The sequence below is a fragment of the Benincasa hispida genome, chromosome 9 (assembly GCF_027475165.1).
Source record: "Benincasa hispida cultivar pf3 chromosome 9, pf3_genome.v1.1, whole genome shotgun sequence".
NCBI lineage: Eukaryota > Viridiplantae > Streptophyta > Magnoliopsida > Cucurbitales > Cucurbitaceae > Benincasa > Benincasa hispida.
In genome coordinates this window covers 82,743,799-82,815,887 of record NC_143486.1, presented here as the reverse complement: position 1 = coordinate 82,815,887, position 72,089 = coordinate 82,743,799, and the positions used below count along the sequence as shown (strand labels likewise).

The 72,089-nt window shown below is 37.2% G+C and overlaps 4 protein-coding genes across 9 annotated transcripts in view; 2 read left to right on the top strand and 2 right to left on the bottom strand.

The window, feature by feature from the left end:
* The window catches only part of LOC120086818 (uncharacterized), a 4,350-nt gene extending 2,828 nt beyond the window's left edge, over positions 1-1,522 (top strand). For 3 of the 5 annotated variants that reach the window (XM_090317469.1, XM_090317468.1, XM_039043609.2), the window contains one exon: positions 969-1,522. In XM_090317469.1, coding sequence (XP_090173595.1) covers positions 969-1,325 — 357 coding nt within the window. In that variant the 3' untranslated portion in view covers positions 1,326-1,522. Of the gene's footprint in view, positions 1-729 lie in introns of all 5 variants that reach the window. The other 2 variants (XM_090317471.1, XM_090317470.1) reach the window with 1 other exon arrangement.
* Positions 1,523-1,644: 122 nt separating this feature from the next.
* Positions 1,645-3,754, bottom strand: LOC120086671 (uncharacterized). Its single transcript, XM_039043420.2, has 6 exons — positions 3,609-3,754; positions 3,253-3,540; positions 2,816-2,968; positions 2,602-2,657; positions 2,341-2,428; positions 1,645-2,056 (listed from the first exon to the last, which is right to left on the bottom strand). The coding sequence occupies exons 2-6, from the start codon at positions 3,383-3,385 to the stop codon at positions 1,926-1,928; spliced, it is 561 nt and encodes a 186-aa protein (XP_038899348.1). The 5' UTR covers positions 3,386-3,540; positions 3,609-3,754; the 3' UTR covers positions 1,645-1,925.
* Positions 3,755-31,818: 28,064 nt separating this feature from the next.
* LOC120086538 (Calcium-binding EF hand family protein) lies at positions 31,819-50,951 on the top strand. 2 transcript variants are annotated; one of them, XM_039043238.2, is made up of 13 exons: positions 31,819-32,426; positions 33,141-34,224; positions 35,929-36,147; positions 36,246-36,472; positions 36,892-36,966; positions 46,550-46,621; positions 46,698-46,796; positions 47,746-47,817; positions 47,907-48,021; positions 48,298-48,366; positions 48,520-48,823; positions 48,925-49,006; positions 50,137-50,951. In XM_039043238.2, exons 1-13 carry the CDS (start codon positions 32,307-32,309, stop codon positions 50,719-50,721), a joined length of 3,123 nt encoding a protein of 1,040 aa, XP_038899166.1. In that variant the 5' UTR covers positions 31,819-32,306; the 3' UTR covers positions 50,722-50,951. The 2 variants fall into 2 exon arrangements, with proteins under 2 accessions (XP_038899166.1, XP_038899165.1); XM_039043237.2 differs by having other exon boundaries at positions 48,922-49,006.
* Positions 50,952-51,139: 188 nt separating this feature from the next.
* Positions 51,140-53,441, bottom strand: LOC120086539 (uncharacterized). Its single transcript, XM_039043240.2, has 6 exons — positions 53,036-53,441; positions 52,544-52,661; positions 52,107-52,259; positions 51,893-51,948; positions 51,632-51,719; positions 51,140-51,499 (listed from the first exon to the last, which is right to left on the bottom strand). The coding sequence occupies exons 1-6, from the start codon at positions 53,222-53,224 to the stop codon at positions 51,366-51,368; spliced, it is 738 nt and encodes a 245-aa protein (XP_038899168.1). The 5' UTR covers positions 53,225-53,441; the 3' UTR covers positions 51,140-51,365.
* Between the last annotated feature and the right edge of the window lie 18,648 nt (positions 53,442-72,089).

Here is a 72,089-nt window from a genome sequence, read left to right as displayed (position 1 = left end):
ATGTTCCCATCTGTTCTTTGGGAATTTGCATGCATGCCCCTTATATTTCATTTTGGTAATATCAATGATGTGGCACATGGTATGACTCAGAAGTAGTTCATTTTATTTTAAGAAGTAAATTGTGGCAATCTTTTCATTTTAAGAAGTAAATTGTGGTAGGGATATATGCCCATGGGCCTGCCCCTTCCAAAATCAGGATGCTGAGGGCACCGAGCTATAGCCCTGTTAGACTTGTTATTAGGATCCGTTCTGCATCCTGACCCCTGGGTGGTAATTTCTGAGATGATGGAATCTTAGAATAGACAGCCATCCGAAAAATTTTGTTGCCGAAGAATTTTAGATGTTAATCCAGGTGGATGAACTTTCCATCAATAGTTTGCTTGGTTAGACAGTCATTGAGAAATCAAAGGAAACAATTTTCGAAGTGTTCTTTGTACTTTCCTCCAACTTGTCATGAAGGGATTTACCGGTTTTACTTTCAGAAATTTACAATGGGAAACGTACTGATCTAGATTTCATGGAGAAGAGTCATTATGCGAATGCTTTTTAAACTGCCGAGTTTCTGGGTTGATAATTCTACACGAAATTGTGTGATTGCTGAATTTGAAATCATAGTTGCCCGTGAATCATGATGCTCTCTCCAATTCTATTGTCAAGTTGATTGCGTACAGGATTTCATCCATGCCTTAAACACTTATTTCTTTCTTTTTATTTGATTGAATCACATAGGAGCCAAACTCTGAAAAGCACAGAGATTTCTTAGGTGCCAGTGATTTTGATACTAGCTCCGTCAAAACAGGGTCAAAATAGGATCTTCTGATAGCTTCTTTCAGAGAAAAAGCCCATTTTTTGAGGATTCTGTCCCTCCCACTCCCCTCTCTAGATTCGGAAACTCTTCCCCTCGCTATAGCGATGTGGGAGAACACTTCTTTGACAATTCCTCCAGGTTTGATTCTTTCAGCATGCAGGATGGCAGTTTTTCACCACAACGTGAGAAGTTCTCTATGTTCGATTCAATAAGCAGCTCACGTGATTTTGGCCATAATCAAGAAAAGTTCTCTAGGTTCGCTTCAATAAGCAGTTCTCAGGATTTTGGCCGTAATCAAGAAAAGTTTTCAAGATTTGATTCTATTAGTAGCAGCATGGACTTCGGCCTCAGAGGCATGTCAGGTTTGACTCCATTGGCAGCTCCAAAGATTTCGGCCACGGCGCCTTCTCTTTTGACGATGCAGATCCATTTTGTACCTCTGGCCCATTTAAAGTCTCATCAGAGAGCTAGAGTCCGAAGAAAAGTTCCGACAGTTGGAGAGCTTTCTAACCATTAGGTTCTGTTCGAGTTTATACTTGTATCAATTCTCTTGTTTTCCCCCATCTCGTCTTGTTCATTATGATCAGCCGGAAGAACATGAGCTGGATGGTCATATTTTTGTATGTTATGGTGGTGCTTTATGTATTGATTTCATGAAGTTGTTTATGATGACATGTTTTGAAAAAGAAAACACACTTCTCTTGGTTCTCCTTTTGTGGGCGAGTTAGATGCAATATCGCACATATGTTGTCAGAGATGGATACTTAATATAGACAGGTTGATGACTTGTTCAAGTGGTTTGTTAATAGGGCGAAATTGGCAGAATATTGCTTGCATTTTTATGAAGAATACATGCATCCGATTATAAAATAATATCACATATAATTAAAGACGTAACAAGTAACTCAAAAATTCAGTCGATCCATTTCTGCTGTAACTTTGAAGAATAAGAATACAATGTTTATATGTTATGCGCTGCGCACTTCTGAGGGAGATTGCCCATAAAAAATCGAACAAATCCATTAATTTGAACTATGGACATCACATTCCACCAGCTGTCATACTGAACTTTGAGGAAATTAGAAAAAAAATTTACCCGGAGGGAAACAAGTTATTGTCATGCTTTGGTATCTTTTAGTTCTTCCTTGGCTTGCTTGAAGGAAGATGTCTCTTCCAATCCTATCTTGACTTGATCAGAGGATAGCATTGCGGTGCGCTTGTTTGCAATTCTCATTATAATTTCAAGTGCTGCAGAAAATAAAAAATATAGCATTTTATAATGGAAATAAGGTGTGTATACCTTTTTAAATTCATAACTATTTAATAAAAAAGACTGTTGATTAGATCACCCTAGGAGGTGATCCAGCCACACCTTCCAATACGACTCAGAATACCATTTTTTAGTTTAGCTTCTAGAATTGTGTGTATATCATTATCATTTACTTGAACCATGTAGACTCTTTTTGAATATAAAACTAGACACACACACCCCTGTCCCATTTAATGAGGAATGTAGATATTGAGCAATTCACCATTTTCAAATGAAAGTTGAGCTGATCGGAGCTTGGGGGAAACTAGAGTTCCAAACGTTGAAAGTGTTCGTGACTGTTCCTTTCGTACCTACAATAGCGTGATGAACATAGTATGATCCATTGTCCACGTCTTTATCATTCAAGTACCACAGAGCAAATTTCCAATTTGAAAAATGTGAACCGTGAAAAAGGAAGAAGGAGAAGCCACAAGTGATATATAAACGTATAAGGCCAATGATAGGAACTGTAGTGAACACTTGCCTGATCATCAATGATGAGAGCATCTTCTTTCTTTAAAGAACTCTTCTTCAGATTATCTTCAAATGAATACATGAAGAAACGTTACATACACTCCAGTGAATAGAAACCAAACATACCCAAAAAAAAAAAAAGAAGAAAGAATCATGCAGAAACAGTATTTACAGATGATCTTATTACTTATCTACTTGTACCAATAATAGAAGGTATCAACTACCAGAAAGCTCAGAAATGTTCCTTTGCCGTAGCTGCGGACTATTAGATTCCCTTTGCAATTTGTCATTGCATTTTTCTTCCCCTAAACAGTCTCCACCTTCAGAGGATGTCCATTTCCGCAAGTTAATGAATGGTAGCGTTCCTATAGAGCTGGCTGTGGGCGGACATATCAGTAACAAGTATGACTGTGTCAACATAGCATGTTTAACCAATATTCAATCACTATAAGGAACAGTTAACCAGATCAAATAGCCACATGATAATCATACTCTCTTTAGTTTAGGCTTAAATCTTCTATTTGTCAGGGAACTTAATGGTTTAACAGTAGCCGGAAGATGGTGTGGCAATTTAAAATTGTGAGTTGGAATGTTTACAGAATTTCCTAACTGGTTCAAACTTCAATAATGATATCCGGGAAGGAGAGATGATTAAGATTACCATCGCGTTCGTCCACCCGCAGTGATGTAGCAGCAGAATGGATTTTCAAGTCCAGTAATGCAGTGCTTATTCGAGAGGTACCCATAGAATGTCTGGCGCTATATTTCCAATATGCTATTTGGCTATTGAACATTTCAATAATAGTTTTCTGGATAGATGGATTAAGATAATGAACAATTACTCCAGCGAGGAAATCAGATTATTAGCCATCGGTTGTTGGGCCATCTGGTCTGATTGTAACGCCATATTCCATGGAGCCAAAGCTACCGATGCAAATACCAGAGCATGCTGGATCCAAAACGACATCTTTGAATATTCGAAAAGTATGGAGAAGAAGAGATGTAATATGACTTTACCTAGGATCCTTCCGTCTTTGAAAATTTTGTCATGGACAACTCCTCCCTTGGATCTGATCCATATGAATAATGGTGATGGTCGGTTCGATTTTGTCGGTTTTGAGGTCAACCAAGAATCAAAACAAACCAGTAGTTTTACAAATAAGAGATCCAATGTCTAACCATTAGATTTGTTTTATTTGGATCAATTTATTATTGGTTTGGTTATCAGTTTTTGCATTTTCCTTTTTTTTTTTTAAATTATTATTACCACTTTGTTTTGACTTGGTTCTTTTTGCTAATTTAAATTAAAATTGGGTCTATTTATTTTTTCATAAATTGAAATTTAACATTCTTTTTACACTTTTTTATGGAAAAGGTTCAAGAATATTGCCTTTTCAAACTAATGACAAAAATGGGGTAGATGGGAAATAATTTTTAAAAATAGGTGGGACTGGAAAGTATTAACAAAAATATGGTACTTTTTGGGAAAGGGAAATCGTGTACCCCATACACGATTGGGTTTTAATCAAGTTAGCACCAAGTCAACACAGTCGGTGGTGGTTAAAGACGTACTCGTGGACTGGGTTCACGATTTATTTTTTCTTTTTTTTAATCGATTTTAATGTTTTTAAAATTTTTAACTAATAAAATTATTCATTACTAAACTTAATTATATATTTAATCTACAATGAAAACTTAATTATTCTGCCCCCATACTAAAAGTAAAATTTTGACTTGACTAAGTAGTACATCTCTCTACAAATAATTTTTTTTTTTAAAAAAATCTTATGATACTAAAGAAAGTTTACAATTAATTCTTTAATTTCAAAATAGAAGTTTACATGAAATTTAAAGATGACCCTTCTGGCGCTTACCCTACAGGGGTTGTCTTCGTGTGTCTCTAAATTAGGTTCGTCCTATTACCGTTGTCGTCTACGACGAATACGTCTTCGATCAATGTCAACAACATTGAGTCATCTTGTTTGTTGAATAATACATTATACGTTAATCAATGTTTGGTCACACATTGGACCCAACTCTGGTAAATTGTGTTGTACTTAATATTGTTATACATTTTCGATAAAATTATTCTATACAATAAAAAAATTAATATTAAATGATATTCATATCATGTATTTGGGAAATGTCTGATTATAAATCTCTTATCATGCAGTAATAGTAAGCGTCGCTAGATGTGATAAATCGCCTCGTGATTAAATCGTACCAGGAAAAGAAGTCTTCTCCCTGTGTACAACGATCATGACGTGCATGCCAATAGGATATATATTCCGCATGAATTCGACGCCAGTCTTGGTCGTGCTTCTCAAATCAATCTGGTGTAGTGTCGGGAGTGTATATCACAACAAAGGTATCGTTTGTCGCAGACCGAACTGCCTCAATACACAATCTAGATAATGCCACTCTATTATATGGAAGCATATAAGAGGGCTAACGATCAACCAGATATCTTGGTTGCTTTCTTCTGAATTCCATGAGTGCTCTTTTGTTCATAGCAAAAGAAACTTCAATTCAGTTGCACATGAAGCTGCAACAAGAGCCAGGAGGTTAACCGATTTTTTGTACGGATGGCCTAATTTGGGAAGCCCAAATGAAAAATGACCTCATATAGAGAAAGTAATGGAAAGTGGCCTTCTGTTTACGTCATAAGCATGTGATTTTACTGATTTTCCCCTGAGATGCACCCTTCACGCATGCCAATACGAATTTACTTGATCCTTGATGGCTCGTCACACATTCCTTGATGCATGGTCACTCGATACCCAACTTCGTGGTCAATCTATACGACTGCAATCGACATGTGTATACTCGACCATATCAACGTCATACTCGATGCTCGATTATTTTGAATTCAATAACATTGATTATATAGATGGTTGATTTACATGTACTATATACTCGGTGTAATGTGGAGACGTTCTAATAAATACTCGATACACAGTCACTCGATACTTGATACCCGTTAAGATATACTCGTTACATGATACTGGACAATACTTGATAAACATTGACTATACAGATGGTTGATTACTATACACTCGGTGCATGTTACATGATACTCGACAATACTAAAAAAATTGGTGACTACATAGATGATATAGATTTACAAATAGTGTCAAAATTCACATGGAAAGCCTTAATAAAAATAATGTTAAATTTACAAATAATATCAAAATTCACATAAATAATGTCAAAATAATGTGAAAATTTACATAGAAAAATTGATCTGCCCATAACTTGATACCATACTGCAACCTGAAATCATGCATCTTATCTTGTCGTAATTTCTCCATACTCAACCCGATCACTAAGTACTCAAAGTACTTGAGATTGAATATCCCACAGTCCAGTGTATTCTCCTGTAGGGCGTCTGTATTGATATGGCTCAGCTTCCAAGGACTGGGTGCAAGGTCGGGCTCTGCATCATATAGGCCGCAAAATTGTGCCAATGAAGGGAGAGTAAAGCATAGAGGTGCGAGGAATTTTAGCAGATCTTTGGCTGTGATGTACTTAGGCAGAGAGTTATACAAAAGGATGTGTCCGATATTCATGTCCACGACCAACAAAAATCAATGCTGCCTGTAGTTGACTGGGCTATAGATGTAATCGACATCTGCTCATAAAGCATAGAGGTGCAAGGAATTTTAGCAGATCTTTGGCTGTGATGTACTTAGGCAGAGAGTTATACAAAAGGATGCGTCCGATATTCATGTCCACGACCAACAAAAATCAATGCTGCCTATAGTTGACTGGGCTATAGATGTAATCGACATCTACCCATCTGGGCTGATGTTCAGGTACCAATTCGAGCATGTAATCGACGAACATGTGCTCTTTCTTCCATACTTTAGCAGCTTCTTCCATGGTTTTCCCACGTATGGCCTCAAACAAGCTACCTGGACCTTGGAGGTTCAAGTGGCTCTGCAAAATAGATAACAATAAGTTCAAGTGTATATTAATAATGCAAAACTATACATTAAAATTTAAATCCTCTATAATACATACCAATATGCCATGTGGCAATGTCGTGAACTGATGAGCACATATCTCCGACGGACTAATAAACTTATGTCGGAGAAACATGAATAAAGAATCGAGAACCTATAGTTTGCAAGTTAAGTCAAAGAATGAGAATAGTAATTATCAAGCATATAAATGTAATAAGGGATGGTAACTTACATCGTTCTCAACCCAATTACTATCACGTGTCAGCTCCTGAAACAACTTCTTCATTGTGCAATTCATCTTGAATAGGACTTCATTCCCCAGCCAGTGAGGACCCATGTTCATGCTGTTCAACCAGACCACAAACTTATTCATTAAGTCCTTTAGAATAGCGTGTGTTGGGTCATAGGGGATGATGTCAATCGGACGTTCACCGAGCTGAATATATTTCTACTTTTTTCTAGTCGCCCTTACCCTATCAACTAGAGGGGTGTACGATTGTGTTGGCTTCCTCTTCCTATTTGCCTGTCTCTATTCCCCTTCACAATTCACAGGCTCCATTGAAGGTGGAGGAATGGGGTTCTAGATCTCGGTGGCTGATGGAGGAATGAGGTCACATGACTTACATGACTCAGGCTCCATTGTGTTGATCTCGGTGGTGGGTGGAGGTATGGGGTCCTGGAACTCTGGGTCACGGGACTTAGTGGCTGCTGGAGGGGTTGGATCATGGATCTTGGTGGAATGTGGAGGAATAGGGTCAATAGTCTTGGTGGACTCCACGCGTAAACCCTATATAATTTATGAAGTATGTTAGGTCAAACACAACATGATGTATATTTATATTATAATAATTTTAAGATGATATTACGTACCTGACACAATGACTGCAGTAGGCTGGTGATTGTTTGTACTTCGGCTTGAAGGACACTCAAGTTAGACTTTACATCTTTCAAGTCTAACTGTACATCGTCCAATTTACGCTCCATCGTAGCTACTCTCTGATATATGTCACAGAGCGATGTGCGAATGCCCATACCACTCATGGGCTCAGAATGCGTTGTATTCAACCGAGGCGACCCTTGCTCCTCAGTTGGAGGCACATGCTCGTCAGTAGGGAGCTCGTGAGACTCATTTTGAAGAGGGTGAATCTCATGCTCATCGGTAGGGAGCTCGTGAGACTGATGCTCATTGAGTTATGGCTCATGGGTGTGATACCTGTGAAGGAAATCAAACACGAGGATTTCCATGAGTAGCGGAAGGATCGTTCCAAATTCCATTCGAATTGAACACGATCAATTACAATCTAAGAACGAAAACTAACAATACGAAATTACAGCATGCTAAGATGATACAAAGGATAGAGGATGCATACCTTTGAAGAAACAATCTTCACGAATCCTTCGATCAATCCAATGCATCCAAGAATAGAAATTCTTGAACACAATGACCAAACTGCTACCAACAGCACGAACATAACCTCTACGAAACCAATCGATCCACAAACTGAGTGAGGACACCACCACAATGGTTACCTTGGTATTCTCTTGTGTGAGAATCTAGGAGTTGTAGGCTCTGTATGATCTTGGCTTGAGGAAGAGACTAGAAGAATACGATCGTGTAGACGATCGAGCAAGCGGAAGATAGGAAGCTGTCTATCGTATAAACGATGTGCTTGATCGTTTAGTAAATGACAGCCTATCGTATAGACTTAGCCACTTGATTGTTTAGCTACGACCAACTGATGAACTATCGTATAGTCAAAGCTCCACGATCGTTTAGTCTCTGTCAGCTATCGCTTAGTGAAACTCTTTCACTTGATAACTTATCTATGAGTTCTTTCCAAATGAGGCAACTCTCTAAATTTAGGAAAACAATTTTCCTTTTATCTCACGATTACTATGAAACCACCAATAACCTCCCACTCAATTGGTTATTAGAGAAAAAGAAATTAATTATCAAATAATTAATATATTATAAATAAATATGATAACCAACTTACTATATTATATTTATAACCTATAGTTTTAATATTTCATCTCATGAAACATACAAACCATAGTTCTTTTTCTATTTTATGGTACTTAATGTAAATCATATTTACATTAGTTCCTCCACTTGATGTATCTCATACATCACACCAATTATATCATATATAAATGAATTTCCTCTTATTAATTTAAACACTTCAAATCAACCCCAAGAACTGATTCTCAACTTGAATCCATTGAGGTACCAAGGGGACCTTATGGACCTGTAGCTTGAAGCTCCAATGGTACATGAATAGCTGATTAAACTCTTTAGTCACGAGATCCATCATCTGATAACTGCCGGGCATTCCACTAAAGACCGACAGCTGTACTCTTCTCACTACAAATATATTTCTGTGTCCATATCAACCAATCAATAGTGCGATAACCCTTCACAGATCGCTTGTAAGTGCAACTGGGTCAATTTATCGTTTAACTCCTTAGTACCACTAATTTCTCTAATGAACAATATGTCATAGTCCTACTATGCTGAGTCCTCTATTTCAAAGAAAGGATGTGGCGCCACTATGAGACCCAGAATCAGCTCTTAAGGGAGCAATCTATATACTTACCTTTGCTTCGGGGAAGGAGTGAATTTCGTCTTGTGTAACTGAGTTCCCAGCGCCCCAATCAGAAAAATCCCCAAAAAGGTAGGTTTGTTAAGTTGGCAATATGCCATTCTCACCCATATTAATCAAAGGACCGCCCTCATAGATAGGAGTTCCCAAAACACTCAGGATTAAGGTCATATCACCTATGGTCGTTTTAGTGAGATGTAAGTCTCAATTATCAACGACGTTATATAAAAAGACGAATCATCTCGTGGTCTGGTCTTATACAAACTCTTTGTTGGGGTTTGTGCCCTAAAGTCTCGTGTCCAGTAGTTGTAAACAACTTCATACGAACACTTGTGATTTATAATATAAATGATATTTACTTCACTACTTGATTTTGCACATATAGATTTTACCAAAAACCAATAAACATAAAATCCTTGGTTATCTGTATGTGACTCAAGCATGTATGTGGTGACATACAAGTAGATCACGTATTGAGTGATAACCAAAATGGTCTGTAGTATATGGATATAAGAGGGAAACCTTATCCTGGTAACGCTACGGATGCGGCCCGCTTTGTGGAATGGTCACAAGTACTGTGACTTGTCACAGATGATCTGATCCTGATCATTCGTGTAGGGGACATGTGAGTGGGAGCGTCCTATACAAAGAGTTTGTATAAGACCTGACCACGAAGTGTTAACGTCTCGTTATATAACACCGTTCATAACTGAGACTTCACTTCACTAGGATGACCATAGGTAACATGACCTCAATCCTGAGTGAGTTGGGAACTTCTGCCATTGAGGGTGGTCCTTTGATTTGCATGGGTGCGAGTGGCCAGAACGTTGACTCAAACCTACCATTTTGGGGATTCGTCTGATTTGGGAGCTGGGAACTCAACTAAACAAGATGGAATTCACTCCTTCCCCGAGGCAGGGGTAAGTAGATAGATAGCTCCCTTAAGGGCTGATTCTAGGGCTTGAACGATGTGGCGCCACGCACCTTCTCATGGCCTAAGAGGTGTTCACATATAGTAGTACTATGTTGTATTGTTCATTAGAAGGATCAGTGGTACTTAAGGAGAAAGATGTAATTACAGGGGCAAAAACGGTAAATTGGCCTGCTGTAATTACGAGCATCTGTGAAGGGTCATCGTACTGATGATTGGTTATATCTAATAGACATAGAAATATATCTATGGCAAGAAGAGTTCAATTGTCGGTCTTTAGTGGAATATCTGGCAGTTAATGGATAATGGATATCGTGACTAAAGAGTTTAGTCAGCTATTCATGTACCGTTGGAGTTTCGAGCCATAGGTTCATAAGGTCCCTTTAGTAGCTTGGATATAAGTTAAGAGTCAGTTTTTGGTTCAATTTGAAATGTTCAAATTGACAAGAGGGAGTTCAATTATATATGATATAATTGAACGAGTTAATTAAATATGATATAATTAACTTTAATATGATTTGTATCTAGTAGAGGAAAAACATATTATAATTAATATTTGATATTAATTTATAAGTTATGAATGTGATAAGATCACATTAATTGGACGGTTATAAAGGAAATGGGAAGGCGCCTATTCGTTTAAAATAACGGATGAGTGTATTATAAATAGCAAACGGTATGTTGATCTCAGTGTGTGCAGGTATTGTGATAAAGATAGTGTCATCGTTTAGAAAATCGGTGCCTATACGATAGGACTGCATGTTCGCTTACATATACGAAGCGATCGCATACCAATTACACTGTCGCGCGCTATTATTTAAACGACCGTTTACTTTTTTTTTACTAAGCGATCGTTTAGCTCCCGGTATTTACTAAACGATCGTATAGACGATCACTTAGTTTTTCCTACACGATTATTTTAGACGATCGCTCACCTTTTTCGTACACGATCGTATAGACGATCGTTTACCTTTTCCTACACGATCATTTAGACGATCGCTTACTTTTACTATACGATCGTACACTTTACCTAAACGATCAAGCATATTGTCTATGTGATAGACGACTGCATCTCCCACTTGCTTGATCATTGTGTACGGTCTCTTTTCCTCCTTCCCTCTACCAAATCCGAACATAGCCCACACTTTGGATTCCCACTCCAAGAATACTGAAGGCTCTAAGTGGTTTTGTCTTCTCCGATTCCTTCTGTCCAAATGGTTACTGTTTGAGGTAGACGGTTGGGCTTCAGACTCGCTGTGAAGAAGAAATCTTTATCTGGTATGATTTCTTGATCCCTTTTGCATCATGAAAGTATGTTTGAATGTATATGCAGTAATTCTGTCACAATGAATTGGAAAGATCCGCTTCCTCTCGTAGGTACTCTTGAATAAGAGTTCCTTCAGGCAATATGGTCATTCTCACCCATACTAATCAAATGACCGCCCTCATAGGCAGAAGTTCCCAAAACACTCAGGATTAAGGTCGTGTCACCTATAGTCGTTTTAGTGAGATGTAAGTCTCAATTATCAACAACGTTATATAAAGAGACGAATCATCTCGTGGTCCGGTCTTATACAAACTCTTTTTATAGAACACCCTCGCTCGCATTTCTCCACATGAATGGCCAGGATCAGACCATCTATAGTAGTTTACAACACTTACAAACCTCTAGAAAGCGGGTCGTATCCGTAGTGTCACCAGGATAAGGCATCCCTCCTTTATCCTTATACTACGGACCTTTTAGGTTATTTATTAAGGCATGATCCACTTGTATATCTCATATACATGCTTAGGTTTGCATACAATAACCACGAATCTTTGTTTATTGGATATGAGTAAATACAAATAAAATAACTCTTATTTTATTAATAACAATGTGTATAAAGTTTACAGACTACGAGACTCCGGGAGAATTAGGACATCAATCCCAACAACTTGTGACTCTCGTAGTCATTGGAGTGACTACAAGCATCCTCATCATGGTATGATCTATGTGTCTCTGAGGATGTCGTCTCAGCATCAATGCACCCGTATACAGGTCGTTCATCGACCCTAGTGTCCTTATACCACCTCTCCCTATCGGACATGATCAATGGTGTGAGTGTGATCCTTGTCTATATGAAACAACGAACAATTTATTAGTTATATGTGTCATTCACTTTAAATCCAAGTAAATTGTGATGTAATACACTAACCTCGATGGACTCAAACACGTCTCGCACTATTGATTTGGTTGTAAGGGAGTATGTACACTTCCACCTCAAGAACCGAGGTACGACATGTCCATTGAGTCGAGTTGCAACTTTTTCGGCAACCGTTGAAATGATCTCGTATGCCCACACCTACCATAATTCATAAACGATTATAAGACAAACATAAGTAGTGAGTGACATTAACACTAAAATTACTAGATCTCTTATGGCCAATGAATGGATATTACCTTAAAAGCATGAGGAAACCCTGGTAGGTTGTACTTGACGAGGTATCTTGGACCTTTTTTTGTAGTTCTCGAACTTGCCACTCAATCCTCTTTGTAGTCCAAGTAAGGTTCTCTCGCACAAAACATTTCCCCAATCCATGGAGTTGAAGTAATTTAAATCTTCTACATCAATTAATTAGGTATTGTCGACATTAACCCTCGTTTTCTCCCTTCCCATCATAGCCAATTCAGTGTAGTAGACCAATGTCATCTTCATAGCATCCATATCATTATCAAACTCCATCTCCTTTACATTGTCTCTAAGGTACCAATATGGATATCCCCTGCGAAATCATTCCTCAAGTACCTATTACGTAGAGATTCAGTTCCTTTAGCCCTCTTCATAACTACTGGATTGGGTGACTGCTACAATCCCGTCACTAATAGGAAGTTTTCTTTGGTGAATGTTACAACTGTACCATTCAAATCGAATGTCATTGAATCTTTCCTATGGTCTTCAACCTCCCTCAATAGAATGTAATGGACCAATGGATTGTTGAATATAATGTCCATGTCCACAAATCGCCTAAATATAATCTTCTTGAAGAGGGCAAGCTGAGTGGGAGTAAGGTTTTCTTTCACAATCTTGTTAGCCTTCCCAATGTGAGAAGATAGGCTGGTCGTTTGGCCTGGGAAACGATCATGGGGAGGAATCTTGAATTGTCTAACCATACTGCACAGAATAACAAAAAATAGGGAAAAATAAGAATTGGTTAATACTTGATACACGATGAACGTTCTTCAATGCACGATACAAGATACTTGATTTCTCGATACCCGATACATGCTACATGGTGTCCCTTACTCGCTACATTATAAGTGACTAAATGGTCGATTATCGAGCATTCAGTTTAATTTTCCACCTTCATGCATTATTGTTCGGACTCGGGAATCGATGTCGTTACTCAACGCCAAAATCGAAAAAAAAAATATTTTCACCGATCTAAAACTTATACCACAAACGTAGTAATGCGGTAAGATCGGGGTCGAATTCACAGGGAGACTGTTGAATCAATCTAGGACAATTTATGAATTCCAAAAAAAGGATTTTAATTGTTTTAGTTTTGATAAGGGAAATTAAATAAATAGAGAAAAGAAACAAGAGCAAGTGCAGAAAAAAAGGTTTTGAATCAAATTGAGGGAAAATCTTGGAATTAGTTTGTATGTTTTTTATTTTCTAACCTTAAGTACTAATTATTTTTTCCAATTATGTAAACTTTTCAACCTATTAGAAATTCTAATAGCCCAATTAGCCATTTTTTTTTAATAAAAATCTAAATCAGCCTTATTCAGTTAAAAACTTTTCCTTCTTAACGATGCCCAAGTTAAAAGTGAAAAGCATTAAGAAAATGTTCAATTGTCGAGACATTCAACAAGCCGAAAAACCATATCTTATTACATGATTTATTTGGGAAGGATTATATTAGGACCCACATGAACTTGACCAGAAAAAGTCTATACCTCAACCATGCACCCCTAATATTTGCAACTTAATCGATCAACAATGTAGGCTAGAAAGATTTTGCAAACATGAAATTCAACAAATCAATTTGTCAGAAAAATTTATTGAATTCAATTAAAAATAAAACAAATCCCCTAAAGGGTTCATAACAATTGAATAAAATAAACTAGTTGGTCTTCAAGAATTAAGACATACAAACTATCCCAAGAAAATAATATAGCCTCTAAAAGGCATATTAAGAATACAATGATCAAAAAGTAAGAATCAAGGCTAACTATACCAATAAGTGCTCAACAATTTGACTCAATCACTCAAAAACTGGACAAAAATTGTCATTTTTCTCTTTATTCGTGCTTATTCTCGAATGAATAGTGGCTGCCTTCAAGGTTGACCTCGAGGGTCCTTTATAATATCCTAGCAGCGTCACAACGCTAGGGTCAAGCATTGCAACACTTGATTGCGCTGTGCGTGCCCTTGATTCTTCGTTAATGTTCGTAGCATTGCGATGCTCTAGGGGAGCGTTGCAACGCTGCGCTTCTGTCTTCCAGCGTCAGAGGGTGTTGCAACAGTGGCGGTGACTCAACTCTGGAGCATCGCGACGCTCTGAGTAGGGTTGTGACGCTCCCTGTTCGTAAAACTACAGCCTTTCACTGTCGAATAAGCATTGGACTTAGGCTTGAGATGAGGTTGTGACGCTGGCGTAAGGCAAAATCGTCCTTTTTCAACTCAACTCAATTTAGTGCGTTTAGACTCTAATTTTTCCATTCTTTTGGCTCGATTCTTTGTCTTATCTACGTGTCGGCTCCGTAGGGTTAATTCTCCTACAAAATAAGACAATAAAATCCAAGAATTACCCAAATATAGGAAGTTAAGGTTATAAATTTAGCTCTTTTTTAGAGCTAACAATTATCCAACTTAAACCCTAAACTCCAGACGGTCCGAAATAAAAAAAAAATTGAAAACTAAAATGAAACAAACTCGAAGTCCAACTAAACATGCAAGATATGAAAATAGAAATGAAAATCGTGTCGGTCGAGTATTGAGTAACATGCAAGCACATATCGAGGAACATGATATAGAGACAGTTGAGTTTTGAGTGAATGATGCCAAAATACAAAAAATGAGAAGAAAGTTATCTGATGATAGTCGAGTTAAACTATAAACAAGGAGAAGAATGTTACCTGATGCTGAGATAGTGGAGTTTCGAGTGTAGAGGTGTTGTCGTCCAAGGATATACAATCGGAAGAACAAAAAAAATAGTTTGAGCTCGTGGGAAGTGGTAAAATAATGGACTTCAAACACCTTCAAACGAGTTTTGAATTCAAAATAATCGAGTATAAAGTAATTGAACATCGAGTATGACGTTGATATGATTGAGTATACACGTGTCAATTGCAGCCGTATCGAGTGACCATGAAGTTGGGTATCAAGTGACTGTTCATCGAGGAACATGTGATGAGCCATCGAGGATCGAGTAAATTCGTATTGGCAGGCACGGGGAGTGCAACAGGGGTGAATCAGTAAAATCACATGCTTATGACGTAAGCAGAAGGTCACTTTCCATTACTTTCTCTACAGGAGGCCATTTTACATTCGGGCCTCCTAAATGAAGCCATCCGTACAAAAAATCTAGTTTAAAATGTTTGGATTTTGGATTTGTAATTTCCCAAAATGAGTTGTTTCTCTTTTTATTGTTAATGTAAACAAAATTTACCCTCGAGGTTTATAAAACATTTTTTTTTCTCTTTTTTTTTTTTTTTTTTTTTTAATCGTGTTAAAGAAAAAATGAGTTATTCAACACGTTAACAACACTGTAAACCAATTGGAACCCACAGGCGAAAGTCCCATCCTCGTTTTGGCTCCCCTCTTTAAGCCACTCCAATACTTTTCTTTTAGGCTCTCGGCCCGCAATCAATCGAATAGATTGTATGGCATTCGACGCTTCTCGGCGTGTTCTTTCCTATCAATTCAAAGGGTGTTTTTGGGGATGTCTTTCCAGTGGGCAGGTATCACCATTCCTTACTTTACTCGCCGCCGTTCTCATAGGCTTTATCATACTTGTTTTCAACCCTAGACGAACCATCAAATCCATTTGATGATGGTGCTTTGGCCGATGTGTCTCAGAATCAATGTAGCATACGAGCGCTTCGTTATTAGTGAACTTTCTGGTCTCTTACTAGTTAAACCTCATGGTTCGGTTTCTATCACTCTCAAAGAGAATCCTACTAAGAAAAAGATGCCAATTAGGGCGGTTGATGGATTTTTACTACCAAAAGAAAAATTGCGAGGTGTTTCCTTAAAAAACTGAATGGTAAAACCGCAATTGAACATGCTTTAGCTAATACTGATGTGAATTTGAGCCAAGATGTTGTCGAAAAAGCACTAATCACAGAGATTTTAGGTAACGAAGCAATGGTTACATTCTTTTATTGGGCTATTACACAGTCGTCGATACATAAATATACTTTCAGTTACAACATAATTCTTAAAGCTTTAGGTAGAAGAAGGTTTTTTGACTCCATGATACGGGAGGGAATGGATGCAAACATGGAAACAATATCCATTATGGTAGACAGTTTGGTCAAGGCTCACCAAGTTTCTAAGGCACTTCAGTTATTCAAAAACTTGAAAGAAATTGGGTTGAAATGTGATACCGAAACCTTAAATATTCTTCTACAATGTTGTTGGGGTTGATGCCCTAAAGTCTCATGCTCTGTAGTTTGTGAACAGTTTGTACGAACGCTTGTGATGTATAATATATGATATTTACTTCACTTCTTGATTTGTCTCGTCTGAATGTTTTATTTGCTTTACCACAAACCAATAAACCTAAAATCTCTGGTTATCTTTATGTAACTTAAGCATGTATGTGGTGACATACAAGTGGATCATGTTTTGAGTGATAATCAAAATGGTCTATAGTATATGGATATATGAGGGGAATCTTATCCTGGTAATGCTACGGATGCGGCCCGCTTTATGGAATAGTTACAAGTGTTGTAACTTTTCACAGATGGTCTGATCCTGATCATTCGTGTAGGAGACATGCGACTGGGGGCGTCCTATACAAAGAGTTTGTAAAAGACCTGACCACGAAGTGTTAATGTCTCGTTATATAACACCGTTCATGACAGAGACTTCACTTCGCTAGGATGACCATAGGTAACATGACCTCAATCCTGAGTGAGTTGGGAATTCCTGCCATCGAGGGCAGACCTTTGATTTGCATGGGTGCGAGTGGCCAGGCCACCGACTCAAACTTACCACTTTGGGGATTCATGTTATTTAGGAGTTGGGAACTCAGCTACACAAGATGGAATTCGCTCCTTCCCCGATGTAGGGGTAAGTAGATAGATAACTCCCTTTAGGGCTGATTCTAGTGCTTGAACGATGGGGCACCACACACCTTCTCTTAGTCCGAGAGGTGTTCACACATAGTTGGACTATGTTGTATTGTTCATTAGAGGGATCGGTGGTACTTAAGGAGCGAGATGTAACTACAGGGGCAAAACAGTAAATTGGCCCAGCTGTACTTACGAGCATCTGTGAAGGGTCATCGTATTTATGATTGGTTATATCCATAGACATAGAAATATATTTGTGGTAAGAAGAGTTCAGTTATCGGTCTTTAGTGGAATGCCTGGTAGTTAACGAATTGTGGATCTCGTGGCTAAAGAGTTTAGTCAGCTATTCACGTAACGTTGGATCTTCGAGCCATAGGTCCATAAGGTCCCCTTGGTAGCTTGGATAAATTTGAGAATTAGTTTTTGGGTCAGTTTAAAATGTTCAAATTGACAAGAGGGAGTTCGATTATATATGATATAATTGAATTGGTTAATTATATATGATATGATTGACTAAATGTATGAGATACATTATTTTGAAAGAAATTGGATATAAATATGATTTATATCAAGTAGAGGAGAAAACACTATAGTAGATATATGATATCAAACTATATGTTAAGAATATAATATGATTATATTAATTAATTAATTGGGCTATTATGTGATAATTGGCCGAGTTTTTCTCTAGATTCGTGCGAAAGTGGGAAGTTCGAATTCAGTTCTTGTAACTGAAGAATAAAATGAAAATTGTTTTTATTTTACACAAGAAACGAAAGATATCCGAAAAATCATTCACGGTGTGAAAGTATACGATCGCTTAACGTTGAGAGCCTATACGATAGTGCTCGGGTTCCTAAACGATCGCACACCCGCATACTAAACGATTGTCCGCGATTTCTAAACGATCAATTACGTTTACTACACGATCGATTAGCGCGTTGAGCAGAACTAAATGATTGCTTACCATTTGATAAACGATCGCTTAGCTAAACCTACATGATCGTGTACCCCGATCTAAACGATCAAGCACACCCGACTATACGATAACCTTCTACTATCTCCCGCTTGCTTGTTCGTACTACACGATCGATTTTTCAACTTCCCTCTACCAATTCCATCAAAATCCACTCTTTGGATTCTCACTCCGAGAATAACGAGGGCTTCGAGTGGTGGTGTCGTCCCCGGTTGCTGTTGGTTCGTGTGTTGCTGATCGTGTAGACGACCGTGGTGCTGGTAGGCTACTATTTGCTGGATGATAAGGAGCCTAGAGGAGTTCGCTTTCGCTAAACTGAGTTTGATTGAAGAAATTCTTCAACATGTAAGTCTCTCGATCTTTTGTATTTTATTTGTTAAAGCATGCCAGTAATTAGTGTGCATATCTGTTTGTTAGAATGTATGTGTGGTAATTCTGTCACAATGAAATCGAAAAGATCCGCTTCCGCTCATGGATACTCTTGTTTAAGAGTTCCTTCAATTGGTATCAGAGCCAGGTTCTTCAACTCCAATTTCATTGATGCAAAAAATTACTTATACATTCTCTGTGGGTACAACATATCTACTCTCTGTTTAATTGTTAAATTTGTTTGTGGATGTGCGGATTAATAGAGTTTTTTGAGATGAAACCTCGATTTGATTCATTCTTTTACATTTTCGGTTAATTGTAAAGTCCCCTGAGTTTTTGGGCATAATTAATTGTTATCGAGTTTGTGATTCAAAGTTAGTTTAAGTGTTGAGTTGTTCGTGAAGAAGTTCAGAGCAAGGGTTGTTGTTCTTCGAGGAAGAAGACGATCAAGAGTTGGTCGGGTCGTGTAGACGATGGAGTAGGCGATCGCTGAGTGTCGGATGCTCGGGAGTCATTTAACGCACACACACACTAGACGATCATTTAGCTCAGCAAGCTTCATCGCTTAGTAACTGACTAAATGATCGTGGAGTAAATCACACGGTAAATCGTTTACCTCTTCGCGTGTTAAGCAATCGTCTAGACGATCAGGCTTCACGGTCTCGTTGTCATCTAAGAGATCGTTTAGCAATATCGCACTATCGTCTAGTGTGCGCTAATCGATCGTTTCCCTGCGACATTTACTAAATGATGGAGCTTTGCCTAACGATTCAAGACCCGATTCGCCTGTGAACCGGTTTGCTCAATGGAAAATGTAATAGATAGAATTACAACTTTTGTAGAATTCATCGTAAAGGATTGCAATCTTTGTAGAATTCAGATCGATAACGTTACAATTACATAAAAACAAGAATAAACATGCATAAGGGTTAGAAATTACAACCTTTGTAGAATTCATCGCAACCTTCCTCTCCTGAGCTCGATCAACACCACCAATGAAAAATCCTCGCTATTCTTCGGTTGAAGAACACGATTGTGGGACCGTTTTGTTAGTGAAAACAAGGGAAATCATTTTAGTAAAAGGAGAGTAAATAGATTTTAGTGGAAGAGTTTAGGTCAATGGTCAAAGGAGCATTAGATTTTACAATATTCAAAAACCAAACTATTTATAGAGAAAATACATGCAAAATCCTATCTTGCGTGTCTTCCACCTCAAATTTTAGTAGCATGTAAACTTTAGGTGTCAAGCTTTGAAAGTACCACTTCAAAGTCCAATTAATTAGTGGAAAAATCCAATTGTGAAATACAATTTTCAAATTTTGGAAATCATTTGACCAAAACAAATTCACTTAAATAAAATAAAAAAATTAATATCACATATTAAATTGTCTTTGGCATCTAGCTTTGATTAATCACATTAATCAAGTTTAAAAAACACTTTCATGCTAATGATCAAGTATACTCTAGAAAATAATTAATTAGTAAACTAATTATTTAATTGTAAATTATATCTCATATAAAATACAATTTCCCCTAAATTCCAATTTAAACATCTCAAATTCTTACTTCACCTAGTTATTCAATTTTGTCCGTAATGAGCTAGCAAGGAGACTCGATGGACTTATAGATCATGGGCTCCAATGATCCGAGACTAATCGGTCAAATTGTTTAGCCTAGTTAATCAACATTCGTTAACTAACAGGATTGCCCACTATAGCCTGTAGTTGCACTCCTCTCACTGTAGACATATTATTATCCATTTGATAAAACTGTCATCAATAAGTTGATTCTTCACAGGTTGTTCGTAACCTCAACTAGGTTAAATACTTAAATACCCTTGAGTTACATCTTTTCTTCTTAAATATCGTTGTCCTTTTAACGAATAATTGATTTAGGATCATAATCACTAAATCCATTCACACTCAGGCCAACGAGAGGATGGGGCCCCTTGTTCAAGACCTAGGATCAGCTCTTAAGAGAACAACTTTTCTACTATCCCTAAAAAGGGTAGGTGTAAATTCTATCTTGCAAATTCTATGTCTCCAGCCATCTACCCGGTCTTATTCCTTAAATGGGGGGCATATTGAGCAGCGATGTTGAGCTTACCCTCACCTATGTAGATCAAGGGACAATCACAAATAAATATGAGTTCATAGATAGCTCATGATTCAGATCAAGTTATCTAGGTCATCAAGAAGTGAAATTAATCAGTGTTAACAGTAAACAGTGTTAATACGTAACAATGATTATTTCGTGGTCTGTCTTACACAATCTCATTGTGTAGAACACATCTGCTTTCACATGTCTGTACATGAACGAACTGATCACATCGTCTATAACAACATTTGTAACAATCATAAAGCGGGCCATATTCAATAGTATCTCCAAAAATAGGTACCCAATCTAATCCAAGTACTATAGACGGTTTAAACTCTTTTACTCGAACTTGATCTAGTTTATGTCTCCACATAAAATCCAAGTATTCATAACAATAGCCAAGGGTTCATAGTTTATTAGATTTAGAGTTATTAACAATCAACAACACTTGTCTGAATAAACTTCATATATGTTTACTCTTTACAAAACTACGAGTTTTAGGATATACAACCCAACAAACTCCCACTTGGACTAAAATTCCTAGTGGGATACAACAAAGTTTAGTTGATGTGAGAGAAAAATAATACAATAAACTAGGGCATCCCATACCCACAATTTCTCCCACTTGCCCTATCTACCGCAGTCCTAAACTCTTTAGGTGACACTCGAAAATCTTAGCCAGGAAGGCCTTTGTAAATGGATCAACAATATTGTCCTCAGATGCTTCACAATAACGTCTCCTTTTAGCACGATCTCTCTGATGAGATGATATTTACGCTCAATATATTTTCTGCGCTTATGGCTTCTAGGTTCTTTGGAGTTCGCTACTGCCCCGCTGTTATTGCAATACAAAATGATTGGCAGACGCATGTCTGGAACAACTTTTAAATCATTTAGGAACTTCCTAAGCCATATTACTTCCTTGGCTGCTTCACAAACAACAACATATTCTGCTTCCATTGTGGAGTATGCAATGCAACTCTGCTTAATACTTCTCCATACTACTGGTCCTCCATTTAGAGTGAACAACCAACCCTGAAGTAGATCTCTTGGAGTCTATATCGGTCTGAAAATTGAAGTTAGTATATCCCGTAAGGATCAAATCCTTATTTCCATATATGAGCACGTAGTTCCTCATTCTCCTAAGATACTTGAGGATATTCTTAATAGCAGTCCAATGTTCATAACCCGGATTAGACTGATACCTACTGACAATCCCTATTGCAAAGCATATGTCTGGATGAGTACATAATATTGCATACATCAGACTTCCGACTACTGATGCATAAGGAACCCATCTTATATCCTGAACTTCTTGAGGTGTCTTAGGACAATGTTCCTTTCACAAATGTATTCCATTCCTAAAAGGTAAAAGTCCTATTTTTGAATCTTGCATCTTAAACCTAGACAACACCTTGTCTATATAAGATGTTTGAGACATGGCTAGCGTTTTGTTCTTTCATTTTTGAACTATTTGAATCCCAAGAATATACTACGCCTCTTCCAGATCTTTCATCTAATATTGGGTTGCTAGCCAATTTTTAATGTCAGTTAGGTATCCTACATTATTCCCAGTAAGTAGGATATCATCTACATCCAAAACTAGAAATGCTACAGTGGAGTTGATGATCTTTTTGTATATACATGGTTCATCAACATTCTGTTCAAAGTCATAAGATTTGACCACAGTATCAAATATTATATTCCAGGATTTGGATGCCTGTTTCAATCCATAAATAAATCTATTCAGATTGCATACTTTTTGCTCCTAACCTTGTTCAATGAACCCTTCTGGTTGGACCATATAAATACTCTCTTCAAGATCTCCATTTAGAAAGACGGTCTTGACATCCATTTGCCAAATTTCATAATTATAAAAAGTGGCAATGGACAAGAGCATCTTGATTGATTTGATCATAGCAACAGGTGAGAAGGTTTCTTAATACACCCCCTCAAACTAGGTATAACACTTTTCTACTAACCGGAATTTATAGGTCTGTACCTTCCCCTTATGGCCTCTTTTACGCTTGTAGATCCACTTACAATCGATAGGTCTTACCTCATTAGGTTTATCTACAAGTTCCCAGACTAAATTAAAGTACATAGACTCTATTTCAAGGTCCATGGCTTTGATCCACTTATCTCGATCAATATCATCCATTGCCTGTTTATATGTTAATGGATCTTCTAAGCCATCATCAGGAATGTTGACTTTGGTTTCAATTGACTTCGGTTTCAATTAAACCCATATAGCGGTTAGGTTGTCTCATAACCCTCCCACTACATCGAGGCTCTCTAAACTCTTGAGTAGGATGTGATGGACCAGACGTCCTTGATCTATCTACAACTTTTGTTGATGAGCAAGGCTGGTCAACAACTTTTGTTGATTCATCTATAACATTATTTGAAATCTCTTCCAATACTAGTTTACTGCGGGGTTTATGATCTCAAATGTGGTATTCCTTTAGGAATATGGCATTTGTCGATACAATTACCTTATCATCCCAAGGATCATAAAATTGACCACTTTTCGTTCCTTTAGGGTAACCTACAAACAGATATAATTTTGAATGATGTTCCAATTTCTTAGGATTTTGCACCAACATGTGTGTCGGAAAACCCAGATCCAGAAATGACGTAAACTAGCTTTACGTCCTGTCTATAACTCATAAGGTGTTTTTGAAACACTCTTAGAGGGAACGTTATTCGAAATGTAAGTTGCAGTCTCTACTACATACCCCCATAACGAGTTAGGCAACTGTACATAACTCATTATGAACCGAACCATGTCTAACAAGGTTCTGTTTCTCCATTCAGATACATCGTTCTGTTGAGGCATTCCTGGTGCTGAGAGTTGTGACTGAATCCCGTGTTCTATCATATAGTCCTAGAATTTCAAGTCCAAATACTCCCCATCTTGATCTGATCGAAGTGTCTTAATAGATTTACCTAATTGGTTCTCAATCTCGGTCTTAAATTCCTTGAACTTTTCAAGAGCTTCAGACTTAAAAATGAATTAGGTAAATGTAACTGTACCTTGAATAATCATCTATAAAGCTAATGAAATATTCATAACCTACCCGTGCTTTAACACTCATCGGTCCACAAAGGTCCAAATGCACGAGCTCTAAGGTTTCTCTGGCTCGACGACGTTTTCCTGAAAAGATCTTTTTGTCATTTTTCCTTCGAGACATGACTCATATGGTGGTAAAGAGACATCTTCTACGTCCACTTTTAGCCAGTCTCTCAATCTTATTGAGAGAAATATGGCCAAGTCTCAAGTGCCAAAGATAGGTACTCTGAGAAATGCATTGCCTTTTTCTTTGAGTTTTAGTTGTTTTAAACATTTATGTGTTATTTACAACTTCAACTTTAGATGGTTTTAACTTATATAAGTTGCTTTCTAAGTTTGCATAACAAATTTGTATACCTCTTTTTGTAATGAATGCTTCTTATAGACAAAAATTTACTTTGTACAAATCTTCCAACAAACAGGAAATAAATGTCAAAATTCTTTTACAAGAAGGTACATAAAGAACATTTTTAAAATACAGATATCTATTTCCAAAAGTTAACTTAACAGCTCCCACTGCTTTTGCTAAGATACGCTCCCCTGATCCAACCTAGAGATTAATCTCATCTTCTTCAAGCTGCCTCTAGGAACTAGTTTCCTAAGAAGAAAAACAAACATGATTACCAGCCCCTGAATCCAATATCCAGGTAGAATCTTCATTCTCCACTATACATGTTTCAATAACTAGTAAATCTAATTTACCTTGTCTTTCTTTTTCAAATTTCTTATCGGCAAGATATTTAGGGTAATTTCTTTTCCAACAATGCCCATTTTCATTGCAATATAAACATTTTCCTTTGGCAACTTCCTTTTTTCCTTTTTGAGCAGCTGGAGCCTTCTCCTTCCTAGTTTCTTTCTTTTTCTTTTGAATATCTCTATTCTTGGAGAAAAAAGGGCCAGATCTACTTCCAGAAGATGAATTTTTTTTTGAGTTTCCTCTTTTAAGTGGAAACAAATTTGCTTCTATCTTTGAACCTTTATTTTCTTAATAAAGATTCGTAAATCTGGAGTTCATTGAGAAGAGTCATCAAGTTATACTCTATCTTATTCATCATGGCATTCATTTTGAATTGAAAAAAGCTCTTCAGAAGAGACTACATGATGAATCCAACTTGACTCTTCTCATTCATGATGGCTCTGTTCACTTCTACAATATTGAAGTGAACCATCATGTTCAAAACATGTTCCCTTATGGAGGTTCCTTCCTTCATTGGGCAGTTGTAAACAAATTTAATTGTGTCATGCATGGCAAATGTGGACGGTTATCCAAATAGGCCATGCAAAGAGTCCATGATCTCTCTTGCTGTTGCTAACCTCTCGTGTTTCTTGGACAGTACATAAGATATATTGACTAAAATATAACCCTGAGCCTTCTCATTAGCTTTGACCGATTTGTATACGCATCCTAAACTGTACGGTTTGCGTTGGGACCAGGGGATGGAGGACACTCCTTCGTTAAAATAAATCAAAGATCATCTATTACTAATATTATGTTTATATTCGATTTCCAAGTTCCGTAATTATCGCTGTTAAGTTTTTCAGAAGCTAGCAATTGTATAGTGGATGTTGACATTGCTGAAAAAAGTAAACAAATTATTAGAGAATTGATTTAGCTCTTTTTAATCCAATTTATTTAGCAAAAATAATGTACCCGTTCTCATTATTCTTTTGTTACGATACTTCAGTGAGTTAGAATAGCCCCCACCGAAGGACAGTCGACTACTCCTTCACTGAATCAAGACATTATTGACTAAATACTAATACTAGAATAGCTCTTATCCTTATAGTACTTAGTTATCGTTTATTTGGTTAAGATCTTTACTAACAATTAGTAAGTCTTGTAAGTGTATACCCACCACTTTTGAATTACAGAGATTGGAATCAAACAAGCCCTCGAAGGAGAAACAATTGTTTGAAAATGGACCTAAGTAACCCTATCCATTTATGAAGTTCACGGTGTTCCGAATCCTATGTTACAACCCTCCGAAGGGATAGCCATTGTTAAACGACTAGCAAAGGGTCGCATAAAGCCAACCAACAGGCGCAACATAGGAATCTCACAGTATGACCTAATGGAAGAGACCGTAGAACGTGTTGACACACACCCTTCACCCACTTACTATGAACTACTTCCCTTATTCACCTTCTTATTGACCCATGCAAACACTTTTCGAGGGGAGGTTATCGCTAATAACAACTCGAAGCCGAGCATGGATCTTACGGTGTGAACTTTTAGGGACGTGAGAGTTATAAATAATATATCTCATGTACTATTAATCACTAATTGAAGTGTTCTATTTTATAAAAGATTGGGTATTTACTTGGTTATTAGCCGACTAATATTAAACAACCTAAGTCTAGGTTAATTTTCCTAGTAGAACTTTTATACCGGGATTAACCTATGATGTCTAGGTGATACACCAATTTTATTACTTTACACCACTCATGCATGCTCATAAAACTAGGATTATTTACTTAAACACCAGTTTGATCTACAGGTAGGAGGTGTTTCGTAAACCATCAACTTAAGTGTCCCCAACCTTAGACAAGATCTCCCCAGGCAAGTAAACAACTCTTGTTTTACAAGTAATCGACCTATTCTAACTCTTAAAAAAGGCGATTGAATTGCACCATTAACCCTAGGTGAGCATGCATCTTATATTTGTTATAGATTTTAAAAGCCTAGGTTATTTTATAACAACTATAAAATAAATTATAACATTTATAACCCTAGAACATTCATCTATAACATGCTTCTTTTAAAAAAACATGCTTTAATATAATATTTATATTAAAACTAAGCATGCCTACTATATATATATTATAACACTTATAATATATATCAAATGCATGTCACATGCTTATCTTATGGTTGTTTTTTTTTTAAAAAAAAGAAAAACTATATGGCATACTTTATGCACACATAATAAAACAATATCATACATCACATGCATAATAAATAAATAACACTAAAATGGACTAGTTTTGGCATTAAAAACAATCAAACAACTAAATTATTACAAAAAAACAGCAAACATCTCCCTCGAACCGGCTTCAAACTCTTTGAACCAACTCGAACTAGCTCAGAATCTCCAAAAACTAGGTTGAATGAAAACTAATGCCAAAACCGTAATGTATCCACTTTAGTCAACCAAACATTCAATAAATGAAAAAACATCCACCAATATGCAATAGAATGTTATAAGCATGCTTTGATACCAATTGTTGGAATATAAAAAACTCATGCACAGTGGAAGCAAGGATCGATAACGTTCTAATTACATAAAAACAAGAATAAGCATGCATAAGGGTTAGAAATTACAACCTTTGTAGAATCCACTGCAATCTTCCTCTCCCGAGCTTAATCGACACCACCAACGACAAATCCTCGCTATTCTCCCGTTGAAGAACATGGTTGTGGGACCGTTTTGTCAAGGGAAAATCACTTTAGTAAAAGGAGATTAAAGAGATTTTGGTGAAAGAGTTTAGGTCAATGGTCAAAGAAGCATTATATTTTACAATATTTAATAACCAAACTATTTATAGAAAAAGTACATGCAAAATCCTACCTTGCATGTCTTCTACCTTAAACTCCACTAGCATATAAACTTTAGGTGTCGAGCCTTGGAAGTTCCACTCTAAAGTCCACTTTGTTAGTGGGAAAATCCAACAATTGGATTTTTCCACTAACTAATTTTTTATTTAAAAAAATGAAATAAAATTTTCAAATTTTAGAAATTATTTAATCAAAACAATTTCAATTAAATAAAATAAACAAATATAATATCACATATTAAATTTTTTTTGACACCTAACTTTGATTAATCACATTAATTAAGTTTAAAAAACACTTTCATACTAATGATCAATAATACTCTAAAAAATAATTAATTAACTTGTAAATTATATCAGATATAAAATACAATTTTTCTTCCGAATTTGAGCATTTCAAATTTTTACTTCATCTAGTTCTTCAATTTTTTTCGTAATGAGCTAGCAAGGAGACCCGATGGACCTACAGATCATGGACTCCAACGATCCAAGGCTAACTGGTCAAACTATTTAACCTAGTTAATCAACATTTGTTAACTAACATGACTGTCCATTATAGCCTGTAGTTGCACTCCCCTCACTATAGATATATTATGTGTCCATTTGACATGACCGTCATCAATAAGTTACAGGTTGTTCGTAACCACAGTTAGATCAAATACCTAAATACCCCTGAGTTACATCTTTTCTCCTTAAGTACCACTATCCCTCTAATGAACAATTGATTTAGGATCATAATCACTAAATCCATTCCCTCTCAGGCCAACGAGAGGATGCGACCCCTTGTTCAAAACTTGGAATCAACCTTTAAGGGAACAACCTTTCTACTATCCCTAAAAAGGGTAGGAGTGAATTCCATCTTGCAGATTCTATGTCCTTAGCCATCTACCCAATCTTATTCCTGAAATGGGAGGCATATTGAACAGCAATGTTAAGTTTACCCTCATCTATGCAGATCAAGGAACAATCGCGAATAAACAGGAGTTCATAGACAACTCAGGATTCAGATCAAGTTATCTCATCAAGAAGTGAAACTAATCAATGTTAACAGTAAACGATGTTAATATTTAACAATGATATTTCGTGGTCTGTCTTACACAATCTCATTGTGTAGAACACCCTCGCTCACATGTCTGTACATAAATGAACTGATCACATTGTTTATGACACTTTATAACATTTGTAACAATCATAAAGCGGGTCGTATTCGATAGTATATCCATAAATAGGTACCTAACCTAATTCAAGTACTATAGATGGTTTAGGCTATTTTACTCGAACTTATCTAGTTTATGTCTCAACATAAAGTCCAAATATTCATAACAATAGCCAATGGTTTGTAGTTTATTGGATTTAGAATTATTAAACAATTAACAACACTTGTCTGAATAAACTTCATATATGTTTACTGTTTACAAAAGTACGACTTTTAGGACATACAACCTAATATATTCAGAATCATTTAATTTTAAATGAGCTAGAAATAAGCACTAGAACCCATCTTGAAATGCAAGTCCCCCCCCCCCCCCCCCCCCCCCCCCCCCGTGTGAATGAAACTGTACTATAATCTTTGAAAGATATGGCCAATCACTTGGTTTGGATAATAATTATCTGAGGCTAAAATACAAAAAGCATCAATAACTCGAGATCCCATTGATAGTACTAGTGGAGTCTTCAAACAGAGCTAAGTATTCCCCATGAATGAAGTCAAAAGTTGTTCATGAGGTCCACCAGAAAAAAGAGAAGAGAACAAAGTAGTGTCTAAAATCATTAACCCATGGAGAAGCATCAATAACTTAAGATCCCATTGATAGTACTAGTGGAGTCTTCAAGCAGAGTTAAGTATTCCCCATGAACGAAGTCAAAAGTTGTTCATGAGGTCCACCAAAAAAAAGAGAAGAGAACAAAGTAGTGTCTAAAATCATTAACCCAGGGAGAACCAGAGTAATTTAGGGACTGTTTGAGGTGCCTAGTTGAGATAAGATATCTCGAAGTTCATATGTCTGTACAGTTCATATATATGTGGAGTTCATATGTCTGTATTTGGGGTGCAAAGTTATTTAGTTTGATTTCATATGTCTGTGTTTGGGATGCAGAGTTGAGTTCATATGTCTGCGGTATTTGGTGCAGTTTTTTTTAACTCTAAATAATCTAATTTTATGATTACTGTTTTTGTTTTGAAACTTTTTTATTTAATAATTCTACTCATCTTTGTTTGAATAAAATATGGATTGCAATTTTTTCTTTTAATTTTTAAAGCTTTTCTTTCTTTTTTTTAGGTAATGAACAACAATTAATCCATTACATTTCTCAAGGAAATATGGTTAAATAAAATGAAAAACCAAAGAGAAATCAAAACTCTTTATTCCTAATTTTTCTCCATGAATTTCATTCATCTTCTTCTTTTTCTCCTTTTGTTGCTCTGTATTTTTAATTTATTTTAATTGAATCTCTTTCATCATCTTAACAACCAATGAAATGTTACCACATTTCTTCAATAATTCCACTTTCAATTTCTCCAAATTTAGAGGATCATCATAGAACAAATCTCCATTTTCACCAATTTTTGCTAGAAAATGTTCCAGAAAAAAATCTTCATTTTATGGTTTTTTTTTTTTTTTTTTTTTTTTTTTTTTTTTTTTTTAATTATGTTACATACTTCTCAAGTATATACGTGCTTTTTCGTCTAAATATTCTTAAAATTTATTTGATATGTGAATTCAATTAAATAAAAAATATATTTTACAATTTTTTACATATAAATATTGCACATGATATAGAAAAAATACTATTATTTATATAATCAACAATCCTACCACACAGTTTAACAGCCATCAGTCTTATAATAGTCGAAAGTGGTTGTTGAAGTTAATTATCGAAGATGATTTTCGCTAGAGTTTATAATCGAAGGGGGTTGTTGGAGCTTGAAGTTGGTCGCATGAGAGTGGTATTGAAGTTAGTCATCAAAATTATGTGGTTGGAGCTGGTTTTTGAAGCCTAGAGTTGATCAAGCGAAGTTGGTCGTTGAAGTTGATCATGGAAGATGATTTTCGTCGGAGTTTGTAGTCGGAGGTGGTTGTCGGAGTCTGAAGTTGGTTGCATGAAGATGATATTAGAGTTGGTTGTCGGAGTTTGTCGTCGGAGGTGGTTATCGAAGTTGGTCGTCGGAGTTGCTCGCTTGAAGGCGGTCATCGAAGGTGATTTTCGTCGGAGTTTGTAGTCGGAGGTGGTTTTTGGAGTCTATAAGGTGGTTATCAGAGTTGGTCATCAGAGTTTGTTATCGAAGATGGTTGTCGGACCCAGAAATTGGTCTGCACGAAGGTGGTCGTTGAAGTTGGGTCACTAGAGTTTTCATCGGAGGTGGTTACCGGAGCTTGGAATTGGTTACCGAAGTTGGTCGTGCAAAGGTTGTGTGGAGACCAAATTTGGTTATCGAAGTTGTCATCGAAGGTGGTTGTCGGAGCCATTAAAAATATTGGAAGAAGGGAGAATTGGGGTGTGTTGGTAAATTGCACCAACTAAACTCCACCAACATTTAAAGTTGGTGAATCAAACATTGAGTTAGAGTTAGTATATTATACCAACTCAACTCATCACATGTTAATGAGTTAAACACCCTCTTAATTTTCTTGTAAATTGTTGCACAAAAATCAATTCGAGTTTCGAATAATCTGCCTCAACTTGTTCTTCTGCTGAAGATCTTATATCAAGTGTATGGACACGTGAATTACAAAGGTTGACATGAAAAGTAAACCATAATATTATCCATTAACAATGTTATAATTTATATAACACAAGTGATTTTTTTAATCCTTTGAAAAAAAAGGGAAAAGCAACAAATGAGTGAATCCTTTTTGTTTTCTTTTCTACTTTCTGAATTTCTGTATTACTTTGTGGTTTTAATTTCCAAATTTATCTCTGTACAAATTTTGAGAAAAAGATTTTTTTTTATAATTGTCCAACATACTTGAGAATGGTGGCAAACTAAAAACAAGAATGTAGTGATATCGATCCTAATAGAAATCATTAAAATAACTTTGATAAATGATATGTAAGCAAATTAATAGTTAGAGTTAAACTCATATTTTCATAATTTTTTTTTTAAAATATCATTTTCATAAAAGTTTAGCTATTGGAAAAGATGGTTAATATATGTGTATATATATTAGAGCATAGCTTATAAGAGACTAGATCTTTCAAATGAACATAAAGCTTTTTTTTAAAAAATAAAATAATAAATATAAAACTTATTTCAATGATAACTGACATTGTAATAATTAAAAAAACACATATTAAAATATTGATTAAAAGAAGAAATATGTCATATACCAATTCTCACACAAGCAAAAGGAAATATTGGAGTAAGATTCAAACTTACCTATAACCATAATGAAATATGTCATACACTAATTCTCTCATTTTTAATGAAATGTGGTTTTTCTTTTCCATTCCATAAAAAATAAAGGAATTAAATATGTTATTTCCGGTTACTAAGCCAGCGAGATCGAGAGGGGAATTTGGTCTGTAGAAATGGTTCTGGTTACCTGAATTTTCCTTCATTTTTGATTCCTTTCCTTTCTTGTTCGGTATATTGGCAATCGGCTTCTTGTCATCTCTCACTTTTCCACCATCGCTCGATCCCGCGCTTCAGACCGCAGCTCATCCCTCAACTAGCACTACAATTTCTCCACAGACCTAGCATCTCATCATTTCCCTGCGCTCCTTCTTACTGCTATGTTTCAATTGTCAATTCTCCACTGGGATCATTGTTTCATAACTGCCTACGAGGATTTTCTGAAGGAAGTTTGATCTACTGTGTTTTTGTGTGTGCTACCAGCGGGATCCAATCCAGGAGGGGACTAATATGGATCAGTTCGATGCATTCTTTAGGAGAGCCGATTTGGATGGTGATGGAAGAATTAGTGGAGCTGAAGCTGTCGCTTTCTTTCAGGGCTCCAATTTGCCTAAAAATGTTCTTGCGCAGGTTCCGTTCTTTGCTCTATACTCCCTCTTGCGTATTCTCTTATTCGGATTTCTCACGGGTTATTTATCTTAGATCAATGGCGTCCATGTACTTGGATTAGGTTGCGAATTCGAAATCCATAAATTGCTCGTTTTTCACTTCATTACTTTGTTTCTCGGTATCAAAAATTGAGGTGCCTGCGCCTTGTGGAAGGGTTTGTGAAATAGGTGGTTACCAGTATCTTTTAGGAAAGTTCTGGTGTTTAATTTCCTACCTAGAGTTTTTTGTTGAGTTTTTTCTTTTTATGAATCTTTTTACCCATTGAAATGTAATATTTAGATATAATTTGTCACGCATTCCGCCGTCAGACCTTGTGGTTGTAATCTATAGCTTCCGCACGAGATTGAATTGACAATCTTCGTGCACTTCATTTTCCTGATATGGTCAACGGATGCTGCTTTAGTCTGGTTGTACAATAGAAGCTTTAACAATCTTGCGTCGGTATTTTATTTAAGTCACTGGTGCATATTGTCTGTAATGTGTTGAAGCTATTATGTTAAGAGGCTTGTCCTTTTACTTGATACTCCCCTACTAAATATCTAACTGTAAAAAAGATGAAGCCTCTAATTGTATTCATTATCTACTGGCACCATTTAATAAGAAATGCTAACATGCTTACAAATCTGTCATTCTGTAAATGGTTTTGCCAATCAACGTTATCTTCTTTACTTGCAGATATGGATGCATGCTGATCAGAGAAAAACAGGTTTCCTTGGTCGACCGGAATTTTATAATGCTCTCAGACTCGTGACTGTTGCTCAAAGCAAGCGAGAGCTAACACCTGAGATTGTAAAGGCAGCACTATATGGTCCTGCTGCAGCGAAAATCCCCCCACCAAAGATTGATCTACAGGCTATATCTGCCCCTCAATCAACTTCAGTGCCTGCTGCATCTCCTCCACAGATGAGTAGACCTGCACCAACGGGATCTCAAAGTTTTGGCTTTAGAGGACAAGGGGTTCCAAATGTGGGTGTGAATCAGCAGTATGTTTCAGCCCAGCCAAACCCTTCAATGAGGTTACCTCAAGCCACACTTGGTGGTCTACCTGGTGGTGTTGCTTCCAATACGCAAATGGTTATTGCTTCTGAACCCTCTGGAGGAGGAAATGTACTGGGTTCAAATCTTTCAAACCCAAATGATTGGCTCAGTGGAAGGCCAGGCAGCGGCCCTGCTGCTGGGCCTAGAGGAGTTAGCCCTTCCGTGCCTTCCCCAGCTACGTCGTTATCACCAGCTTTGATGACTTCACAGCCTATGCCTAATGATAGAGCACCAGCTGTTACTGGTAATGGATTTGCTTCTAAGCCAGCATTTGGGGCTGACATGTTTTCTGTTACTCCATCTCCTCCTAGACCGGAATCTTCTGGACTCACCAATGCAGCTAATAATAGTATTGGTCCGGCAGCGATTGTTCCAGTCTCCAGTGTATCCCAACCTTTAAGTAAGCCCAACTCAATGGAGTCATTGCAGAGTGCATTTATTTCAAGACCATTAGCTGGTTCACAGTTTCAGCTATCTCAGTCATCACTGGAACCTAACAAGGATGTTCGAGCAACAGGTCCATCGCCACTTGTATCCTCTGGGATCACAACTGGAGCCAGGAACTCTACTTCTGAAAATGCACAGTTTACTTGGCCAAAGATGAAACCAACTGATGTTCAGAAGTACACAAAAGTTTTTATGGAAGTAGACACTGACAGAGATGGTAGAATTACCGGTGAGCAGGCACGGAATCTATTTTTAAGTTGGAGGTTACCTAGAGGTATATACTTCCTTAATTCTTTTATTTAAAAATTAAAAAATTAAAAAATTTAAATCTATACCGTGAATCGCAAGCTACTCACTTTCATGTAGCGATCAATTTAGTGTGGTTTTGTGATAATTTTTTTTTTCCGGGGGGGGGGGGGGGGGGGGGAGGAATTTGTTCTTTCTTCATTATTAATCCTTTGAGATTCTTTATTTTAAAATTTTTATTTCGTTCATTTTTAGACCATGTAAGGAACACGTAGTTTGAAGCTTGAGTATTGTTATATCACTTTCATATGCTTGTCGGGAAATCATTGTGGATAGCCTTTAAGCCGACCCATTTTTCTCCATCCTAGGTAACACAACTGTCCGGCATTCCATTTGTCAGAACAATGGGTAGGTAACTCAGTCTATATTGGAGCTTGCCTTCTTTTTGTCAGAATTCAGGTCATATCTGGACAATTACTAGTTTTTAAATGGAGTTGCACTCTAAAGAGCTCATCAAGTTACATGTCACTAGCTTTGAAACACGACATTACATTGAAGATTAAGTTTCGGATCCCCAGCTTCAAAATGAAGACCATGGAGGTATAGGATGAGAATCTTGCCATTTGGAACTTAGGCCATAGGAGAAACCTTAATCTGATGAGGAATTGAAGAATGAGCTCATTTACTTCCCTCAATTGATGATCATTAGACTATGGATAGGGAGGGTTCTAGTTTTGGAGCATTGGTAAGTCTATGTTCAACTGCATGATCAATCGATTGCAAGCTCTTTCAAAAAGGAATTTCAAAGTTTATTTGGAAGTGGAAGATCCCAAAGAGTTATTTTCTCTTTTTGGACTTTCTCCATAATAAGTTTAATTCTTTGGATAGAATACCCAAAAATATGGTCGGAGAATTTCTATGGGTCACAGAACTGAAGGATATTCAATGAATAGGAATGGGATTGGGGAGTTGATTTTCTCTTACGGTGTGTAAGTATTTGTTCTTATTGCTGTTCTTTCTCTAACTTTTTTTGCAGCTACAATCACTTTATAATTAACTCCATTTTATGGGTTTTTCTGAACTCCTCAAAGGGAGGTTTAGATTTTGTATCTAAAATTTCTCTTAATTCATGAAGTCAATGAAACAAGAAACATTAGAGAGAGTTAAACAAACCTAGCGGGGGTTAAACAAACTTTTGAGGATACCTTCTCTATTCCACAAAAAACTTTTGAAAGAAACCTTCTCCTTGTGTCAAATTCCAGAGTTAGCCTGCATGTTCTTATAGTTTTTGCAATTGTTTCTCTTTTGTTACTTAGGTCAATTCCAGAGTTTTAATAACTTCTAGTTAGGGAGGTTTCCTCTCTCTTCTATTTTGGTATTACACGGAAAAAGGAGGAAATGAACATATAAAGGTTATGGTTGTTTTCACCTTGATATACAAAAATGTTTGTTTTTTTTTTTTCTTTTCCTTCTCCCTTCTTTTTCTAATATTGGCAACTCCTTTTGCAGTTAGACATAATTTGAGTGTTTGGGAACATATTTGCTTTCTAACGTAATGCCAGGAAGATAGTTTTAGTTTAAGAAATTGACATATACTTTTCTGTAATCCCTAGGAAGTTATGCCCATGCCCCTTTTTTCCCCCTTGTTTCACTGAAGCTCTTGTAAAGTTGCTTTTGTGGATATTCTTTTAATTTATTATACATACTCAAGCTATGTTTCATATTCTCTCAGAGATCTTGAAGCAGGTGTGGGACTTATCTGATCAAGACAATGACAGCATGCTTTCTCTCAGAGAGTTTTGTTTTGCTTTATATCTAATGGAACGTTACAGGGAAGGACGACCTCTTCCAGCTGTGCTTCCAAATAATGTTATGTTTGATGAGACTCTGTTGTCCATGACAGGACAATCTAACATTGTCCATTCAAATGCAACTTGGGGTCCTCGTCCTGGTACTTACCAAAGTTGTCAATTGTACTTATTTTCTTTTGCCCTCTTATTTCTCTCTCTTTTTTTTCTTTTGCCTTTTGCTCTAACTCGTTGAAATTAGGATTTGGACAGCAGCAACCTCAGGTCACTGCTCGGTCAATGGCACCGACTGCAGGATTGAGACCCCCAACAAATGTACCTGCTTCGAAGGCAGATGGTGCTAAACTATCCAATGATCAGAAATCAAGGGCTCCAGTGTTGGACGATTCATTTCTGGACCAGTCTGAGAAGGGCCAACAGAATTCGGTTAACTTAAATGCTCAAGATGCTATAGCATCTGAGAAAAAGGCATGTTCTAATGATTACAAATATTTACAACTAATAGCAAAATATTACAGTCTATCTGTGATAGACCGCGATAGACAGTGATAGACGACATAGATAGTAATCTATCGCTGTCTATCACAGATAGACTGTGATATTTTGCTATTATTTGTAAATATTTTGGTTCATTTTCCTATATTTGAAAATAGCCCATATTTAATTTAATTTTTTTTAAATATTATTATTATTATTTTAAAAAAATGAAAACAAAAAGAGAGGACCTAGCATCTTCTTATTGGGAATGCGGAATTCTAAATTTTCCCCTTATATCATGTTAAGTATATACTTCCTTTTCTCGTTTTCCTCATGAATTCAGGGTTGACATATTTTCACCTGCTTTGTAGTATTATTCTCTCTAATGCTTCTTGTTTTGTCCTTGATAGGTTGGAGAGACTGCAAATGTTATTTTGGATTCAAAAGAAAAGATTGAATATTATCGCACAATGATGCAGGAACTTGTAAGTACTCTTTACTGCTCTTTGCTTTCAGTTTCTTAATAGTATGTGTGCAATATGCAATTCCAAATCTAAGTTAATTCTACAAGCTACACACATTTTTTTCCTTTTTATTGTGTTTCAATATTGGTTACTCATGCTAAAATAGGTATAATCGTATAGTAGTCATTGTCTCTGTATGAGTTCACGTCTAGATCTGATCACTTAAATTTAAAAGGTGTAAGTTCCTGATTAAATTTGGCTTGATAAATATTAAATACTCCCTTTCTAAGCACCGCCACCAATCTATGACTGACTACAGCCACTTAATCATGAACCACTCAATCCACATGGCATTCCCATATTTGGAACAATGGAAATTTTGTTGGGCATGTTGACATTTTTCTTTGCCAGAACTGAGTTAAATTGCATTTCAGGAACCTTTTTTCAGCCTCTTACCTTATCAACCCACTGTCATGCGAGCTGCTGACTTGTATGATTGTTATAACGTCATTTTATTCATCAATGGAAATAGTTTAGGAATGACTCCTTTTCAACCATAATAGTTGGAGAATGAAAATGATTTTACTGCTTAGTTTTCTGTTTTTGGAAAATAAAATTGCATTAAAAAGGGAGGATAATACGAAAAAGTGGGGAGGACAAGACGTTCAACCAACTCAACTAGAAACGAAGTGCGAATACTTAAAACAATTACAAATAGTTCTTATCCAGAGTATGCCAGTGGCCAAGTTTGTTTGTTTTTAATTATTATTTTTATAAGAAGAAAATACTGTCTGACTGTTTATCCATCGCTACACTACATACATTTAAAAATCCTGTTTCTTCCACACTAAATCTGCCAAAAAATAGCCAACAGACAGCTGATCCACAAAACTCTGGCTTTGACATTGAATTTCTGATTTGCAAACCAATGAAGCAAGATGTCAACGATGCTAGGGAGGCAGCACCGCAGACATTTGAAGTAAAAATCACTCTACCAAGTAATGGTAGAAAGGACAATGAAAGAGGAGATGGTTCTAATCTTCTATCCAATCTTTACATAAAGTAGGTCGGTTTGGAGGGTTGCATTAGGGTGCATTTTTCTGATTGTCACAAGTGCTTTCATTCTGACATATACTCTGATACTATCTAGATGAAACCTTTCACTTTTTTGGTCAGTTTCAAACTCCTTAAAAATTTAGTAATGGACCTGGGATTGGAGAATAATCTCCACATTACTCACGAGGGAAACAAATATTGATTTACAAGAAAATCTCCGTGTTTTATTACAAGCTCAAGTTTTGCGCGTTTAAACCTATCAAAATATCTTTAAGAGTTGTGATGTATAAAAAATACTCCAATATTTTATTCAAAGAAATGTCAGTTCGAATACAGTTGCCAAAGGGGCCAATTCATAGAAGTAAAACAACTAGGTTTAACCCCACAGTAAACCAACCAACTCAACCAAGCTAACCAAATACCAGTTTGCTTACAGAAAGAACACAAATTACAATGAAATATAAGACTAAGAATAACCCAGGATAAAAGACATTACCGGAAGCAACCCCTACATCAAATTGTTCCATATTTCAAGTTTTAGGATGCCAAGACAAACTCATCAGGAGCATTAGGGAAGATATCTGAGACATTGAAAGTGGTGCTAATGTGCATGGAAGAAAGATCAACTCTCTAAGCATTGGGGATGAATCTTCCAACACAGGAAAAGGACCAATCTTCTTATTGGTTAGCTTGGAGTGGACGTTGGATGGTGAATAATATTTTTTCAACGGGACCATTACAAGATCACCAACTTGAAATTCCTAAGAACGCCTAGGAGCATTTGCTCGAGTTTTATAAGAATAGTTGACTTCTCAATATAGCGATAAACCTCTTGATGTAACTCTTGAACTTTGGCCATAAGCTTCACTTTCCCCCTCAGATCATTTGAAGAAGGCAAGTTAGCAAGGTCTTTGGGGCGAGAGAAATAATAGAATCTTCATGGGAGGAAGAGCTCCAATAGAGATGCTTGGTCTTTTGTTAGATTCTGTCTCTCTCTAGGCCTTTATGTAATTACTTGTTTTAGGTCTTAGTCTTATTTGACTTGATTGAAGCCCCTTCTTGTGGCTGGCTGGCTCCATTTTTTTAAAAAAATTTATTTTTAAAAATCCTGTGTATTCTTTTATTCTTTTCTCAATGAAAGTCGTGTATTTCGTTTATTTTAAAAAAAAAGGAAAAGAAGTTAGCAAGGTCAACAGTTAAACAATGAAAACGAGTGTAAACTATTTCAAAAGGTGACTTCCCCTTGGAATGATTAATCATATGGTTAAAAGAAAATTATGCTTGAGCAAGAAAGCTGCCCACTGGTGAGGTTTGTCACCACCAAGATAACACAAAAGATATTATTATTATTACTATTTTTAAGTGCAAAAAGGATGTCGTTCTCTCTCCACTCCCACCCAACCCTTCCTTCACCCTCCCTCGTCGGACATGAGTTCTCTGACAACCTTGCAAAGATGTCGAAGACCCTATCACAGTCTTTTTTTATCGAAAAGAAAGCTTTCTCCATTGAACTTGCTCCTCGTTTCGATGGTACACAAATGAAAATCACAGAATTCAACTGCAATAAATCATTTTTCATCTCCATCACACATCCCTGTGTCAAATGGCTCACAGACCGTTTCAAGGAACTCAACTATGCACCCTTGAATCAGAGATTTTTCAAGGAAACACGCATGGAAGGATTTACCATCTAGGTAGAAAAGACACAGAATCGACGAGGGATCATTGCAGAAGTTGCCAAACTAGAGAACAATGGAGGGCTTAATAAGCTATTAATACCCTTTGGAAAAGATAGAAAAGGATGGAAAGGCTTCTTATATCTCTCCTCATTACTTTTTCACCTACCTCACCGGCCACCAATAACTCATCAAAGTCAACTCAACATCATCCACTTGCCGTCCATACGAAAAAGGATCCCCCCCATCTTACAGAGCCATCCTTGGCAAAGATAAACCACTAACCATCGAGACTACAAAGCCTTCAAAGACTACCCTTTACCTGCCGGCAGAGACCAACCTCGACACTTCCATTGTTGTCTATAGAAAATCTTTTCACGACGATTGGTACCGTATCAACAAAGCTCTTCAACAACACATCGGCCACTTCTGTGCTGTTAACCCATTCTTAGCGGATCAAGCTATCCTTAGATGCGAAGGCATGGACCAAGCGAAAATCCTCTGCAATTTCAAAAGTTGGTACAAGGTGGGGAAATTCTCACTGAAATTTGATTGGTGGAACCCCTGACACAGCCTACCAGAATCCGGTTGTTCCATCTTACGGTGGATGGATAAAAATGAAAAACTTTCCGTTACATAGATGGGACAAAGATACCCTAAGGATCATTGGTGACCAATGTGGGGGTTTTGTTGAGACTGCAAAGAAGACCCTCTCGAAATTGGACCTCATGGATGCATCGATCGAAGTCCCGGCAAATCACCAAGGTTTTATCCCAGCTGGGGTTTGGCTCCTTTCCTCATCTAATACTCCCCTGGTCGTCTAGATCGACCCTTACTTTGTTGCAGAAAACCACATCTGTTACTCTAATGAGGTGCACGGAGCAATCCTGCCGGCGAACTACTCCAACACAGTCAACGATGACAAGATTGTACCCTGCCCAATTGCCAGAGCAGTCCTAGATGCTGCTCCATTGAAGACAATAGGCCTTGTTTGAACCTCATCTACATAGCATGGTTTGTCGTTTTCTTCTACATCAATTGATGGGCCTAGCTTTTCCGCCATCATAACTCCTCTAGGCCCAACAGATCCACCTTTAAATAATAGCACAACAGAGCCCAACTCTTTTCCTTTTAACGCATCAAGCCTTCCTGTGGGCCAAACATCACCCACCGATGAAAACCCAAACGAACCTACCCTTCCTCCCTCCTGTTCTCCACCCAGTCCATTTGTGGATTTTGGCCCACACCCATCCCCACCGAATAGCCATGGCCCAAACCTTAAACCCACACCCCTGCCTCTTCAACAAGCCCATCATACCCTTCTCCCTCCTGTTCCCTCCCATGATAACACCTCTTCCCCGACTCTTTCTTCCTTCCTCGAACCATCACAAATTTCCGACTCTCCGAATAAAGTTGCCGTCGCCATTCATAGCTCACAAACTTTCCTCGTCCTTGGCACAAAGCCCGTCTGCAGACCACCTCTCATGGAAGCCGTTGCCCCCAATCCTTCTCGAAGTCCTGTACACAACTCCAAAAAACCCTCCCCTTTCACGGCTGGCACTAAACATTCCATAACTATCATTCCCGTACATTCCGAATACGATTCTGATTGTTTCCTTTCTAGCCCTCTTCATTGTGAACTGGGTTCACCCCCTAGTGAGGAAAACCCATGGCCTAATTACTACTCCTAACTCTTCCGCCCAAACTTTCCCTCCACGAACCCTTCAGCCCATTTGACTGCTTTGGCACCATGGTTTGAAGAATGTGGACTTTGCATCATGTCCATCCCGAAGAAGAAGAATAAAAACAAGCTCACCAACAAACAAAAGAAGGGGCTTCGGGAGGTTAGAAATTTGGAATGCTAAATCACATACGAAAAGAAAGCTAAATCCATGCTTCAGGAGGGGTCACGATCCACTTAATGTTGATTCTTTCATGGAATGTCGAAGGCATCAACTTGTGGACAAAACGAGTCACAGTAAAGCGCATGATCACTAAACTAAATCCTGCCGTAGTGATTCTTCAAGAAACCAAATGTCGGGACATAGATGCTGTCTTCATCAAATCACTATGGAGATCCAGGGGTATTGAATGGGCGTCCCAAGATGCGATAGGAGCTTCCGGTAGCATTCTTATTATGTGGAATGCATTATCTTTCACGGCCTCCTCCATCACTAAAGGTGCTTACACTCTAACTCTCCTTTTCACTTTTGCTGACGGCTACAATCTATGGATTACAGGGGTGTATGGTCTGTCCGTTGAACAAAACAAAGAATACTTCATCACTGAGCTCGATGATCTTTACTGTCTTGTAAAAAAGAATGAAAATTGGATTATTGGGGGTGATTTCAACCTCATTCGCTGGCCTCATGAAATATCAAATAGATGCACACCCAATAGTAACATGGCAGCTTTCAAAGCCTTTATCAACCGTCGGGGGCTCATCGATTTGCCTATGATAAACTGCCTATACACTTGGACTGATTTTAGATCTTCTCCAACACACACAAGGATCAACCGGTTTCTCATTACCGATTCCATCATCAATAAGTTCCAAGATATTTCATTGAAAAGAATAGACAGACCAACTTCCGACCATCACCCTCTCCTCTTGACACTTGGTAAACAAAAATGGGGCCCTTCCCCTTTCGAGAATATGTGGCTCAATCACAAAAGCTTCCTTCCTTTTGTTACTGAATGGTGGACAAACCACCCTTGTATTGGTCACCCTGGGCACGGTTTCATCAACAAATTGAAGGGGCTGAAACAAGCAATTAAAGATTGGAGTGTTGCCACTTTTGGAATTATAGAGGGTAGGCGTGAAGCTCTTCAAAGGGAGCTTTGCCAAATCGATCTTGTCGCAGAAATTGGCCCTTTGTCAGCATCCCTCGTGAACCGGAGACTCGAGATTAAAGACCAAATTCAGTCTATCGATGTTTATGAGGAAATCAAATGGAGACAGAGATACAAATCTATTTGGCTGAAGAGTGGTGATGAAAATACTTCTCTCTTCCACATGTTTGCTGCTGCAAAGAAGAGAAAAAGTTGTATCGCTGAAATCATTAGTGAACAGAATGTTTGTTTGCTGCAAGATGAGGAAATTGAAGCAGAATTCTTCTCTTTCTACAAATGACTATTCACCAAATTGCCTCGGAATAGATTTCTGCCACATCCTTTGACTTGGGACCCTATTGACATTGAGCAAAGCACCTCCTTTGAAGATCCCTTTACCGAGACAGAAATTTGGTTGGCTATTAAGGCTTTGGGTACTAACAAATCGCCGGGGCCCGATGGTTTCACCGCAGAATTCTTTAAAAAATCATGGAACATCCTTAAGAACGATATACTTAGCGTGTTCCAAGATTTTTTTAAGAATGAAATCATCAACGGAAATGTTAACGAGACATATTTTTGCCTTATTCCAAAGATGATCGATGCCAAGAAAGTGGGGGATTATCAACCTATCAGCTTAACCACCTGCCTTTATAAAATCATTGCCCGTGTTCTATCAAACCGTCTCAAGAAAGTTCTCCCTTCTACCATAATGGCCTACCAATCTACATTTGTTAAAGGAAGACAGATCTTAGATGCCTCTCTGATTGCAAATGAGATTATTGAACATTGGCATACTAGTAAAGCCAAAGGAGTGGCGACCAAACTTGACATTGAAAAGGCCTTCGACAAGGTTGATTGGGATCATCTCGGCGAAATTTTGAAGCACAGAGGTTTTGGTAATAAGTGGCGACTCTGGATTCGAGGTTGCATCTCTTCCACCAATTTGTCCATCATCATTAATGACAAACCTAGAGGGAAATTCAAAGCCACTCGAGGCCTTCGTCAAGGTGATCCTCTCTCCCCGTTCCTCTTCATCCTTATTATGGACAGTCTTAGTACGATTCTCTCTTTGGCTAGTGATACCGGCCTCATTAGTGGCTATCATGTTCCTCGATCTACCCACAACATCACCCCCTTCTCTTTGCTAACGACACTCTCCTCTTCTCCTCCTACAATGAGAGTAAGATTGATAATCTTGTCAATCTTATCAGCCTATTCGAAGAAGCTTTGGGGCTGAATATTAATAGGCACAAGTCTGAACTTTTGGGGATCAATTGTGACGATACATGGGTTATTTCTATTGCTGGAAAATACAACTACAAAGTAGGACAGTGGCCTGCTACTTATCTGGGTCTTCCCTTATATGGTAAGCCTTCCTCCACTTCCTTTTGGCAGCCAATCTTGGAAAAGGTTGATAACAAATTAAACTCTTGGCAGGATAACTCTCTCCAAAGGTGGCCGTCAGATCCTTCTCAATGCCACTCTTGCAAACCAACCCATTTATTACCTTTCCCTCTTCCGCGCTCCCACAAAAATTACTGAGGGCATTGAATGTTCCTTCAGATATTTCTTATGGTCTGGCCATAGTGACAAAAAATCATCCTTGCCTCAAGAAACTATTGGATGAAGGGGGGCTGAATTATTTACATCAATCAGCACAGCAAAGCGCTCCTTGCCAAATGGCTATGGCATTTTCACCGTGAAAAGGATTCCCTTTGGCGTATTTTGGTCAAGGCCAGATACGGCTCACATCATTTTGACTTAGAGGCTTCTATTGGAAGGCCATCATCTTCTCGCGGTCCTTGGAAGTACATTCTTCAACAAAAGGACCTCATATATGGCAACATTCGTTACAACATTGGTAATGGCACATCAACTTCATTCTGGCACAATATTTTGGCTTGGTGATATCCCCCTCAAACAGGTCTTTCCAAAGCTTTATCATTTGGCGGGTAACAAAAAGGCATCCGTGAAGGAGCTTTGGAATTACGAACAATGCACTTGGAGGATGAATTTTAGAAGACTCCTCAAGGATGACGAAATTTTTGAATGGGCCGAATCCACATACGCTGTCCCTAATCTTCTCCACACTGATTGTGATGACGTATGGTCTTGGAAACTTGAGCCTAAAGGCTTCACCACAAAATCTCTGTACACTCACCTCATTTCCAGCCCGCTTGCCTCTTCAGAAATTTTATACAAGGCGATTTGAAACTGCCCTTGCTCGAGGAAAGTGAAATTCCTTCTATGGGAAGTGACCCATGCTTGCCTCAATACTATGGATAGGCTCCAAAAACGGTGCCCTTGGATTAGCCTTTTTCCCTCTTGGTGCTGCCTCTGCCAAAATAATGAATCTGTACAGCATGTGTTTCTTGATTGCCTTTTCATTAGCAAGATCCGGATCGAGGTTATGGAGGCTTTTGGCTGCTCTCTGGCTCTCCCTAATGATACTCAAAGCTGGCTTCTTTCGATTGTCTGTCATCACCCTTTCAAAGCTTCTAAGGGTCGTCTATGGCTGTGTATTATCAGTGCTGTTTTATGGAAAATCTGGGATGAAAGGAACTCTCGAATCTTCCAAGGAAAATCTCGATTGACAAAGGACATTCTTGATATTGGCATCCAATCTGTTTTTTTTTTGGGTGTAAAGATTTACTGACTACACATAGTCATAGCTTATCTTTTCTTATTGCTAATTGGAAACATTTTTTGTATACCCTCTAAATGAGGTCCTTTGATCCATTGTCTCCTTTGGATTTTCATTCAATCAATGAAATTGTTTTTTAAAAAAAAAAAAAAACAAAAACAAAAACAAAACAAAAGATTTCCAAGAGTGCAGTTGTGACCTTTGTTTGGCCTAGTTTGGGGATGGCTTGTGGTGGTAGTAAGAAGACTTTCTGCCAAAGTGTTTTCTAAGAGACTTTAAGAAAACTTATAAATTGAACATCCCACTTTGTTAGTAATCCCTGGAGTATGCTTGATAGCAAAGTCAAAGCATTCTAGTAATTGCATCCAACTGGAATACATATGACATATTCTTTTGAGAATGTAATAATTCTTTACCAAGCAAATAGTGTTTCCATTACTTCAAAGCATGAACTAAGGAGTAAACTTCCTATTTATAAACGCTCCATTTCTGATGTGCTTCACTTAGTTTCTCACTATAAAATTCAATTGGGGTGGTTCACTTGGCATCAAACAGCTCCACCAAAATTTCAAAAGGTTTGAAAAGATCAGGAAAGCCAAGAAGAGGAGTTGAACTAGGAATTGACAAGTTGTTAAGTGAAGAAAGATAGTTCTTTCATACAACAAGGTTACCGAAAGAACACAAATTACAAAAAATAAAAGACTAAGAATAACTCCAGGGTAAAAGACAACTCCTAAACAAGTTGCCCATTCAACTGCTTCCTGGAGTCCAGAACACCTGGATGTCTCTTTGATTAGTGTCAAGAAGTCAATCGTTCTTTTTGAACTTAGGTATCTCTACCATCTTCCAACTTGAATCTGACCCCTTGAACAAAGACAGATTTGCAGCGTGCTCTGCTAGACTATGGACTTCTTTCTCTTTTGGAGTTTTGATCTTTGGTGGACGAACCTTAGGATTCCATTAATACATAATTTTTATTACCTTCCAATTTGGGCTTGATTCAGAGATGGAGACTCATACTCACACTGAGGGTGCTCAAGTTTTAACTTTGAATTTAACATACCTGTATTTCTTCCTTCTGTGGGTTTTACTTTTATATGTCCGTGTATTCTATCATTTTTTTCCTCAATGAAAGCTCAATTATTCGTTAGATAAAAAGAATGTATTTGTTAGACTTGGAGTCGAGGCACAGGTATCGCAATACCACTATTTGGTTGACCCATAGGCCGGGGAGGGGTGGAAGTTTTTATGAAGGGGCTTCAGCTTAAATGCTAAATTTGGTATTTTTAGTAGATGTTTTCCTGAACTTTTTTCAAAAATATTTCCTGGCTATTTTCTCTTGCTTGTGTAATTAGTTTAATTTTACATCTAACCATTGTATTCTTCTTTTCAGGTTCTACACAAAAGCAGATGTGATAATAGATTAAATGAGATCACAGAAAGGGCATCTGCTGACAAGCGTGAGGTATTTTCTATTCTTCTTTTCTAGGTCCGCTATATTTGAGTGTTCTTTGTACTGATTTATGGCTTTTATATTGCAGGCAGAATCTTTGGGAAAAAAATATGAAGAGAAGTACAAGCAAGTGGCTGAAATAGCATCTAAGTTAACCATTGAAGAGGCGAAATATCGTGATGTTCAAGTAAAAATACACCTCTTGAAACTGTGCTTTGATTTTGTACTTGAGTTTTTCATGCATGTTCTTCAACCCTTTTATTGCATCTACTAGAGCTGGCTGGTTGATCTTATCATGGTTGGCGGCTGTCAATGTTCAGCGGTTAATTGGAAAGTTTGTTTGTCTTGATTCATTAGTCTTATGTGATCATCCAAACCCTTCTGATAACATTTGAGAATACAAATTTTGCTTTTTCTTTTCCTTAATATACTAGGTGGAAATTGCATGTGGCTTAAGCATTCATCACAAATACAAATTTATACACACTAATATGTTTGAAAAATAGCGGAAAGTACCACTTGAATTTTTTGCTAGCTAATTTAATAATTTCAGTGGATCTTCTACCATATTCACAAACCACTGTTTGTCCTATTTAAAAGTATATTACAGTTCTCTTTTAAACTCTTCTTATTCTTTAAGTGAACAACTAATAGAACATGTCAAATGACAATTTATTATTTTTTTTTTCAAGTTCCTTTATATCAATTCTTGATATAGGGATATTTATCTACCTTATATTATTTCATATATGATTGTCTATGTTAATTTATATGTGAGTTCCTCCCCATAATGCAAAGGTTTAACACATTCAATCAATCAATCAATATTATTCATTTATAGGCATGCTAGCCGAACTTAATTAAACACACAAAAAACCCATAAAATTAGAGATTACTAAATACATCTTTTTTTAGGAAGAGTTTATTGAGTGCATGTGCATCTTATTGATGAAAGAAAATCAGAAAAATTTCTATTGCTCGATAACCAGAAAAAGATGCATGCAGATGAAGATGATAGTTTTACACCACAAGACCAATGCTCATCCTTCAATAAACAAATTTTTTCCTTAGCCGCATTTGAGTCTCGTTTTCTCATTAGCGATCTTACATTCCCTTATTATTTGTCATTCTTCCAGGAAAGGAAGACAGAGTTGCATCAAGCAATTATTAAAATGGAACAAGGAGGAAGTGCTGATGGTATTCTTCAGGTCTGACTTTGCTAGATGGTTTCGTGCATCAATTTGCTAACGACCATTCTTTGTAGTTGTCTGATACTTATGCTTTTCTGCTTCTTCAGGTCCGAGCTGATAGAATACAATCTGATATTGAGGAGCTCATAAAGGCTTTAACTGAACGTTGTAAGAAACATGGATTTGATGTTAAGTCGGCAGCTATAATCGAGCTTCCAGTAGGTATTAGTCTCGCATTAGCCTGAGATTTATACTTTTGCTTCTTCTGTCTAGATTCCCTTAGGATCTGCTTTCAAAAGATTTCTTTTAGTCATCCCATTTCCTTTCAAGGTTCTTCTCTGCATTTTTTATTTTAAAAAAGTGTCTAGGAAATGTTTGGTAATTTGTTCCTGTACCGACTGAACATCATTTCTGGCATCATATGATCCATCACGCGTTCTAAGTGACTTGATGTATCTTGGTTTCTATTAATGACATTTTTCATCATGGATTTGATAGGTTGGCAACCTGGAATTCCAGATGATGCAGCTACTTGGGATGAAGAGTGGGATAAATTTGAAGATGAAGGTATGAAAGTGGTTCTTGACAAGTTATTTGCTTCTCTGCACTAACAATGTTGCACTTCTTGGTCTCAATTCATTATCAGCATACTTCGGCTGGTAATTTGATGGAAATACCTTATATCTTTTGTTGATATCAGTTAATTAATATACCTTTCAGGATTTTCCAATGATCTCAATCTCGATCCAAAAGGTGTTACTGCCTCAAAACCAAAAATGTCAGACAGTGAAAAGGATCTAGCAGATTATAACTCAACTCCTGATTCATCGTCAAATGCCAATGGCAAAACGGGGAACTACTTGAGTACCAACAATCGTGGCCTTGAGAGTGAATCTGTGTATAGCCACAGTGAAGATGAGTCAGCAAGAAGTCCATATGGCAGTCCAGCTGCTAAGACATCTCTAGAAAGCCCTTCTCATGAATTTTCAGATGCTGGTTATGAAAAAAGTCCGGAGGCGTATAGGTAATAATGGATTAATAATTTTATACTTTTTCCTTCATGCAGCTCTTTCATACATTCATCATTTTTATGTTATGGTTCTATGTTTATTTCTGGCACAGAAGTTTCAATGAGTCCACTTGGGGCACCTTTGACAATAATGACGATGTGGACTCAGTTTGGGGAATAAAGCCAGTTAATACCAAGGTAAGCCTGACAATTAGATATTTTATGTTGCTTTGCTGGGTTTGATAGATGTAGAGATCTGTTTGGGTTTATTATTTTCTTTTTAATGGGACTATTTGGTTTACCATCGGAAACTATTTTTTAAAAAGAAAAGATCTTGAGTATAGTCATTATTATTATTATTATTTACCGTTGCTTTTGAAAGTACCGTGGATCTAGTGTTTTTGTTTTTGTCCATAGTTGATGTCATATATTAAATATTTCATTAATTAACGTGATCAAACACTCAAAACATCATTCAACTTTTTATAAAAATGTTTTATGTAAGCGTGTAAGAAGGATAAATAGCAAATTTTATTTCATTTGCAAAAAAGCCTGTTGAAGCTGGAATGTTCAAGTGAAAACAGATGCTATCATAAAATTAATTCACGAACATGCTCTTGGTCTTTTGATGTTCCCATCTGTTCTTTGGGAATTTGCATGCATGCCCCTTATATTTCATTTTAGTAATATCAATGATGTGGTACATGGTATGACTTAGAAGTAGTTCAATATTTTCATTTTAAGAAGTAAATTGTGGTAGGGATATATGCCCATGGGCCTGCCCCTTCCAAAATCAGGATGCTGAGGGCACCGAGTTATAGCCCTGTTAGACTTGTTATTAGGATCCGTTCTGCATCCTGACCCCTGGGTGGTAATTTCTGAGATGATGGGATCTTAGAATAGACAGCCATCCGAAAAATTTTGTTGCCGTAGAATTTTAGATGTTAATCCTGGTGGATGAACTTCCATCAATAGTTGCTTGGTTAGACAGTCATTGAGAAATCAAAGGAAACAATTTTCGAAGTGTTCTTTGTACTTTCCTCCAACTTGTCATGAAGGGATTTACCGGTTTTACTTTCAGAAATTTACAATGGGAAACGTACTGATCTAGATTTCATGGAGAAGAGTCATTATGCGAATGCTTTTTAAACTGCCGAGTTTGTGGGTTGCTAATTCTACACGAAATTGTGTGATTGCTGAATTTGAAATCATAGTTGCCCGTGAATCATGATGCTCTCTCCAATTCTAGTGTCAAGTTGATTGCATACGTGATTTCATCCATGCCTTGAACACTTATTTCTTTCTTTTTATTTGATGCCATTACACAGGAGCCAGACTCTGAAAAGCACAGAGATTTCTTTGGAGCCAGTGATTTTGATACTAGTTCCGTCAAAACAGGATCCCCAGATAGCTTCTTTCAGAGAAAAAGCCCATTTTTTGAGGATTCTGTACCTCCCACTCCCCTCTCTAGATTCGGAAACTCTTCCCCACGCTATAGCGATGTGGGAGAACACTTCTTTGACAATTCCTCCAGGTTTGATTCTTTCAGCATGCAGGATGGCAGTTTTTCTCCACAACGTGAGAAGTTCTCTAGGTTCGATTCAATAAGCAGTTCACGTGATTTTGGCCATAATCAAGAGAAGTTCTCTAGGTTCGATTCAATGAGCAGTTCTCGTGATTTTGGCCATAATCAAGATAAGTTTTCAAGGTTTGATTCTATTAGTAGCAGCATGGACTACGGCCAGAGTAGCCAGAGGCACGCCAGGTTTGACTCCATTGGCAGCTCCAAAGATTTTGGCCACGGCGCCTTCTCTTTTGATGATGCAGATCCATTTGGTACCTCTGGTCCATTTAAAGTCTCATCAGAGAGCCAGAGTCCGAAGAAAAGTTCCGACAGTTGGAGAGCTTTTTAATCATTAGGTTCTGTTCGAGTTTATACTTGTATTGATTCTCTTGTTTTCTCCCATCTTGTCTTGTTCATTATAATCAGCCGGTTGCCATTTTTTTGGGTCTGTTTTTATGGCTTGGAAGAACATGAGCTGGATGGTCATATTTTTGTATGTTATGGTGGTGATGTATTGATTTCATGAAGTTGTTTATGATGACATGTTTTGAAAAAGAAAACACACTTCGATTGGTTCTCTTTTTGTGGGCAAGTTAGATGCAAGATTGCACATATGTTGCCTGAGATGGATACTTAATAATAAAGACAGATTGATGACTTATTCAAGTAGTTTGTTAATAGAGCAAAAGTGGCGGAATATTGCTCGCATTTGTTATGAAGAATACATGCATCTGATTATAAAGTAATATCACATATAATTAAAGACGTAACAAGCAACTCAAAATTCAGTTGTATAACCCATTTCTGCTGTAACTTTGAAGAATAAGAATACAATGTTTATATGTTATGCGCGGCGCACTTCTGAGGGAGATTGCCCATAAAAAACTGAACAAATCTATTAATTTGAACTATGGACATCACATCCCACCAACTGTCATATCAAACTTTGAGGAAATTAGAAAAAAACTTTACCCGGAGGGAAACAAGTTATTGTCATGCTTTGGTATCTTTCAATTCTTCCTTGACTTGCTTGAAGGAAGATGTCTCTTCCAATCCTATCTTGAATTGATCAAAGGAGGATAGCATTGCGATACGCTTATTTGCAATTCCCACTATAATTTCAAGTGCTGCAGAAAATAAATTGTGAATGTATATCATTATCATTTACTTGAACTATGTAGATTCTCTTTGAATATAAAACAAGACACACGCACACACCCATCCCATTTAATGAGGAATGTAGATATTGAGCAATTCACCATTTTCAAATGAAAGTTGAGCTGATCGGAGCTTGGGGGAAACTAGAGTTCCAAACGTTGAAAGTGTTCGTGACTGTTCCTTTCGTACCTACAATAGCGTGATGAACATAGTATGATCCATTGTCCACGTCTTTATCATTCAAGTACCACAGAGCAAATTTCCAATTTGAAAAATGTGAACCGTGAAAAAGGAAGAAGGAGAAGCCACAAGTGATATATAAACGTATAAGGCCAATGATAGGAACTGTAGTGAACACTTGCCTGATCATCAATGATGAGAGCATCTTCTTTCTTTAAAGAACTCTTCTTCAGATTATCTTCAAATGAATACATGAAGAAACGTTACATACACTCCAGTGAATAGAAACCAAACATACCCAAAAAAAAAAAAAGAAGAAAGAATCATGCAGAAACAGTATTTACAGATGATCTTATTACTTATCTACTTGTACCAATAATAGAAGGTATCAACTACCAGAAAGCTCAGAAATGTTCCTTTGCCGTAGCTGCGGACTATTAGATTCCCTTTGCAATTTGTCATTGCATTTTTCTTCCCCTAAACAGTCTCCACCTTCAGAGGATGTCCATTTCCGCAAGTTAATGAATGGTAGCGTTCCTATAGAGCTGGCTGTGGGCGGACATATCAGTAACAAGTATGACTGTGTCAACATAGCATGTTTAACCAATATTCAATCACTATAAGGAACAGTTAACCAGATCAAATAGCCACATGATAATCATACTCTCTTTAGTTTAGGCTTAAATCTTCTATTTGTCAGGGAACTTAATGGTTTAACAGTAGCCGGAAGATGGTGTGGCAATTTAAAATTGTGAGTTGGAATGTTTACAGAATTTCCTAACTGGTTCAAACTTCAATAATGATATCCGGGAAGGAGAGATGATTAAGATTACCATCGCGTTCGTCCACCCGCAGTGATGTAGCAGCAGAATGGATTTTCAAGTCCAGTAATGCAGTGCTTATGCGAGAGGTACCCATAGAATGTCTGGCGCTCGCCAACTCAAACCATCCCTGTTACTCGAATGAATGAGCGAATTTAGGGGTTACATTTCCGCAGCCAACAGAAAATAAGAGATCACAAGTAAAAACAATCCCTGGGTATCAGTAGGCCTTCTAAAAATTCGAGTTGAGAATTTCAACTGGTAAGTCTTAGAAGTAAATCCAATTGGACTCTTCCATAGCAAATAGCAGAGCCAGTCGCTTTAACGCCTTGTTAATTTCAACCATGTCAAAAGCATAACTGAGTCAATTTGTTTTGTAGGAATCCGAAATATAGAAAACCATCAGTTGAGAGAGATCAATACAACGGAATAATAGAGCAGCGAGAAATATAAGTTTGTGTTAGAATTAGGGTTTGGATTATGTGGAGATCAATTTTCGCATACCTTGCGGAGTGTTGCGGACAATGCATCCAGAAGGTTCAGATAATCATCCGTCGAGTCCAGGAATTGCAGAAAACAGAGTTCTTGATCTTGACGTTTGGGATTATGCTGTTCTTGCTGCGTTTCTTCAACTCCATCTTCTTCCTCCGATTCGATTTCGGAATCCAGTGATAGGTCTTGTAGTTCCGTCATCGAAAGTTCATCAGATTCTAAAGCAGGACCTCTGAGGTTAAACTGAAATCAAATTCATCTCCGCCTACTGAAATGAATTTGCTAAATTGACTCCCTCAATTCTTAAATAATTATTAAAATACCGATTTTAAATAATTAGCAAATGATTAGCAAATAAAATACCAATTTTTAGAAATCAAAATAATTATGTTTGTTGTGAACTTGAGGAAATGAAAATATGGATATTAATAAAATATAATATTAAAATAATATAATATAATATTAAAATAAATAAATAAATAAATAAAATAAACATAATATATAAATAAATAAAATAAAATAGTAAAATAGAACACAAGAAATTGATCCAAATTCTCCACTTTCTCCAATGGACTTTGTCCAAGGTATATGTCTTCCAAAACCCACAAAATGTCACTATTTATAGGTAATTTGGCAAGTAGAAGGTGGATTACATAGACATTAATAATATGTAATATTGAGACACATGGACAACACTTTCAGAAATGTGGTGCATGACACATGGTCAATGGACATTTACCATGAGCACCTAATGGGCATCTATTATCATGATATTTATAATAATATTATATTTTTCGTTTCTCTCTTCTTCTTCTTTTTGTCCATCTTAGCCGTTTTTTCATACAAAATTCAGAGATGAAGGATATAATGAAACCTCAAATAGTTCGTTTCGTATCCAAAATTTTCTTGGGCATATAGATTATTGTATCTGTTTTGTAGTGATGTTAGATGCTCAAACATATAGAGATTCCTGAGCATTGTAAGACTATTGGGTTCGTATTACTATGGAGGGCATGTCAGAGTGTTTTAGATATTTTCCTGAAACATGGATTTTCTGAATTTTCGGGTTGAAGTGAAGAATTTGAATCCTCAACGAAAGTGAGTAATTTCTTTATGTCAGTGATTTCATTTTGGAAAGAACTCAAAATAGAGAAATTATATAGTGTAGAAAAAAACATTAAATTACGTATAAACACATTTTAGTAAATATATATACAAAGAGGAAGGGAAGAATAAATCACTCACTCTTGATGAATTTCCTTCTTCCAATGTCATGAGCACAACTTTTACTAAAACACATCAAGAAAAGATGTGGACACCACCACGAAGCTCTTCCTTGCTATTCTCGAGGTAAGAATTGAAAGGAGTTGTGGGTTTTTTTGCTTTTGTGTGGGAACGAGAGTTTCCTGAGAGAGATCTTGGGTGAGGAAAAATGCAAAGAAGCACAATAATCTTCTGTGAATTTCATGTCTCTGTAAAACACTCCCTCTGAACCTTTTTGTTATGCGTAAGAGAGAAGGAGGGAGTTATTAAAAATAACTCCAATATCACGTTGCCTCATTTAATTATATCAAACCTAATTTAATGTAATTAAATCAAAACTTTATATTGAATCATATTTAATATAAATATCACATATTTGAATCATATTCAAATAATATTCTCTTACATAACCTATAGTTTTAATATGAATAATATTTATATTAATTTTAACCTATAGTTTTATATGAATCTCATTCATTTAATTAATATTTAAATCCTATTCAAATATTTATCTCTCTCATCAAACTTTATATTATAACATATTCATCTACATTATATTAATTACATCTCATATAATTAATTCCCTCAATTAATTTGAACAATTCAAATTAATCCAAAAACTAATTGATTCATATTTAACCCTTAATGAGCTAGCAAGAGGACCTTATGAACCTAAAGATTAGAAGCTCAAATGATACGAGTTTAATTAATTAAACTCTTTAATTAAATTAATCAACATTCATTAACTCCCGTAACTCCACTAAAGACCGACAGTTGCACTATTTGCACTGTAGATATATTTCTGTTCATGGACATAACCAATCAACGGTAAGTTGACCATTCACAAATTGCTCATAACTACAGTTGGGTCAAATTACCATTTTACTCCTGTAGTTGCATCTAACTTCTTAAGTACCACCAATCCCTATAATAAACAATCAGTTATAGTCCAATTATAAACTAGATTCCTCTCTAATCAGTGAGAAGGTGAGATGCCTCATTGTTCAAGACTCGAAATTAGCCCTTAAGGGACCAATTCATTTACTTATTCTATGACCGAGAATGAACGAATTCCATCTTATGTAGCTATGTTTCCAACTTCTTACTTGGACGAATCTCCAAAATAGTAGGCAGTGAGTTGGCAAATCTAGTCACTCTCACCCATATAGATTGTCACACCCCCTCCTTGATTACTCTCTTAATCTAAAAGGAAATATGCCTGCAGTAGTTACCAACCCACTTATTGGCACTTATTGGCACTTATTGCCTACTAGCCTACTTAATCTGACTTAGAAACTTTGAAATACATACACACATACTCATAAGCATACTGAATAGACTAACAAGGACTCCACAATCTTACATCAACAGGGTTTCATAACAACCATTCATATATACAATTTATGTACATTACATGATCCAGTGAGCCCAATATGCTAAACTTAGTCCCTATATACACAAAACATGTGTACTAGTATTTACAGAACAAACACCTAGTCTTTCTTCTTTACTTGAATCCTTGAGTGGCAAAACAGAAATAGAATTAATCTCTGAGGGAGTTGACCGCTACCTGGGGAGGGAAAAATATTAAAAGTTAGGGTGAGCTACAAGCCCAGTGAGTGACTTAAATAAAACATAAATCTCATGCTTAATACTAGAAATTAGAAAATTGAATACTGAAAACTGAACTGACCTATCAAGCATGCACATAAAACTTGTAAATGTATCGTATCTGAAAACATAGTTAAACTGATCCTTAGTTGAGGGAGAACGTTTTTGTTCAACTCTCATCGTCATCTCTACCTACGTGCAGGTGGTTCTAGTTAAGTATCGTCATACCTTAGGTACTACTGCTCAGATACCTTCTCAGTGTCCTTTAGTATCGAGCTGCTCGGATACCTTCTCAGTGTCCTTTAGTATCGAGTTGCTCGGATACCTTCTCTTAGTCCTTCAGTATCGAGCTTAACATATCCTTAAAGAAACATCTCTCTTGAACATGCTTACTGAAAATATGATATTATAAACATAATTTTAACATAGCTTTCATGTGAACATGGTTCTTTAACGCTTGCTTATAAACATCAAAAGTACATATACTTAAACATAAGAACATGTACTTTATACTTTGTATATGGGATAGAAACTTCCTTTAAAAAAAACTGGCATGCGTTAGTCAACCTTACTAAACGTGCTTCACAAACTTAATAAACTAGCATGTTTTTTAACTTAGGAAAACTAGTTTGTTTGGAACTTCTTGTAAAATGAATAGCATGAGAATAAACTTCATTAAAACATGGATTTCTAAAACATTTAGAGAACAATCATAATCACTCACGACTTTGACAATCTTTCTAGGGTTGATAAGCTTCTCCTATTAGTGTCAACCATGAGGACATGACAATATATTTTAGCTTCCATCAATGGTCTCCCTTTTGAGATTAACTTTCAGAATTAAGCTCATATTATTCTTGAAATATTGTCCTTACCTTCAAATGCCAACTTTCCTAGGTGTTGAACACTTAGGATTTTTCTCTAGGTGTTAACTTGGCTTATGCGAAAATCTTTCCTTCAACCACACCAACCGTGCGTCAATCACCCCACCAAGGCGCTGTACATGCTGTCCAACATTGTAAGAGCCTTCCCTTGGGAGTCTAAGTCACCTATGCTTGCCTATACAACCCCATGGCCAGCCCAAGGTGCGCTGATGCTCGCTACAACCTGTGCATGTTCGGCCTCTTGGAGCTGCCTACTTGTTTGACCCAAGCAGTTGCATGCTTGTTAAAAAATTTCCAGATTCAACTTATAATTCGAATAACTCATGATAAAAATCTTATCTCATAAAGTTCCTTCTACAAACTTGTTCAAAACTATCTAAGCTTACTTTAAAATTTTAGCTCTGAATTTCTCATGGTTTGGCTGGAAACTACAAACCCTCAACATTGGGTTAGATTCACCAAGAATCTATCCTTTCTGCAAAAATTTTAATTTCCAGCTCGATTCCTTTGGAGTCTCCTTCCGGAATCTCTAGCTCATCAACTAGACTCACCTAACTTTCAGATGGCTTTAAAATCACCTCAATAGCACGAATAAATCACCCAAAATAAGCATATGAAGTCGGCTTACTTTTTATACCCGAAGCTGTGAGCTGCTCTTTATTTACTAAATTGCCACCTAGCCCACTAAATGGGATCAACCTATAGGATCATGGCAGTTGGCCCTTTAAGGAGTCTAATTCAATTGAAGTCAAAACTTACTCTTGGTCACTTAACATTGCATAGTAGCCTCAACAACTAGACATTTTCCTCCATTGCTCGGCTTCTCTTGCCTATGCAGCCCGCTCACGCCTTGGCTTGACATGATCATCGCCTTATCATGCCATTGTCCAATGCTTTGTAGCGCACATCGCCTAGCTCTCTAACCTCCCAAGGCTTAAATTATCGCATGCCCATTACCAATGCAAGCAAGCCTTTGGCGATCATCCACATTCATGGTCACTTGCACAAGCTCATCGCCCATCCTTAGGCCATCGCCTAGCATCATTACACGACCCACAACTTAGCCATCAACAAGCTTGCCTAACCTCCAATGACAAGGTCATTGCCCACTAGGCCTCCTACCAATGCTCATGGCACCAAATGCCTAGCTCCATACTTAGCCAAATTTCTTACTTGCTAGGCTATGCCTATCCACTCGAGAACCACACTTTAAAATACTTAGAACCTCCTTCAACGCTCTTCTTATTGCTCAAATTTTCCCTACAAATTAGAATTAACTCATATTTTAACCCATTTATCATACTAATCACATTAATAAACATACTTAAGTAGGGAAAATAAAGCTTAGGGTTTACAATTTACCTCCCTTCTAAAAGAAATTTCGTCCTCAAAATTTGCTTCAAGGATATAAGCTGAACAACTGAGGGTGTTTACTTCTCGTCTGCTCCTCAGCTTCCCACGTGGCTTCTTCAATGCCATGATTCTTCCACAATACCTTTACTAAAGGTATCGTTTTATTCCTCAACACTTGCTTCTTTTTTATCAAGAATCTCTATTGGTTCTTCCTCATAACTCAAATTTTCTTTTAACTGCACTGCTGCTCTGCTAACACATGGGCCGAATCTGGCACATACTTTCTCAACATCGATACATGGAAAACATCATGGATATAAGATAACTCTGGAGGTAACTCTAACCTCTAAGCCACTGGACCAACATGCTCTACGATCTCGTAAGGTCCAATGTATCTCGAGCTCAGATTCCCTTTTCTTCCAAATCTAAGTATTCCTTTCCATGGGGATAACTTAAGGAATACCTGATCACCGACTTCAAATTCTAACTCTCTTCTCCACTTATTTGCCTAACTCTTCTGCCTGTCTCGGGCTGCTTTAAGATTCTCTCTGATAAGCTTAACATTATCAGATGTCTGCTGAACAAGTTATGGGCCTAACAGCTTCCTTTCTCCTACTTCATTCCAACATACTGGAGTCTTGCATGGTCTTTCGTACAAAGTCTCGTATGAACCCATCCCGATACTCGAATTATAACTATTGTTATATGCAAATTTGATCAACGATAATTATGTGTCCTAATTGCCCATGAACTGCAATACACATGCTCTTAGCATGTCTTCTAACGTCTGAATCATCCTCTCTGACTGTTTATCCGTCTGCAGATGAAAAGATGTACTGAAATATAATTTAGTGCTCATAGCCTTCTGTAAACTAGGTCATAACTTCGATGTAAACCATAAATCTTGATATGATACCATCAATACTGGAGCCCCAAACTGGCTCACTATTTTATCAACATACAGCTTTGCCAGTCTATCTAGGGTGAAAGTAATCTTAACTGGTAAGAACTTAGTTGTCTTCGTCAATCTGTCAACAATCACCCATATCCCATCATAACATGAGGGTGTCTTGGGCAAACCAAATAAGAAATCCATCGTGACATGCTCCCACTTCCACTCTGGTACTGGGAGTGGATTAAGCAATCCTACTCGCCTCTGCCTTTCAAGTTTAACATGCTGACATATCAAACATCTATCAACATACTTTACTATTTCTCTCTTCATGCCGAGCCACCAGTACGACTTCTTCAATGTCCTATACATCTTTGTACTGCCTGGATGCATAGCATATGTTGAACTATGTGCCTCCTCTAGAATAGCCTGTTTAAGTGCTAAGTCATTAGGTACACAAACCCTGTCTTCCTTGAATAAAACTCCATTTGCTCTTAGCTGATAATCAGTCCTCAGGCCCTTACCTACCTCTTTCTCTATCCTTCGGAGATCTGAATCTTCTAATTGCTCACATAAGTTGTCATCAACTAGGGTAAGTCGTACCTAGAATGAAGCTAACAAACCTCCTATCTGGCCAACTGCTAGAGCTGCCTTGGCACTTCGAAACTCATGCAACAATGCACTTTTTACGGAACAGATAACAGCCTTAGTTGTTCCTGATTTCCTACTTAGAGCATTTGCCACTATATTTTCCTTACCTGGGTGATATTCAATTGTGCTATCATAATCCTTGATCAATTCGATCCACTTTGTCTGCCTCGATCAAAGATATACTTTAAACTCTTATGACCAGTGAATATATGGCAACACTCTTCAGACAAATATTGTCTTCACAACTTCAAAGCTAAAACAATAGCTGCTAACTCCAGGTCATGTGTAGGATAGTTACACTCATGCTTCTTTAACTGACGAGAAGCATAGCCCCCTTACCCTTCCTTCTTGCATCAGTACACAACCTAATCCCTGTTGGGATGCATCACAATAAATTTCAAACTCTTTACCTGGAGTAGGTAAAGTAAGCACTAGTGCTAAGACTAACCTTCACTTCAACTCTCAGAAGCTATGCTCCCACTTCGACGACCACTCAAACTTCATGTCTTTCCAGGTTAGGTTCGTCAATGGAAGAGCTATCTTGGAGAAACCCTTCGCAAATCTCCTGTAATTACCTACCAAACCCAAGAAACTACGCACCTCTAACACAGTAGTGGGTCGCTCCCAGTTAACTATCGTTTCTGTATTCTGAAGATCTACACTGACTGCTGCTGCTAAAACTACATGCCCCAGAATACAACCTGATTCAGCCAGAAATCACACTTACTAAACTTGGTATACAAGTTCTTTTCTCGTAATGTCTGCAACACTAACCTCAAATGTTCCATATGTTTCTCCCTATTACTGGAGTATACTAAAATATCATCAATAAAAACTATCAGAAACTAATCCAAGTAAGAATGAAATATCCTGTTCATAAGGTCTATGAACACCACAGGGGCATTCGTCAAACCAAATGGCATCACTAGAAACTCATAGTGCCCATACCTGGTTCTAAACGTAGTCTTTGGAACATCTGCTTCCTTCACCTTGAGCTGATGATAGCCTTATCTCAAGTTTATCTTAGAGAACATCGTGGCTCCCTTCAGTTCGTCAAAGAGATCATCTATACGGGGCAGTGGATACTTATTCCTGATTGTCACCTTGTTCAACTGTCTATAATCAATGCATAACCTGAGAGTACTGTCTTTCTTCTTTACAAACAAGACCGACACTCCCCGAGGCGACACACGGGTCTAATATACCCTCATCTACTAACTCCTACAACTGAACTTTTAGCTCCTTCAGCTCTGTCGGCGCCATCCTGTATGGTGCCTGGGAAATAGGAGATGTACCTGGAATCAAATCAATAGTAAACTAAACTTCTCTGTCAGGCGGAAAACCTAATAACTCTTTAGGGAATACATCTAGAACTCTTGTACAAATGGTACATCCTCGAGTTTTAACTTCTTATACTTTGAAACCACTACATGATCCAGATAGGCTTCACAAGCTTACTTAGCAGTTTCCTAGCCTTCATTGCTAATATTAAACTACCTGGGAGTGCTCTTTTACTTCCTACAAATAATATCTCCTGTTCACTTGATCTTTTGAATACTATCTCTCTTTTAAAACAATCTATAGCAGCATAATATTTATTCAGGAAATCCATGCCTAGAATAACATCAAACTCTAGTAATTTTAATGGAATCAGATCAACCCATTAACTCTGTTTCCCAATGACTATCTCACAATTCCTGTAGTACTCATGCACAACTAAAATATCTCCAACAAGTGTAGAAATAAACAAATCTCCAGGCATATTCTTGAGCATTCTATCTATATGGAATGCAAACATGCTAGATATGAATGAGTACGTAGCACCAGGATCAAATAATACATAAGCAGAGTGGTTACATAACGTTACTGTACTAGTCACGATGTCTGGAGACTTATCTACTTCCTGGTGTGTCACTGCGTATACTCTACCCTATTGTTGGGGTTGTCCTGATACCCTTTTCTGCTTTGCTCCACTGGAACCCTCACCTCTGGCTCTAGTTGTTCTAGGCTGATCTACAATATGAGAAAATTTTTTTTGCTCTATCCGAGCCTCACGAGCTATCTGAGGACAATCTCTCTTAAAGTGTCCTGTCTATCCACACTGGAAACAGTTGTTCCTGCCATTGTAACACGTCCCTAAATGATGCTTACCACAATTCGTACATAGGGGTTTCCTACTTGTAAGCCATTGACTCGCTAGTACGTCCGGTTATTGATCTACTAACTGACCCAGCTACAGGCCGCGATCTCTTCCTGCTCGAACCCTACTGGCTCGCCCCTCCCTAACCTCTCATAGCTGACTGTCCAGAGAATGAGGCCTAAAAATCTTTCCTCTTGATTCTGCTGGAACTCTCTATTACTCATCTTTGCCTTTCTGCGATTGGTATACATCAGCTAGGATCCTCTCGACTCTAATAGTTGTCTCAACTAACTGAGTGAAGTCCACCCAATTAGCTGTAGAAGTGACTGGAGTATGTATCTCCTTCCTCATACCATTCTCAAATCTTCTACATCTTTTCTTCTTTTTTTTTTTTTTGGCTATGATCGGAAGAGCGTACTGTGATAACTCTATGAATCTCTACTTATATTCAGCTACCATCATCGATCCCTGAACTAACCTGAGAAACTCATCTATCATAGCTTCCTTGAAAGAGCTCAAATAGTACTTATCTTCAAAAACTTTTATCAACTCTTGGCAAGACATAGCCTCTAAACTATTCCTCCTGGCCTCTACTACCTTCCACCACCTTTCGGCTCCTTTCTGTAACAAGAACATCGCTAGCCCATCCTTACGATCGTCTAGACATCTCATCACGCTAAAGCACTTCTCAATTAGCCTCTGTGGCACCTTCAAATGTCGTTGCATCTAAGGCTTTTAGCCTCTCGATGTCGTACTTCTTCTTTAGGTCTGCCTGAACTGATCCCACACTTGTCGCTAACCTCTGGGCGATCCTATCAAATTCTCTATCCTCTAGCTGAGGATCTGTTCCCATCTGTGGGTTACTCGACTCATTCTTTGAGGTCATTTATAGAATTACTGGATCTTTACCTTTCTTCCTACTAGAATCTGGATCCCTTCTAACTTCAGGATCTCTACCGGTCAGGTCAGGATCCCCCTCTACTGTCTGCTTGCTTAGCCTGCCATTTCTTCTCGGCATCTTTACCTATTTATGAAGTACACATGTTAGGGACTCACATTAGGGACCTAGTCTATTGCATGAACTCTCTCTTTTTCTCAAAACCTTATGCTCTGATACCAACTTGTCACACCCCCTCCCAGATTACCCTCTTAATCTGAAAGGAAATATGAAACCTGAACCCTACTTTCCCTATTTAAATATGTTTATTGTTGAGATTAGTTAAATGAGGGATTTAAAATTTTAGTTAATGTGGAACTGTAGGGAAATGGGTAAAGGATAAGGACATGAAGAAGGAAAATACTTAAGTATTGGAGACTTGGCTCTCAAGTATTTTTATATAGGTTATGAATGTAAGTTAGGCAGTAAGTGCCAGCTAAAGGGTTGGTAACTACTGTTGTCATATCTTCTTTCAGGTTAAAAGGGTAATCTGGGTAGGAGTGTGACAGGAAATATGCCTGCAGCAGTTACCAACCCTTTTGTTGGCACTTATTGCCTACTAGCCTGCTTAACCTAACTTAGAAGACATACACACATACTCGTACACATACTGAACAGACTAATAAGAACTCCACAATCTTACATCAACAGGGTTTCTTAACAACCATTCATATATACAATTTATGTACATTATATGATCCAGTGAACCCAGTATGCTAAACCTAGTCCCTGTATGCATAGAACATGTGTACTAGTATTTACAGAACAAACACCTAGTCTTTCTTCTTTACTTGAGTCCTTGATGTTGGGATTGGTGTTCTAATTCTTTCGGAGTCTCATTATTTGTAATTATACACATTGTTTTATGAATAAATAATTGTTATTTCATTCTGGTATTTACTCATATCCAATAAACAAAGCTCCATGATTATCTTATGTAAACTTAAGCATGTATATATGATATACAAGTGGATCATGCCTTAAATGATAACCTAAATAGGTCTCTAGTATAAGGATTAAGGTGGGATACCTGATCCTGGTGACATTATGGATACGACTCGCTTTGTAGAGGTTTGCAAGTGTTGTAAACTACTACAGATGGTAGATCCTGACCATTCATGTAGAGACATGTGAACGGGATTGTCCTATACAAAGAGTTTGTATAAGATCGGACCATGAGATGACTAGACTTTGTATATAACACAATTGATACTGGAGACTTACAACTCACCTAAATAACCATACGTGACACAACCTCAATCCTAAGTGTTTTGGGAACTCTTGCCTTTGAGGGCGATCATTTGATTAGTATAGGTGAGAGTGGCCAGATTGCTAACTCAACATGCATACCTTTTTGGGGACTTGTCTGATTTGGGAGTTGGGAACTCACTTACAAAAGATGGAATTCACTCCTTCCTCGAAGTAGGGATAAGTGGAGAGATTGCTCCCTTAAGGGCTTATTCCGGGGTTTGAACATAGTGGTCACAACTTCTCTTTGGAAGAGAGGACTCAGTCATAGTAGGACTATGACTTATGTAAATTAGAGGATTTAGTGGTACATAAGGAGTTAGATGTAACAACAGGGGCATAATGGTTATTGGTCGAGTTGTACTTAGAGCGATCTGTGAAGGGTTGTCGCACTGTTAATTGGTTAATATGGACACATAATATATCTATGGTAAGGAGAGTTCAGTTGTCGGTCTTTAGTGGAGTGTCTGGCAGTTAACGAATGGTGGATCCTGTGACTAAAGAGTTTAGTCAGTTATTCACGCACCGTTGGAGCTTTGAGCTACAGGTTCATAAGGTCCCCTTGGTAGCTTAATGGATTCAAGTTGAGGATTAGTTCTTGGTCTTGATTTGAAATATTCAAATTGATAAGAGGTAATTTGATTATATATGATATGATCGGTATGGTGTATGAGATATATCAAGTGGAGGATTGATGCAAATGAGATTTACATTAAGTACCATGGAATATAAAAAAAGTTATGGTTTACAAGTTTCATGAGATGAAATATTAAAACTATAGGTTATAAATATATTATGGTAAGTTAGTTATCATTTATATTTATAATAATATTAATTATTGGATAATTATCTCTTTTTCTCTAATAACCAATTGAGTGGGAGGTTATTGGTGGTTTCATGGTAACCGTGAGATAAAAGGAAAAATGTTTTCCTAATTTTAAAAATAAAAAAAGAAAAGGTTGTTTTGAGATTTCCAATCTCGGAAAATTCTCACGGAGAGTTGTCAAGTAAATTAGATTTACTAAGCGACAAGTTGGAGTTAGCTAAACGATCGTGGAGTGTTCTTACACGATAGATACTCAGCTAAACAATGTGCTAAACGATCACATAGCTTTTGCTAGACGATCGCATAGCTTTTCCTAAGCGATTGGGCATTGACCTATACGATAGGTTATTCCATCTCCCACTTGCTCAATCGTTTACATAATTGTGGTTCCTCACATTTTCTGCCTCAAACCAAGTCCACACAGAGCCCACCCTCTGGATTCTCACACCGAGAATAGAAAGTTAACCTTCTTGGTGGTGTCATACTCAACTCGACACTGTTGAGGTTCTGTGGAGGCAGTTCCCTATGTTCGGGGTGTTCGTGACCTTGGCGATTGCTTAATTCGAGTGCGCGATTGTGAAGTGTAGCGGTCGTGTTGGACAAAAGTCCGTGTGTTGTTGTGCTGCTGTGATAAGTGTTCGTGATCAACGAACTTGAAGATGAGTCTGCAAAAGTTTGTTATTTCTTGTCTTTGATCTATTGTATTGTATGTTGTAATTTTTGTATTTCACATAACCGCATGTTTCCGTTTGTGATTGTAATTGTAAAGTTCATATACAATTGTAATTTGGAAAGATTCTTCTACTACTCATGAAAATCCTCGTGTTCAATTTCCTTCACTTGAGTGGCAGAGCAGCAATTAACCTCTAGGGAATTGACCGCTACGTGGGGAGGGATAAACGTTTAAAAATAGGGTGAGCTACAAGCCCAGTGAGTGACTTAAATAAAACATAAATCTCATGCTTAAAATTGGAAACTAGAAAACTAAATACTAAAAACTGAACTAGCCAATCAAGCATGTACACAAAACTTGTAAACGTATTGTATCTGAAAACATAGCTAAACTGATCCTTAGTTGAGGGAGAACCATTTTGTTCAACTCTCAACGTCATTTCTACCAACATGTAGGTGGTTTTAGTCAAGTATCGTTATACCTTAGTTGAGGGAGAACCCTTTTGTAAACGTATTTCTACTGCTCATGCAGCAGAAGTAACCAGGATCCATAAGCACTCTAATTCATTAATTTTGGCAAATATGAAAGCATGCTTCAGTAGAAATAAAGGGGTTTCAAGACATACCTTTGTAGAACTTCCTCAAAGCTTGAAACCAACTGCTAATCTCCTCTGAATCTTATTGTAGACCACCTCAAGATCTTCCCTACTATCTTCTTGGTGCTATAGATTGAGTTGTGGGACTCAAAATAAGCCTGAATTAAGGGAAATCAGAGACAAGCTCACAGTTGCAACCCAAATGAAGAACATCTTTCTTTTCTCGATTTTTTTCTGAAAAAGTTGATTCGTTGCATTACTTCAAAATCACTCCAATCTCTTCAACATATTGCAGATCATTATGCAAAGAGATTTGCTGCATGAGATGCAGCTCATGCTTGGAGTTAATAAAGCTTGAAGAAGTGGGTTGTTAGTGAGCTACTTGAAGAAGTAATGGAGAAATACAATTTTTACATTGAAATACAATTTTTACATTATGTGTATTTTCTTCTTTTTCAATTTTTCAAATATTGATTTTATAAATAAATTCTTTTAATAAAATTGAAAACATTATTGATTTTACAAAATTAATTTCATAAATTAATTTTTTTAACAAAATTAATAAATAATTATTTAAACAATTTAAATAATTCTAATTAATTTAATATCAAATATTAACTTAATTTTTACACAATTCCATCTTCAAATATTTAAATCATATTTAAATATTATTTCTCCAATTTCATTTAATTCTAATTTGAAAACTTCAAATTAACTTATCATGCTACTCTAGAACTAATTCATTTACGAGCTAGTAGGGGGACTTCGCGGACCTACAGATCATGAGCTCCAACGATCCAAGATTAATCGGCTAAACTCATTAGACCGATCTAACCCCAATTCGTTAACTAATGGGTGATTCCACTAAAATCCATAGTTGAACTTCCCTCCCTATAGATATATTATGTCCACTCGATATAACCATGATTAGTAAGTTAACCCTTCACAGGTTGTTCGTAATAACGGTTGGGTCGAATCTCTGTTTTACCCCCGAAATTACCTCTTGTTCCTTAAGTCTCAGTGATCCTCTAATGAACAATTAATCCTTTTCAGGCCAATGAGAGGGTGAGGCCTCTTGTTCAAGACCCAGAATCAACACTTGAAGGGAATAAGCTCTTTACTAACCCTAATCGGGTAGGAGCGTATTTCGTCTTGCACCCTATGTTCCCAGCTATTCATCTGATCTTATCCCCAAAATGGGAGGCTTATTGAGCAGAGATAGTTGGTCTACTCTCACCGTTTGTAGATCAAAGGATAATCCCAAACAAACAGGAGTTCATAGTTAGCTCAGGATTAAGGTCAAGTTACCTAGGTCATTGCTTTGAAATAGTCAAACTTAAACAGTAAAGAGCGTATAAAGTAAGAGTGACTAGTTTCGTGGTCCGATCTTGTACAAAACTCATTTGCATAGGACACCTCACTCCTCATGTCCCAACATGAACGAATTAGGATTGCTTCGTTTGTAGCACTTTACAACTCTTTGTAACAATTACAGAGTAGGTCGCATCCAATAGTGTTACCAGAATAAGGCACTCAATCTTATTTATATACTATAGATCATTTTGACTATTTACTTGAACCTGATCCACTTGTATGTCTCCACATAAAGTTCAAGTACTTATGTAATAGCTAAGGGACTTAGGTTATTGGATTTCGAAAAAACAATATATTCAATAAGAACTTGAATTTTCAGAATAAGTTTTATTGTTTACAAACCACGAGTTTTAGGACATAAAACCCAACAAACTCCCACTTGGACTAAAACTTCAGTGGTGACTTATATATCCGATACATAAAACCCAACAAACTCCCACTTGGACTAAACTCCAGTGATAACTTATATATCCGATATATAAGACTGAGTTTCCAAGTTTTATAGAGAAATACAATAAACTAGGCCATCCCATACCCATGGTTCACCATTTGGTATCCCATATCTAATATTTCTCCCACTTGCCCTAGGTTATTTAACTGGTATTCCTAGTCTTACTAGATGATTCTCAAACACTTTAGCCGAGAGAATCATTGTAAACATATTAGTGTACAACATGCTTTTATTAAACTATATAGGGAATGCATCTAATTCTCAATAATGATCAGGAAGCACACTTTCCTCCCACTACATTGAGGTACTCTCAACTCTTTGATTAAGATGCGTCTGACCTATCTTAACAACTCTTGTTACCAGTCAAATCTAGAAATCTTTAAACTTACTATACCTTGATCTTAACTGTTTTAAATATTTAAATATTTGTAAATGGCTTTTAACAATTTGATTCTTAACAGACGTTTCTACGAGATAGAACAAACATATTTTCTGAAAATGAACATTTCATTCAAAACAAAAATATGTACAATATGTTCATTACAAGATTTATAAAAGCAGGTAATATCATCTTCAGCAGCAACTTCTCCCACTAGTCAAGCTGAGTAAACGGTCTTCAGGAACTAAATTGCCAGTTTGTTCTCTACTTTCTTCTCTGCAAGATATTTAGGGCAATTTCTCTTCCAATGCCCTTCTTCGCTGCAATGGAAAAATTTCCCTTGCTCTATAGTGGTTTTCTTGCTTTTCTTGATAGCAAGATTCTTCTTCCTTTTCCCTTTGTCTTTCTTCGCTGCAGTGGAAACATTTCCCTTGCTCTATAGCGGTTTTCTTGCTTTTCTTGATAGCAAGATTCTTCTTCCCTTTCCCTTTGTCTTTCTTCACTAGAATACTTCTACTCTGGGAAGAGGAGGCAACATCAGGCTTGGAGGATGTTCCTCTCTTCTCAGTAAAAGCAACATTTACTTCTGGTTCCAGACCCTTAGTTCTCAACATTGTTTGGAAAGCCTGCAGCTCATTCAGCAGAATAGTCAAGTTGTATTAAATTGTATTCATTAATGCATTCGTACAAAATTGCAGAAAACTCTTCAGAAGAGATTCTAGAATAAAACCAATGTGACTTCTCTCGTCCATCACAACACCGTTTACCTCAGCCACATTAAAGTGGATCATCATGTCTAGGACATGTTCACAAACTGAGGTCCCCTCTTTCATACGGTTGTTATAAACGTATTTGATAGCATCATGCCTCTGGGTGAAGGACGGTTGTCCAAACATCCCTCTCAAGGATTCCATAATCTCTTTGGCAGTACTCATATTCTTGTGTTTTTTGGCTAAAATGTCAGACAAGCTGGCGAGAATATAAGCACGAACTTTATCATTCACCCTGATCCATCTATTGAATGCTTCCCGAACAGTTCGGTTGGAATTAAAGCTAAGAATGGGAGGACATTCCTCTGTTAAGACAAATCACAAATCATCTATCGTAAGTATTGTGTTCAAATTCGATTCCATGTCACATAGTTATCCTCGATCAGTTTGTCTGATGCCAACAATTGTATAATTGAACTCGTCATTCTTAAATTATAAACAAATTCTATAAGTGAATTGTTTTTAAATCCTATCAAGTTTTAGCAAAGTGATAATATACCCATAATCATTATTTTTGCAACGATACTTAAGTGATTTAGAACAAATGCTACCGAGGGGCAATCAAGAATTCCTTTATAAAAGCAAGAAAATTCTTGACCAAATACTATCTCCAAAATAACTCATATTCCAATAGTTATTTAGTTATCGTTTTTGGTCAAGATCTTTACTAACACTTAGTAATTCTTGTAAGTGTAGACCCGTCATTTTCAAATCTTACAGAATGGTATGAGCATGCCTCCGAAATAGAAGACAAATACCCAAGACGTAACTCATTTTACTGAACCTTGGTTTGTCCTGAATCCTATGTTACAATCCTCCGAGGGGATCACCGCGGTTAACAACTAGCTAGTGCCGCCTAAAAATGATAGAAGTCGCAACATTGGAATCTCACGATTCAGACTAATGGAGGAGACCGTAGGACAATGTTGACACATTTCCTTCACCAACTTACTATAAACGACTTCCCCCATTCACCTTGTTATTGACCCATGCAAACACTTTCCGAATAGAGCAGTCGAGGTAAAATCGACAAGAAGTCGTGCATGGATCTCACGGTGTGAACTCTTGAGGACGTGAGTGCTAATAACTTTTATTCTCCTATTGAAGTGTTCTAAATGTTTGGGTAAATTTATACTTAGGTTCTTTTTAGCTAATAAAAACAATCCTAAGTCTAGGTGGTTTATCCAAGTATAACACTTATAAATAGATTTTAAACCTACAATGTCTAGGTGATAAACCGTTTTTATTACCTCACATCGCTCACGTATGCTCATAAAATTGGTTACCAACGCTCAATTATTTGGCTATAATCCCCAGGTAGGAGGTGTTCTGTAGACCGTCAACTTAAGTACCCCCAGCCTTCGACAGGATTATATACCGATTGAGTTTGTAACCCTAGTTTTACAAGTTTAACGACCTATTTTAACTATTAAAACAAGTGGTTAACCTAAGTAAGCATGCATCTGTTCTTTATTATGAATTTTAAACGTCTAACCCAATTTATAACAACTTACAAAATTTTAGACATGCTAAACATCCATGACAAAAATAAAGGCATTCAATATTTAATACAAGTATTATATTAAATAAAAGAAACCCTAACATGCATACTATATATCATAACATTTTATAACATATTTTCAATGCATGTAACATGCTTCCTATGGTGGGATTTTAAATCTACATGGCATGTTGTATGCACATACAAGATTTATTTAATTATAACATACATCACATGCATAAATAATTAAACACTAACTGATATAGCTTTAGTTTTGGCATAAACAAGCAAACAAAACCTAATTATTACAAAACAGTTTCTAAACCGCTTCCGGATCGCTCCAACCGCTCCAAAACGAACTCAAGTAGCTTGAACCGGACCCAAAATGTCTAAACCGAACCAGCCAAGTCTGAACCAGACCAGCCAAAAACCATTTGAGGCTAAACCGGACTAGACCCCAAGAGAACCAGTCGAACCGGCAGCTCTCGCTCTCGATCAACATCTTGCTAAGTCTCAACGTTTAGCAATGACGACCATCGTCATGCATTTGCCTGATCATTTAGTGTTTGTGTGATCGTTTAGCAACTATCGCATAGCTCCTGATCAAGGTATACGATCATTTAGTGTCTGCCTTCTATCGCATAGTGTCATCATCTAGTGCCAGATGATGCTACACAATCGCTTAGTGTCCAACACTATTGCACAAATCCATCGTTTAGCACGGACAATTACTACACGATCGCTTAGCGCCATCATCTAATGCTTGGTCTTGATCGTTTAGCACGTGCTCAAGATAAGTGATCGCTTAGTGCTATCGTATAGCAATTGATGCATCGCCCAATTGCCGCACATAGGTAAGCGATCGTGTAGTGCTATCGCTTAGCATCTCACTACAACGCCTAGCTCCCACCCGAAGCTACACGATCGTGTAGTGCCATCGTATAGCAATACAAAGCATCGTTTAGATCCCACAGGTACACGATCGTCTAGTGCACAACACCTCAACGATCAACACCCAAAGTTACACGATTGCTTAGTTTTTCTTCACATCGTTTAATGCATGAAGCTAAATAATCGTTTAGCTACTATGGCTCAACGACGATATGAACAGAGGCTGATTTTCTGGAATCTGCAACTCGACCTCTTCGCTTGTTTCTTCGATTTACAACTTAATTTCAACTCTAATGAATCTAAATCAATTACAGACTCTTGGGAACACATATCAGCTCATCAAGCAAGAGCCAATTACAAATTTAATTGAGAAAATAAAGAGAAATTTAAAGCCAAAACTCAAAGAATCATATCAGTAGAGCAGCTTCATATAACTCATATAAATACCCACCATACCAAAATTAAATTGAATTGAATGCTTATTGGATGCTTTGATACCAGTTGATGGAACGTACCCTCATGCAGCGGAAGTAACCAGAATCCATAAGCACTCTAATTCATTAATTTTGGCAGAAATGAAAGCATACTTTAGTAGAAATAAATGGGTTTCAAGACATATCTTTGCAG

What these genes read in the sequence shown, in the direction of transcription:
- LOC120086539 (XM_039043240.2), bottom strand. Translation starts at nt 53,224, where the DNA reads ATGACGGAACTACAAGACCTATCACTGGATTCCGAAATCGAATCGGAG. An exon ending in CTCTCATCATTGATGATCAG is followed by an intron (nt 51,720 to 51,892) that starts GCAAGTGTTCAC and finishes ACGCTATTGTAG; the next exon opens with GTACGAAAGGAACAGTCACG. An exon ending in TCAACTTTCATTTGAAAATG is followed by an intron (nt 51,500 to 51,631) that starts GTGAATTGCTCA and finishes TATTTTCTGCAG; the next exon opens with CACTTGAAATTATAGTGGGA.
- LOC120086538 (XM_039043237.2), top strand. Translation starts at nt 32,307, where the DNA reads ATGGATCAGTTCGATGCATTCTTTAGGAGAGCCGATTTGGATGGTGAT. An exon ending in CTATAGCATCTGAGAAAAAG is followed by an intron (nt 36,473 to 36,891) that starts GCATGTTCTAAT and finishes TGTCCTTGATAG; the next exon opens with GTTGGAGAGACTGCAAATGT. An exon ending in CATCTGCTGACAAGCGTGAG is followed by an intron (nt 46,622 to 46,697) that starts GTATTTTCTATT and finishes TTTATATTGCAG; the next exon opens with GCAGAATCTTTGGGAAAAAA.
- LOC120086671 (XM_039043420.2), bottom strand. Translation starts at nt 3,385, where the DNA reads ATGTTCAATAGCCAAATAGCATATTGGAAATATAGCGCCAGACATTCT. An exon ending in GCGGGTGGACGAACGCGATG is followed by an intron (nt 2,969 to 3,252) that starts GTAATCTTAATC and finishes GTCCGCCCACAG; the next exon opens with CCAGCTCTATAGGAACGCTA. An exon ending in CTCTCATCATTGATGATCAG is followed by an intron (nt 2,429 to 2,601) that starts GCAAGTGTTCAC and finishes ACGCTATTGTAG; the next exon opens with GTACGAAAGGAACAGTCACG.